At 33.1% G+C, this 71577-nt stretch overlaps 8 protein-coding genes and 1 pseudogene across 11 annotated transcripts; 5 read left to right on the plus strand and 4 right to left on the minus strand.

The window, feature by feature from the left end:
* Positions 1-4875: 4875 nt before the first annotated feature.
* On the minus strand, positions 4876-6813 carry LOC131621804 (uncharacterized; annotated as a pseudogene).
* Positions 6499-10301, minus strand: LOC131621857 (uncharacterized). The gene is made up of 3 exons (XM_058892899.1): positions 9705-10301; positions 8393-8699; positions 6499-7370 (listed from the first exon to the last, which is right to left on the minus strand). The coding sequence occupies exons 2-3, from the start codon at positions 8453-8455 to the stop codon at positions 6924-6926; spliced, it is 510 nt and encodes a 169-aa protein (XP_058748882.1). The 5' UTR covers positions 8456-8699; positions 9705-10301; the 3' UTR covers positions 6499-6923.
* A 14116-nt stretch (positions 10302-24417) lies between these two features.
* Positions 24418-27157, plus strand: LOC131621747 (uncharacterized). 2 transcript variants are annotated; one of them, XM_058892794.1, is made up of 2 exons: positions 24418-24504; positions 24730-27157. In XM_058892794.1, the coding sequence occupies exon 2, from the start codon at positions 25757-25759 to the stop codon at positions 26861-26863; it is 1107 nt and encodes a 368-aa protein (XP_058748777.1). In that variant the 5' UTR covers positions 24418-24504; positions 24730-25756; the 3' UTR covers positions 26864-27157. The 2 variants fall into 2 exon arrangements, with proteins under 2 accessions (XP_058748777.1, XP_058748778.1); XM_058892795.1 differs by having other exon boundaries at positions 24421-24504; positions 25764-27157.
* A 944-nt stretch (positions 27158-28101) lies between these two features.
* Positions 28102-32205, plus strand: LOC131621858 (uncharacterized). Of its 2 annotated transcripts, none has more exons than XM_058892901.1 (8): positions 28102-28267; positions 28976-29145; positions 29249-29296; positions 29927-29993; positions 30374-30474; positions 30715-30759; positions 31181-31651; positions 31767-32205. In XM_058892901.1, exons 2-8 carry the CDS (start codon positions 29008-29010, stop codon positions 31938-31940), a joined length of 1044 nt encoding a protein of 347 aa, XP_058748884.1. In that variant the 5' UTR covers positions 28102-28267; positions 28976-29007; the 3' UTR covers positions 31941-32205. The 2 variants fall into 2 exon arrangements, with proteins under 2 accessions (XP_058748884.1, XP_058748883.1); XM_058892900.1 differs by having other exon boundaries at positions 28103-28267; positions 28963-29145.
* A 4966-nt stretch (positions 32206-37171) lies between these two features.
* On the plus strand, positions 37172-41925 carry LOC131621859 (protein farnesyltransferase/geranylgeranyltransferase type-1 subunit alpha). The gene is made up of 5 exons (XM_058892902.1): positions 37172-37535; positions 37673-37782; positions 40210-40330; positions 40482-40577; positions 41251-41925. The coding sequence occupies exons 1-5, from the start codon at positions 37293-37295 to the stop codon at positions 41686-41688; spliced, it is 1008 nt and encodes a 335-aa protein (XP_058748885.1). The 5' UTR covers positions 37172-37292; the 3' UTR covers positions 41689-41925.
* A 115-nt stretch (positions 41926-42040) lies between these two features.
* On the minus strand, positions 42041-44761 carry LOC131621860 (endonuclease III homolog 2, chloroplastic-like). The gene is made up of 9 exons (XM_058892903.1): positions 44595-44761; positions 44399-44509; positions 44184-44290; positions 43963-44029; positions 43657-43748; positions 43326-43463; positions 43137-43241; positions 42887-42970; positions 42041-42706 (listed from the first exon to the last, which is right to left on the minus strand). Exons 1-9 carry the CDS (start codon positions 44680-44682, stop codon positions 42581-42583), a joined length of 918 nt encoding a protein of 305 aa, XP_058748886.1. The 5' UTR covers positions 44683-44761; the 3' UTR covers positions 42041-42580.
* Positions 44762-48048: 3287 nt separating this feature from the next.
* On the minus strand, positions 48049-48786 carry LOC131621805 (uncharacterized). Its single transcript, XM_058892843.1, has one exon. It carries the CDS (start codon positions 48784-48786, stop codon positions 48049-48051), a length of 738 nt encoding a protein of 245 aa, XP_058748826.1.
* Positions 48787-52081: 3295 nt separating this feature from the next.
* On the plus strand, positions 52082-60457 carry LOC131621861 (uncharacterized). Of its 2 annotated transcripts, XM_058892904.1 has the most exons (16): positions 52082-52168; positions 52312-52465; positions 52538-53057; positions 53382-53532; positions 53866-53976; positions 54429-54789; positions 55026-55313; positions 55625-56150; positions 56462-56612; positions 56692-56802; positions 57175-58366; positions 59017-59253; positions 59425-59494; positions 59610-59785; positions 59968-60034; positions 60193-60457. In XM_058892904.1, the coding sequence occupies exons 2-16, from the start codon at positions 52328-52330 to the stop codon at positions 60339-60341; spliced, it is 4248 nt and encodes a 1415-aa protein (XP_058748887.1). In that variant the 5' UTR covers positions 52082-52168; positions 52312-52327; the 3' UTR covers positions 60342-60457. The 2 variants fall into 2 exon arrangements, with proteins under 2 accessions (XP_058748887.1, XP_058748888.1); XM_058892905.1 differs by lacking the exons at positions 52082-52168; positions 52312-52465 and having other exon boundaries at positions 52859-53057; positions 53435-53532.
* A 2791-nt stretch (positions 60458-63248) lies between these two features.
* Positions 63249-65750, plus strand: LOC131621748 (uncharacterized). Its single transcript, XM_058892796.1, has 2 exons — positions 63249-63551; positions 63641-65750. Exons 1-2 carry the CDS (start codon positions 63537-63539, stop codon positions 63959-63961), a joined length of 336 nt encoding a protein of 111 aa, XP_058748779.1. The 5' UTR covers positions 63249-63536; the 3' UTR covers positions 63962-65750.
* The last annotated feature ends 5827 nt before the right edge of the window (positions 65751-71577 follow it).

The following is a 71577-nucleotide window of genomic DNA, read 5'->3' on the forward strand; positions in this document are numbered from 1 at the left end:
AACGAATTGTCTTAGACATTAACGAAAAAACTCATTCTCCTTTCAGGTTTCACCAAGTATTCTTATAGTTGGAGCCTCACACTTCCCAGAAGGTACGACCTTGCATCTTCGAGGGGGATTATATTTATGTTCCGAACTTTATCGACACAACTAAACTAGAGTTAATGGCGGATACTGCCTATCACATACAATAGGGTGTAACCCTGATGTCAGCAAAAACTGCTCAATTGAACATTATATTTCCACAATTGTAAGATTCAAATAGTAAAACTGTATGCAGAAAATAACCTATTAAGTGTTAACAATTTGTAGAAAATAACGTGTTGATAGAAAAATCAGAACAAAAAAATTTAACAAAATTTCAGAAATGATTCAAGTGAATTAGAGATTTGGAGTGATTCACCCAAAAAAATTAATGAAAAAAACTTGTAAGTGAATTGAATTGGATTGGAATGGTATTGAAATTGGGGATTGAGAATTATAGTAATTAATATTCAATATTTTAAGTGGAGATTAGAATTTCTATTGATAAATTTTTTTTTTATCCGTGGATACAAATTTCTATTGCATCATAAACGAATCTCAAATACCATGAAAACTCCAGAACAAATGGAATAATTACAAGAACCTGTTTTTTCTTAAAATTTCACTAATATACAAAGAGGATAACAAGTGTACAAATAAGATCGCTAATCAGTGTCATGAGTTGAAAGACATTCAATGATGAGACTCAACATCTCATTTCATTTTAGAAGAGTTCTTTAAGGATTAAGTTAGAGTTGCCTAATTATCGATTTCTTTGATTTTGTCGGAAGATTGAGAGTTGGATGATTATTTTGGGTAGATTGCTCAACTCCTGTTTGGTTTAACTTGTACTTGTTTTAGTTTTGTATATTTTTATTTTGTATGTTAGTTCTTTCTGGATTAAGTTTAGCACCAAAATGTATATATATATATATATATATATATATATATATATATATATATATATATATATATATATATATATATTTGTTTAAAAAAATGATTTGTGTTTTTGAGAGAAATGATGCAAACTATATTAAAATTGAAATTGAACCTTGGAATAAGAAAAAAAAATAAGAGACACATATAAAATTTTGGGTCTAACATGTGTATATTGTTTTTTTATAAAACTATGAGTATAAAAAATTGGCATGATATGTGATTATTTTTTTTTAAATAATACCATCTAAGTATTTCGAAAAAGTCAAAATTGCAGGAAATAAGTTTTACTTGTGCGAAAATATTTTGGCTAGGAACAAAAGACCATTTGTTGAAAAAAAAGAAAGAGAGTAGCTAAGTACAAAAGAATTAGATAGAAGTATGCCTCCTAGCAAAGGTATAACTCCTAAATCCTCAACTATCACACAATTAACCCCCTCTTCATGAGATCCCTTGTTTGTCCCTACAATCATAGCAAAAGATTGTATATTTAATTAGTAAAATAATATAATTTAATTTGGACACCAAATATCTTCAAAATAACCACATGAGAGACCAAAAAGAAATTTCCGGCACACTTAATTCTCTTATATTATAAATATAGATTATATTATTTATAAGATTTAATTTTTTTATTTTCAATAAACCACTTTAATAGTCAAGAAAGTTAATTTAGACAAATAACTCAATTTTTATTTATTGAAATTGGTTTTTTAATTATAATCAAATATCTTTTTTTTCTTTTTTAAATACAAATTAAATATTTTTCTTAATAGACAAAATTTAATCTTTTTTTTTTACTTATAGTAGTAGTATTTCATTCTAAAAGAAATAACATAATTAATTTTTATATAAATATAGTCTATATGAATAATAATTATAGGAAAAAAAAAAAAGGGAAAACCAGCTGCTGGTATCCGGCCAGCTCCGGATTTGAAATACTAACATAAATAGTAAGAATTAAATTTACAGACTAGCCGTTGCTTATTCTCAGTATACGCGTAACATTTTCTAGAGGCAATCACTTTTTTAACTTTAAAACATGAGTTTAATGGATATGCACAGAAAGTGTAAAATAGAAAATAAGGAGTATGTCATGTCATTAAAATTTTTTTAAAATAAAAGTGTGGAGAAATTAGATACATGGTTGTGATTGATTGACAATGTAAAATTATTTTACATTGTCAGTGCATGACCCCTTTTCTCTTAAAACATACATTAAAATAAAAATAAAATAAAAAATATATGAGTTAAAAGGTAGTGCACTGACAGTGTAAAATAATTTTACACAGTTATCCAATAGAAAGCTATCAATTAGCCATGTCATTAAATTACTTTTTAAATAAAAGAGTGGTTTAATTGAATACATGGTGGTGATTGGTTGACAGTGTAAAAATATTTTACACTGTCAGTGCATCACCCATTTTCTCAAAATATATTATACAGATTTCATCGGATCATTTTTTGTTTTGCATTTATGGTTTTTTTATTGGAGCAATTCTTGCATGGACACGAACCTAAATCTATATATTTAGGAACAACCAATAAGAAGAGAGAGAATATAATTTTTTTTTAATTTTAATTTCGTTTTTAATTAGGATCATGGGGGTGGTTGAGATAAAAGAGGAGAGAGACAATTTTATTTTTAATTTTTAAGTAATAAAAAAAATGTGATTAGTTGTGTGTAAGTACAGGTGTTATGTTTGTATCCATGTAACTATTTTTCTTTTTATTGTTGCTTAATAAATACGAAACATTTTAACCCTCCAAAATTCATCTCACTTTTTGCGGGAAACCTTCTAGGGTTTATCTTTTTCACTTTTTCGAACTGGCACCTTGTTTTCCATGCAATCACTGAGGTAATCTTTTTTTTTTCTCTGTCCTTTATATTTCTTTTTCTTGTTCATTGTTGATTACTCGCATTCCTTGTTTTCCTTTTCATATTCCTATTGATCACTACAATTTCAATATCCCTAAGGTATGTTGCACTCTGATACTATTCTGATCATTAAGGAGCTTCAGTGTTAAAAAATATATATATGTTTGTTATTTTTTCCAAGTTCTAAATTATAGCTCCAATTGTATATTTTGTTATTTTTAAGGTTTATTTTCCATGATATTAATGATAATATGATTCTTATTTATCATTCATTGTTGATGAAGGCTAGTAATTGTCATGTGTTGAGAGAGATATTTTCATTTATTTTAATGTTTTTTATTCTTTCTTTTCCTTTATTTTAGAAAATTGTCAGTTACATGTTTATCCTTGAACAACTGTTTTCCTTTGTAGTCTGAGAAATCAAGTAGCTGTTATTTGGCGTAAAGTAATATCATCAAAGAAAGATATGGATCTTCATCAATGCTTTGATAGCAGGAGAAAGTGTTTGCCGTTTGTCGAAGAGAATGGTTATCCTGCTTCATTTCATTCTGGTGCTGATAACTGGTTGGCTTTCTGGTTGTATTTAGTGACAAGTTCATACTTTCTGTTGAGGGAAAATGTCGACTTTTTCAGCAGCAGCAGCAGAATAAAATCTCAAGAGAATGTTTCTTTATGTAACAAAAGCACACCAAACGATACAACTGATGTAGATGATGCAGTTAGCTACTTTGGTAGCTTAGGGTCTCCATACAGTACTTGCTCATCCATCTATTTTGATGCTTACTCCGAGATTTCAGATTTTGACAGAACTAGTTACTGGCATTCTTTAGTGAGTCTTGAAGAGGAAGACTCTGAATGGCTCTCAGATTCATTGATATCGGAGAACCCTTCAACTCCATTAAGTTACAATTTTGATTGTTTCACTGAGTTTTCAATTGTAGACAGACCTGGTTACTGGGACTCTTTGCTCAATCTTGAAGGGGAAGACAGTGAATGGAATTTGGACAAAGTAAGTTACTGGCATTCTTTACTAAATCTTGAAGATGAAGATTCTGAATGGCTCTCTGATTCAATGACATCTGAGAACCCTTCTAGTCCTCTAAGCTATAGCGGGGATTCTTTCATTGAGTTTTCAGACGTAGATAGTTACTGGGACTCCTTGCTTAATCTTGACAAAGAAGAAGACAGTGAGTGGATTTCAAATTCTAAACAAGAACTAGAACGTGTTCTAGATGGTTCTCCAATGTCATCTTATAAGATAAATTGGGGTACTGTGGTTCTTCCTCCAATTTCGTTAGAAGATGTTTTTTCAGCAGACATAGAAGAGTTCAATGGTGATGGACCACTTTATTGGCCATTTGAAGGGAAATTTGATTGGGATTATGAGGAAAGTTCATTTTGTAACTCTCCTAGGAAAAGACTTGTTCACTAGTACAAAAAAGTTAATTTACACCCGTTTTATATTAAATTTACACCCATTATTTTTAATAAAAATCGGGTGTATATCCACCGGGTGAGAAATGTCAAACGAATTTACTCCCATTATTTTTAATAAAAATCGGGTGTAATTACGTTTTTAATTACACCCAATTTTAATTAAAATCGGGTGTAATTACGTTCTTAATTACACCCTATTTTAATAAAAATCGGGTGTAATTACGTTCTTAATTACACCTTATTTTAATAAAAATCGGGTGTAATTACGTTCTTAATTACACCCTATTTTAATAAAAATCGAGTGAAAGTACGTCCTTACACCCTATTTTAATTACACCCTTTTTAATAAAAATCGGGTGTAAATACGTTCTTAGTTACATCTTTTTAAATATATTTTACACCCTTTATGAATGAACAAATTATATTATATTTAATTTTATTTACACCCTTTATGAATGAACAAATTATATTATATTTAATTTTATTTACACCCTATTTCATATGCTACATTGCACCCTATTTTAGTTATCTCATTTCTTCATATTTCTTGTACTAAGAATAATATTTCAAATACTAGAAAATCATAGACATAAAAATAATGAAGAATTATGTATTAATCAAGAAAAGAATATCAACATACAATCCAAAAATGTATTCCCTGGTTGACAACTACTAACAAAACTGATTAGATAACTGAATCAAAGAACAACTAACAAAATCATATATTTTACATGAAGTCCAAACAAATTCACAAAAACCATCTAAGTCAAAAGCATGTAGTCAAGAAGAGGCCGAACAAACTTGTTGTGTTCCAATGACAACTCCACCAATTCCACACTGTCTCAGTTTCACTGCTCAAAAAGCAAAAAGAAAATACCTTAGAAGCTTGCTGAAACAGAAAACTTGTTTGTTCCATACCACTAAAATATGCAACGAATATATATTCAGCAATAATGAATAACCAAAATTAATAGTAAACCATTATCTATATTCCCCCCAAGAGAAAAAATCATCTCACCATGTTGATGTCGGTTAATATTATGGTACCTGATTCAAACCTTCCAAAGTCACTTTCAGAAGATGATAGCTTACAACCTGAATCAGGCAAAAAACCATCCATCAATTCGTGCAAAATCTTGCAGGCCAAGCCGTTGAAAGTAGTGCAACAGGACAACTATCTGAACTAGATCCTACATCAAGGATGATGGTTGTAAACTCCTTTCGTCCTTCAAGAAATATTTCTACCAGCACTTTATCATCAATTCCCTATCACATTCAAAATCAATGAAAATACCAAAAGTTAACATATGTAATGATAGAGAAGTATGATTCTAGTCAATATATTTTCCTAGATTTTCTTTATATCTTTCTATTTGATTTTTCTGCATATTCATCAACAGAATTACACAAGTGTCCGCTCCTATTTAAGTGGCAAATTAACTAAAAATACCTCAGACATAATTGAAATCCAACGACGTGCTTGCGTGTGTCCTTGGCGATTCTGTTGTAGTTTCAAAATGAGATGAGTGAAATCCAAAATAAAAATTGACACCCTAAGAAATGAGTGAAGTGTCATCAGAGTTGGATTCTGTGGTAGGATCTGCAGGAAAAGATAGATAGTGATACCTGATAAGCCTTTAAATCAAACTTTCCCAGCTTCTAGCTCCAATAAGGTACCAAGCCACAGTGTGCACTTCCACAAACAGGATCCTGAAAGCAAATATGAGTTATTAACAACACTATCTCAGACTGAGTTATTAACAACTTAAGCCATAATTGAAAATTGTGAAATCAAATTGTGTAATCTAAAGTTAAGACACAATAAATATTTTAATCTAAAGTTAATTCACTGGACGAATCATGCCAAATCCTCAAAATGTTTAGGATGCTAGTATTTAAAATCAGAAGATAAAATGCCGGTATCTTTCACCAATTCCTCTTGTGCTGAATTTGGAATGACCACCAAATTTAAGAACATCTCCTGATTCTAGAACTACATTCTCCGCCTTCTCCACATCCCTTTGATCTCCATAAAGAAATTCTGCCGAATCACCAATAGAGAAGGACACAACTGGCAACCCTTTTCGAAGACTTTCTTTGCTTTCATCACGATCCTGCATTAAGTAGTATTAAAATGGAAACAAAAAATGTAAATTGCTAGCAACAATGTAGTGTAGCTAACCTGATGAAGACCAAGCCTTCCAGTAGTTGAATAAAAATTGAAAATGCATATATCAGGAGTCATTGAAGGTAGTATATCCTCCACATAGCTTATTCCATATTCCCGATTATACAGCTGATGTGCTTCTTGTATAGCTCTTATAACCATCTTACTAAAGTAAGAAGGAATACTCGGCGGCTTGCTACCATCAATTAACTTGAGGATCCCAATCCATACCGAGACACATCATCATCAATCTAAGTTTGGCTCCATCTGCATAGCCTGGTTGATAGAATCCCCCAGGACCGAGACCAAGATCGCGACAATTTTTCACTATTTCTACCTGAAGTTTTTCAAGAAAATGTCGTAAAAAAGAATTAAATCAAGCACATATGAAACAAATAAGTATTCCAAAACATCAGGTATCTGTTCATGATGTGTTAAGTGATGTTTGAGAAGAACCATCCCTGGCCTCAGTATCACTCAATTTGTTCCTTCCTCCTGCATCTCAAATTCAATGCCATTTTCCTCGTTATTTTCGAGCGGTGCAGCTTCTGTCAAAGTATAATTTCTTTTACCCAGAAAGCATATGTCATTGTTAAATTTTCTTTGCATTTTATTATATCGTCTATCGGTTGATGCATTATAATCCTTCTTCCAAAAATGACTTCGATGAGGTGATTCATTATGGTGCCTTGTGAACTTTTTTTTCACTGACAATGTCTTATTATCGTCTAATTCGACGCGATTTCTCCTCTTGAATTTACTTTGTTCATAATCAGTACTAGTTGCTGGAGAAGGTGAATGATTGTAACTAGATATACACTCAAGGAGTGCAAGTGCAGTATTCTTTTTCTTTTTATACAGCGGTACAGAAATAGTGCCCACCATAAAAAATTCCTGTTCGTCATGAGAAATATCTGATATAACCTGAAGTAAAAATATATACACTTATTTTTAGTACCAATGCATAAAAACGTAACAAATATTTCTAAATTGTTTTACCGAAACATATGTTTATATGGGCTTGCATAGTTTTTCTCTCCTCTCTTGTTTTGTTGCATCATAAATGGTGTAACTGCATAATCATTGAACTCGATACATCATTTGACATACACTCATATTCACTTCTTCAATAGGCCAATAGTGTTTCTCTGGTTTGAGAAGTCAAAAGTCCAGAACAATCATTTATCTGTACATAAATCTAAACCTCGTAATTTATTATATTATACTCTTCACTTCTGATACTATTATAGTCCAGCATTTACATGCGGAAACATATTTGTTCGATGTTCTATTGGTAAATAGATATGTTTGTAGTTGAACCAATATGAATATAAACTTAATTATGCTATCAAATGCCCTGTCCTTAATCACTTCTCTTACCAAATGTCTAACATAAAAATATGGATGTATGAATTGTTGTTGTTTTTATTGATATACTATTATTTATTGTAATCAGATTTGATTTGATAGAATCATACTTACGTAGATTATAACTCAAATTAGATTCTAGTACCAAAGACATTTTATATATTTGGTGAGATATATATGTGACGAACTGCACATCAGCAACAACTAGTTTTCTTGTTGAGTAAGAATATAATATTGTTAGTTAGTTAATGATTTTTAATTCTTAATTAAAATAATAACGTTGTCTTTTCTAAGACTATAAACTTAATTTAAAAAGAATTGGTTTTGTTATTTAAAAGATAGTGAAACATTTTGTTGTCCACTTGTTATTTATTTTTGTGAAATTTTTTAATATTATTATTGTTATTTATAGTAAATAGCATATTCTATATTCACACAAGAGTATGCAAGAGATCCACCAAATTTTGTGGCATATATATAATAATACTGTTACAACAACTACACCGCACACACCAGAACCTAAAAGCAACGTCTGTGGTAGGTGGTGATAATTTATTTCCAAGACTCGTAAATCTTACCTTCTCCAATGGATATGCAGTTTTTCCACATGTAGCACACTTCTCTTGTGTCCCAGAAAACATGCCAGCAGCAACATTCTTTGTTAAACAAGAATCAACATTCTTTGCAGATGACTTGATTTAGATCTCAAGAGTTAGATGCCACGAGGAGATAAGAAGCAACATTCTTTGCAGATGACTTGATTTAGATCTCAAGAGTTCATGATAGTGATCCATCATCTCAATTTTGTTAGATGACCCAACAATTGCATAAGTATCTCCAAGTCCAACATGGAGAAACCTGCAACTAAATGACAAGGCTTCCACCCTAAACAAGAAATTGGGTCATCAGAACCTAAACAAACATCATTGAGATAACAACTACTCCTAAGAAGAGAATTACCTCCTAGGCCATATGAAGGAAATATAGGACTAGAATCAGTACCATCATTCAAGAAATAAAGTTGGTATTATTTGTTTTAGATGAATTTGGATAAGAAAGACTACAAAAAATCAAGCTATTCTCAACGGTGCTGATTCACACAACCATTAATTAGATACAAAACTTGCCAATTTCAATGGAGCTGATTCACATGAACAAGAATGAATCCCTTAATTGACTAACTCCTTTAAAATACTCAAGATATTTTCAACAATGAAAACAGGACATACCATACCAAAAAAACTAAGGACAATCTTTTATTTTCTCATTCCTAAAACATCAATAGGGAAAAACTATTGCAAATACACCAGAGAAAAAACTATCATCAATGTCACTTCATAGGCCTATAAATAGTGGGTATCTCTAGCAACACTTAAACTAGTATCCTCCTTAAGATAATATCGGTAACCATTTTAAGGTATGCATTCATTTTTACTCAACACTAAATTTGATTTTAGTGTTTGATGTTGAATATTACAACTGAGTTGAAATCAACAGGGATATAACCACAATAAGCATTCATTTTTTTCAGCTGAGCCCTTAACTAAAAACAAATTTTAATTTCCATTTTACATCAAAATATCACAAATTAGCATATATCTTTGTCCAATTACAATTTTATTTTAATAAATAGAAGTTATGTCAGCACATAAGAACAACAAACTGTAGAAATCAAAGGAATAAGCAAACATGGTAGGCACTCCTTCACGCGTCCAATTGTATTCTAGAAAACAATATTTATTCCATACCCAGATTTCTAAAAACAATATCTATTACATACCCTAATTTCAATTGGATCAAGAATGTACACAGTTATTAAAAGAGTCTAAATAAATTTTTCTAATAGGAAAGTTAATTTGAATCAACGAACATATTTCAACAAGCACTAACCTCATTTACATATTGCAGAAGATGACAAATATTTACTAAACTAATGCGGAAGAGAACTGATGAATAAAGAGATGAGCCATGTGATTTTGAGATAGGTTTTATGAAAGTTGAATCAGAGTCTGGTTTGATGCCTCAACAGTTTGAGAATCATATGATTGGGTGATGTCTCAATAGGGTTTGATAGAATTGGCTAAGGCATGAAAGGAATAATTGAAATCAACATTGATGAGCCGATCAGGTTTTACAAGTATCGCAGTTGAAGAATGGTTTCAGAGGAATCAAAGTCGATGGAGGGTTTTAGATGAATCGAAATTGATGAAGGGTTTGAAAAGAATCGAAGTCGATGAAGGGTTTGAAAGGGGTCGAAATCGAAACTGATGAAGGGTTTAAGAAGAATCAAAGTTGATGATGGGTCTGAGAGGAATCGAAATCAAAACCGACGAAGGATTTGAGATGAATTGGGGGAATTGCGCCGCTGTTGAATCTGCTTGATGGATGGGTTTTGTGTATGGAGTGATCTGAATAGTGACGCAAGTGAAGTTGTATGAACAGGATGATGGGTTTTGTTTAGATGCGTCAATGCGAATGTTTGGATATCGTGGATATATCCATTTGTGGTGTCAAGTTGAGTTATAAAATTAAATAATTTTTTAAACAATTTAAATTTACACATGTTTTAAATTTAATGGGAGTAATTGAGATCTGATTATAATAATATTTTTAATTTACACCCGATTTTTAATAAATAGAGTGTAATTTGTCACATCTTAGTCTTTAAAATGAAACTTTATTTACAAAATTGCCATTACGTTTTTAATTTACACCCGTTTTTAGAATATTGGGTGTAAATTTTTAAATTATATTGTTATTTTTTTACTAGTGGTTTTTGGTTCAAACATGGACATTCCCTTGGAATATTTTGCTTTGGACCAAGAGTTTGCAATAGAGACATTGGTGGGGCTCAAGGAATTCGATGGACATGAGGGACTTGATTATGAATTTATTGGTAATGGTTTTATGCTGGAGGAATTTCTTCAATAGATCATGCATAGGTAACTTACAAAACAAATGTAAAGAAAACATGACTGCAACTTGTGAATGATGTCATAACCTAGAACCTAATTAGGCCTTTAACTCCATTAACATATGACTTTGCATGATCTAACCTCTTTTTTCTGGCTTTAGTATATAGTAAATACATATTTACTGTAGGCTGTAGTTGAAGAACATGTTTCATGCTATTCTTCTTGTCTCTCTAGATTTTATGATTTGTGATTCTAGACTAAAAATTTAGCTTCTGGGGCTTGACTCAAATCACTGTTTCATGACTTGGGTGATAAATTTGCCTTTCACTTAAGCTAGCATGTCCAGCAGAGTTATTGATGATAATCATTGGTCTTGTGTGGGAATTACCTATGCAAATGTCATATCTGCCACCTTGAGCTAGATGTGCAATCAACAACAAAGATGAAAATCCATCAGAAACACACTTCTTCTGCTCAAAGGCCAACTCACCAAAAGCTGAAATGGAGTCAATGTATAATGTTTTATCTTTAAATATACATTTTTTCCAACACACCAAAAGCTGAAATGGAGTCAGATCAAGAAGTTTTATCCCCCTTGCAATTCTATTGAGCACATTCCAAATAAATTTGATGTATAATGTTTTATCTTCAAATCTAAATTTTCGTTTTAGTTTGAACACCAAAAGGTGTACAGCGTATACCAATACCATTTAAAAATGGGAGCTTCTACGACGAAGTTTCAAAAAATAACAGTTTTAAATAAGTTGTTTGGGAACGGATCCAATGTTATTTGAGGGCTGTGTTATTTTCATTCTTTAAATTAATTTAACGGTGAATTTATTTTAATTATAAAAAAATAATTTAATCATCATCTTCAACCTTTAGCCGGGTCACTTCAACCCGATTTTAAACCCTAACTTAGACTTTGTCAAGATAAGTGTGTTCATCATCTTCAATTACATATACTAATTAATTCACAAATTATATACCGTTGAAACCGGAATTTCACCAAGATTTCAAATATGTATTCAAAACAAGCTGTGAATTTGACAAATCGAAGAAAAAAATGGCGTGAAATTTGAATACAAACATGCTCGATTCGACTTGGTTATGAGGTTTTATGAAAAACTAATTAAAGAATCATGTCCATGGTGAAATTATGCTTCTACTGGTGTATTAATTTGCTCGAAACAATTAAGAATCATGATTTTGCCATTTTTGTGTTATTGAGTTCATGAAAGTTCTTGAACATATTTTTTTAAAATATTAATTAAACGTGTTTTCATCCAGGTAATGATTGATCTAGAGATTTATGGATGTACAAGATGAACATGAAAATCTGGATTTAGTTGTAGAAAATGAAGATTAACGATTTTGATCTATAAGATACACGGATGATACACATTACTGGCGTGTACCATATAATACTACGTGGCATTGACTAAGTCAATATTGAAAAATTTTAAGTCAACGTTGCTTTTTGATTGAGCAAATTTATGAATTCATCAAAATAAAATTAAATTGATGACTTCTTCTTAGAATTTTCCTATAAAAATACATCATCTATAAAATATAACAGGAAGAGAGAGAAAAATAATAATAATTAAAAAATTAAAACCGTACCTATAACATATACAATATTACAAAGAGAATTTCTTTACCCACCTCTTAACCTTCTTAGTCACCTCTGGCGAATTTACCAAAATACCCCTTGTTTCGGAAATACATTTCCGAAAACGTATTTTTATTGAAAAAAAAGGTGTTTTCGGAAATGCACTTCCGAAAACACGAAAAAAAGGTGTTTTCGGAGATGCATTTCCGAAAACACCCCCTTTTTTGAGTTTTCGGAGATTCATTTCCGAAAACACCCCTTTTTGGGAGAGGGGGTGTTTTCGGAGATGCATATCCGAAATATTCCAAGACCAAATTGGTCTTGGAATGTTTCGGATATACACTTCCGAAAGAATTCAATAATTATTAAAAAATTAAAATCAAGGTGAATCAATACAATTAATAGGTATAAAATGAAAGTGTATCAATAAAATGAAGGTGAATCAATAAAATCAAGGTGAATCAAAATTTCCTAAACAATTTTAAAGTTAAAAATTATTTTACTAACTTATATAAATCAAAAACATCTTAATTTCTAGGGGTGATCAAAACCAAACCAATAGAAAACCGCAAACCAAACCAAACCAAACCGAAACCGCAAAAAACCGCATTTGGTTCGGATTAGTTTGGGTCATCTTTTAACAAAATCGCACGGTTCGGTTCGGTTGCGGTTTATATTTTGTAAACCGAACCAAACCGAATCAAACCGCATTATGTTACAACCTAACTTTTACTTAACTCACATCCAACCTAAACTCAAACCTATTATACCTTAGCCTTATGATTACGAATAATTTTCTCATCCTTACACATATAATTTCAGACCCAACATTCTCGAATCTCTAATGACATTATCGCACCTTCTTTGTCACATACATCTTCCCTCTTCTTCTATAATCTCTACTCTCATATATTCTTTCCTTTTCACCTTCTCATTTTTATGTAAATATTCCGTATTTCAGTTTCATTTTTATCGCACATCTTCTTGTCTAATCTCTCTTTTTTTTCTTTTTCACCTTCACTAATATCTTATGTCTTCTATTTCTTTTCATTATAATAAATTTTATATTATTTTATGCTATTATTTTATATTTAATATTCCACTTTTGTCTAATTTAATTTTTACATATTAAATGGGAAATTGTTGTCAAAATATGATGAGTTTTGTTGTTATTTGATAGTGTATGAATGTCTAAATACAAAATTATGTTGTCATCTATATGTGTATGTACGACTCAATAAAATATTTGTAAAAAACCGAACCAACCGAACCGAACCAAACTGCATTAGTTTGGTTTGGATTTTTTTTAAAAACCAACCGAACCAAACCAAACCGCACTATTTTTTCTCTTGCGGATCGGATGATTTTTTTCGTCAAAACCGCCCAAACCGCACCGCGAACACCCCTATTAATTTCATAAGTAAATTTTGAATTATATAAAATTAAATATAAAATTTATTCATTAAATAAAATTAAGACAAAATCTTTTTTTAATTTTTTTAAACTAAATAAAAAATTATAACTCATTTTTAATTATGAATCAGAATCGAAATATATAAATATATAATCATAATTATTAATTTTGTAAGTGAAATATATAAATATATAATATATAAATATATAATTATTATTATATAAATATATAAATATATAATAATTATTATAAATTAAAACAGTCATTTTTTAAATTTTTATAACTATTATATAAATATATAAATATATAAAGAGTTTAAAGGTAGTGCACTGTCAGTGTAAAATATTTTACACGGTCAGTGCATCACAACCCTTGAAAACAAATACTTTTTATGTGATTCAAAGAAAAAGTCAAAAATCTATAAAAATTAACGGTTATGATTGTACCGACAGTGTAAAAATGCTTTACACTGTCGATGTATTTCCATTAAATCCATATATAAATATATAATAATTTTTATAAATATATAATAATTATTATAATTATTATATAAATATATAAATTAAAACACTCATTTTTTTTAATTTTTTTATAAATATATAACAATTATTATAAATATATAAATAAAAAATTATAACATCTTAGAACCATTCTAGTCCTCTAAGCTACAGTGGCGATTCTTTCATTGAGTTTTCAGACGTAGATAGTTACTGGGACTCCTTGCTTAATCTTGACAAAGAAGAAGACAGTGAGTGGATTTCAAATTCTAAACAAGAACTAGAACGTGTTCTAGATGGTTCTCCAATGTCATCTTATAAGATAAATTGGGGTACTGTGGTTCTTCCTCCAATTTCGGTAGAAGATGTTTTTTCAGCAGACATAGAAGAGTTCAATGGTGATGGACCACTTTATTGTCCATTTGAAGGGAAATTTGATTGGGATTCTGAGGAAAGTTCATTTTGTAACTCTCCTAGGAAAAGACTTGTTTTTGGTTCAACCATGGAGATTCCCTTGGAATATTTTGCTTTGGACCAAGAGTTTGCAATAGAGACATTGGTGGGGCTCAAGGAGTTTGATGGACATGAGGGACTTGATTATGAATTCATTGGTAATGGTTTTATGCTGGAGGAATTTCTTCAATAGATCACAAGTACATCATAGGTAACTTACAAAACAAATGTAAAGAAACATGACTGCAACTTGTGAATGATGTCATAACCTAGAACCTCATTAGGCCTTTAACTCCATTAACATATGACTTTGCATGATTAACCTCTTTTTTCTGGCTTTAGTATATAGTAAATACATATTTACTGTAGGCTGTAGTTGAAGAACATGTTTCATGCTATTCTTCTTGTCTCTCTAGATTTTATGATTTGTGATTCTAGACTAAAAATTTAGCTTCTGGGGCATGACTCAAATCACTGTTTCATGACTTGGGTGATAAATTTGCCTTTCACGCTTGTTAGACTATTGAGTAGTAATTTTTCTTAACCCTGTCTCAAGGACGCAAATGAAGTTGTTCATCGAACTACTTTCGAAAGCTGGGTGATGTGATGTGAGAATGTCTTTGGTTGTTGTAAGATTAAAAAATGAAGCATTTGAGTTAGCATGTCCAGCAGAGTTATTGATGATAATCATTGGTCTTGTGAGGGAATTACCTATGCAAATGTCATATCTGCCACCTTAAGCTAGATGTGCAATCAACAACAAAGATGAAAATCCATCAGAAACACACTTCTTCTGCTCAAAGGCCAACTCACCAAAAGCTGAAATGGAGTCAATGTATAATGTTTTATCTTCACCTTAAATATATATTTTTGCCATTGCCAACACACCAAAAGCTGAAATGGAGTCAGAGCAAGAAGTGTTATCCGCCTTGCAATCCTATTTAGCACATTCCAAATAAATTTTATGTATAGTGTTTTATCTTCAAATCTAAATTTTCGTTTTAGTTTGAACACCAAAAAGTGTACAGCGTGTACCAATACCATTTAAAAAAAAAATACAGTTTTAAATAAGTTGTTTGGGAACAGATCCATTGTTATTTGAGGGTTGTGTTATTTTCATTCTTTAGACTAATTTAACGGTGATTTTTTTTAATTTTAATTATAAAAATAATAATTTAATTATCATCTTCAACCTTTAGCCGGGTCACTTCAACCCGATTTTAAACCCTAACTTAGACCTTGCCAAGATAAGTGTGTTCATCATCTTCAATTACATCTTATGAAAAAAAATAAAAAATCATCAAATCAACTAATTAATTCACAAATTATATACCGTTGAAACCGGAATTTCACCAAGATTTCAAATATGTATTCAAAACAAGCCGTGAATTTGACAAATCGAAGAAAAAAATGGCGTGAAATTCGAACACAAACACACTCGATTCGACTTGGTTATGAGGTTTTATGAAAAACTAATTAAAGAATCATGTCCATGGTGAAATTATGCTTCTACTGGTGTATTCATTTGCTCGAAACAGTTAAGAATCATGATTTTGCCATTTTTGTGTTATTGAGTTCATGAAAGTTCTTGAACATATTTTTTTAAAATCTTAATTAAACGTGTTTTCATGCATGTAATGATTGATCTAGAGATTTATGGATGTACAAGATAAACATGTAAATCTGAATTTAGTTGTAGAAAATGAAGATTAAGGATTTTGATCTATAAGGTACATGGAGGATACACATTACTGGCGTGCACCATATAATACTACGTGGCATTTTGAATCAAAGAAGAAATATATTAATTCAAAAAACTGTTTAAGTATAAATGGTGATCAAAATGATCCAACCCTCAAATATCCTAAACCATAAGGCTAGCTATGTGAGTTCTAATTTTCTTTGATCTCCAACCTCTATACACTATACAATCAAGAATACTATCATATGTCTTTCTATGAGTATTGTGTTGAAAAACCACATCATTTCTATATGCCCATATACCGTAAATAGCTTCAGTAAACGCCAATTTAAGGATGCTTGCCTTCCAGCCTTTCCTAGAATTGAAGTTAGTAACCCATTGGAGCTCATCGAACCAATTGCAGGGTGTGTGCACAATCTCAAGCCAATCTAAAATCTTCTGCCAAATGCTTAGAGTATGGGGGCATTCAAAAAAGAGATGCCCAAGGGACTCATCTACTACCTTACACAAACTGCATATGTTGTCATGTATCAGATTAAAACGGCATAGCCTGTCTTTCGTGGCCAGCTTCCCATGGCAAGCAAGCCAAGTCACATGAATGGCACGAGGCCTCGCCATATTTCCATGAAAGAGAAATCTCCACGGTACCTGCACAGTATTCATACTGAACTCAACATAAAAACGTTTCATATTGAATCTACCTTTACCAAGCATATCATTCCATAAGTGCTGGACAGTCGGCACTTGGTCCCTAAGCTCCAGAATTGTTTTCATCACCCAAGAGGCACTGCTCACAACAGTGGCTTCCATGACATTGGAATTCTTTAAGTAGCGACCATGAATCCATTTCACCCAAAGAGATTCAGAGTTATTGCATAAACTCCACAAACACTTGAACAGACACACCTTATTCCAAGTAGATAGGCTGCAGATGTTCTGGCCACCATGATTTACAGGGGAGCACATGGTTTTCCAAGCCACAGGACTTTTCCTACTGCTGTCCAGATTACCTGTCCAGATAAAAGTCCTACATAGAGTGTCTATTTTGTGAATAACAGCTTGGGGAAGGGGGAGGCATTGCATCTAGTATTGAGCCATGGGAAAAATCACACTTTTAACCAACTGTATCCTACCAGCGTAGCTGAGTAATCTCGAGGACCAGTGTTTAAGTCTACTAGTGATTTTATCAATAAGTGGCATATAATGGTTGATGTGCATTCTTTTACTAGTAATTGGGATTCCCAAATATCGAAACGGCAGCTGGCCTTCATCATACTTAGTAGCCTCGATCACTTGAGCCTTGGACAAGTTATTCATGCCACCACAAAATACTTTGCACTTCTTTGGATTAATGATTAAACCTGTAGAGGCAGAGAAAGTATTGACCACGGTGAGGAGCCTTGAGACAGAATTTAATTCACCTCTATAAAATAAGAGGACATCGTCAGCAAAGGTGAGGTTGGTGATTCCCAAATTCTCGCACTTTGCATGGTGGTTAAAGTTGTAATTGCTCTGCATATCATCCAATAAACGGTTGAAGTACTCCATCATAATCACAAAAAGCAAGGGGGAGATTGGGTCCCCTTGCCGCAGACCCCTCCTAGCCTGCATAGGCTTAGACATCTGGCTGTTTATATTGAATACATAGCTGACAGTGTTCTGGGCAGTCATCACCCAATGGACAAATTTCTGAGGAATGCCTATCTCATTAAGAACTTGTTTCAATGCAAACCAGTCAACCATGTCGTATGCCTTTTGTAAATCTAGTTGGAGCATACAACGAGGAGTGCCTCCCTTCCTGGTATACCCTCTAAAAAGCTCGAATGCCAGCATAATGTGATTGTGAATGCTCTGGCCAGGTATAAAAGCAGCCTGGTTAACCCCAATAACACTTGGAAGAATCTGACCTAACCTGGCAATCATGACTTTAGAGATAATTTTATAAACAAGAGTGCAGCCAGCAATTGGTCTGTAATCTTTAGCATGCTTGGCCTCATCAGACTTAGGGAAAAGAGTAACAATAGTTTTGTTAAAATCTCTCAGAATCTCACCCTGTTCAAAGAATTCCTACACAGCATTAATAACATCAGACTTTATGATAGGCCAACAGGACTTAAAGAAGAGGGCTCCATATCCATCAACCCCTGGGGACTTTAGATTGCCTATGCCATTTAGAGCTTTTTCAATTTCATCAGTAGTAACCTGTCTAGTTAAGAAATCTCCTTGCTCCAAGCTGACTTGTTTACCCTTCCTCATAGCTGTAATGTTGTTGTGGCTGAGATTGGACGCTTCCTTCCCCATCAAGTTTCTATAGAACTTTAGAATTTCTTCCTCGATAATAGATTGAGTGTACAACAGGGTACCATCATCTTTCTGAATATATTGAATGGTCTTTGCATTCTGCCTGCTCTTTAGATAGGCATCGAAAAAGGCAGAGTTGCTATCTCCCATATTTAACCAATCAATCTTTGATCTCTGAGCCATAGTCTTCTCCTCAATAATGTTCAACTTAATGATATCATCATTCAGGCTTTTAATTTTCTCAATGAGGTGTTTATCCTGCAGATTATATTTCAGATCCTCATATGCAATACTACGTGGCATTGACTAAGTCAATATTGAAAAATTTTAAGTCAATACTGCTTTTTAATTGAGCAAATTTATGAATTCACCAAAATAAAATTAATTTGATGACGTCTTCTTAGAATTTTCCTTTAAAAATACATCATCTATAAAATATAACAGGAAGAGAGAGAAAAATAATAATAATTAAAAAATTAAAACCGTATTTATAACATATACAATATTACAAATATGGTTTTGGATATATAAAGTGGTGTCAACATACATATACAATATTACAAATATGGTTTTGGATATATAAAGTGGTGTCAACATAATATTTCTCTTTTTGTTTTACGCAACAAGCTTCTCTAATAAATTTGAGCATCTAACTAACATATGTTGTAAATATATTTGTTGTAAAAGAACACTATCATGCTTGTACGTGTCCTGATTTCTTCTGGTAAATTTCTTAGTGATTTCTTTAAGTTACCTAAGTAAGTTTTGTTTTCCCAATAAAACATCACAACACATTTGAAATGAAATGTGAGGCTTTGAAAGTTAAAATTAAGTTGATTGGAAGCCATCATCATGAATCATTTGAAGAACCGTCATAATCAATACCTCTTCGACAAGCATTTTCAACACTCTTGACAATCGTCATTAATATACTTGACAGTTGTCATCATCAAAACTGCAGTGTTGACATCTTTATAACCACAATGTTATTTGCACAATACATGCACATATCATTGGACCACACACAAAGCACCCATATTCGAGTTAAACATGTTTACATCGTCCCAGTCTTTCTTTTAGTGGGGCATAGACATTCTTGACTCCTTTCCGTTGGTCTCAGGTCAACTAAAGTTTCATATTATGGCGATCAATTATTTTACAAAATGGATAGAAGCAGAGCCCTTACCAAAAATCACCGCACGCACTTAATATATTGAACTTTTTCGAAAGGAGAATTTTGATGAGGTATGAGATCTTAATCTGTCATTATCATAACGAAACACAATTTACAAATAAGAATTTGAAGAAACTATTTACATATATGAAAGTCAACCATCATTTCACATTGGCAGAATACCCCTAGAAAAATGGGCAGAGAGATGTATGGAACTAGGTTATGTTAAAGGGAATGCAGAGGAGACAAATGAACTCTCACATGTTCTCTAGGCATACATGACCATGCTTAATTAGACAAAGGGTGAAACTTCTTTCCGAATTAATTATGGAACTAAATTCGCCACCCCTGTCGAAGTGGGAGAACTTAGTTGAAGTTCCATACACCCATTGTAAGAAGAATATAACATGCAAGACATTAGGGAAGAGGCAGATCTCCTAGAGGAAAGAATAGCTTATGTCGCACTCAAGAGCTCCTTCGTAAAACAGGCAACCACTGCCAAGTACAACAAGCGGGTCAGACCTTGGAGCTTCTAGTTGTGTGACCTAATATTGAGACGACCTGTCACCGGAGGAAAGAACGAAGAAGACGGGAAACTTGCATCCAACTCGAAAAGAATCATGCATGATCAGGACTAGCACAAGAACAAAGCTTGCTCTATGGAGATCTTCTTTGAAGAATCAATCTTAAGGACATGGAATGCTGCCAAACTCAAGTCGTATTTAACCTAAGTCTATGCTCTTCTCGTTTGTTGCAAGATTAGGATCACTTGAAACATGTCCAAAATCATGAAAAGGATAATCGACGTAAATTGCGTGTTGACAAGGATTATAATCGACAACCATAGAGATTTTCAGGACTTAACGGATTCTCCAGAATCTAAATATCAAACAGAGATGATGTTGATGACACATTGGTTGTTATCGTCAAGAGTTTGTGGGAAAGTTGAAGCAACTATCTCAACATGGGTTGTAAACAAGCGGTAAATCGTAAGTGATACGTGGAGGTGCTAGTGGGAGCCTGAAGGTTGAACATGGGATGAAACACAATAGTACTCCTAATGTTTAGAACCATTATCGAGGTTACATGTAAATAGAATAAATAACAGACTCATACATTGTAACAAAGGTCGCAAATTTCACACATTCTCTCCATACAACCGAAGTACCTGAGTCAAAGGGAGAACAATTTGCGAGAAATATGAATGTGTCTATGTCCAGTCTTTTCATTGCTTTCTTATTTCTTTAAATGAAGCATTTGCTTTTCCTGTCTTAAGTTTCACCCTTATTTAGGTATTGTTTGACCCAACTTTTTATCTACTTTTCTTCTCCTTATAAGGAGATGGAGGGCCAAACACATTTTTTTTTTTATAAAGCTCTTATGAAAAAAAGTAGTTTTTTTTAAGACAAAAAATTGAATAAAAGGAGCTTGTAAAAAAGGCGTTGAAATCAACTTTTTCGGAGCTTAAAACATGTGGTCGCGATTTCAATCCAAATGAAAGCACTTTTCTTTTAAAAAATGGCGTTAGTGCAGTATACGACAGTTTTTCAATTTTTTCTACGATTCATAATATCTAGAATAATGTTTTATTTATTCTTTTTTTCTTCTTCTATTTACATCATCATTTTTATAGATACTAGTATTGTTCAACTTTTTATTCGTTTTTAAAGTTTAAAAAATAATCTTAACCAAATAACTTTAACTTTATTTTAAAAACTCTTATTTTTAACTTTAATTTTAAAGTAACTTTTAAGACTTAAAAAAGTTGGGCCAAACGAATTCTTAATGTCATTTACTGCAATTTATCTCCTTGTCATTTATTAAAATTTGTCTTACTTTAAACTCTTTCTGTGTCGTCTCCGTACAAACGGTTGCATTCAAATCACACGCACACGTTTTCATATAAATTATTTGCACAAATTACTTTAGAGAGTTTTCGGGTTAATCTCACTATCTTTATTAAACTCGTGATTGGTTACCAAAAACATCGATAAACACTTGAGACACGCTAGTGGGAGATTGAAGGTTAGAAGTGGGGTGGAACGAGGCATTTCTTTAATGGACACAACCGTCATCGTCGATTATTTTATTTGTAAATGAAATAAATAGCTGACTCATACATTGTAACAAAGAACGCAAATTTCCATACATTCTCTCCATATAATTAAAATACACGACTCAAAGAGGGAAACAATTTGTGAGATACATGTATGTATTTGCGTCCAATCTTTTCATTGTTTTATTTTACTTAAATGAAACATTTACTTTTTCTCTTTTATTTTCACACTTCTTTAATGTCATTTATTGCATTTTATTTTCTTGTCATAGCTCGTTTTCATTTAAACTTTGTCTCTACGCTCGTCTTCATATAATCCAAAAAAATAAATTAAATTACTGAATTACACGCTTTCTAAATAACTGAACTATCCCTTAACAAATTGACTTTTCTTTAGCATGTTAGTTGAAAGATGAGATATATCAAAAGGAAATTTCTTTCCCTACCTCCCTCTTTTCTAGATCACCTCCGGTGAAAAACCCAAAATACCCTCACTTCGGAAATGCATTTCCGAAATGCTTTTTTTTTTTCAAAATTTGTCTTATTTCGGAAATGCACTTCCGAAAACACGAAAAAAGGTGTTTTCGGAGATGCATTTCCGAAAACACCCCTTTTTTGGGTTTTCGGAGATGCATTTCCGAAAACACCTTTTTTTTTTTGGGAGGGGGTGTCTTCGGAGATGTATATCCGAAATATTCCAAGACCAAATTGGTCTTGGAATGTTTCGGATATACACTTCCGAAAGAATTCAATAATTATTAAAAAATTAAAATCAAGGTGAATCAATACAATTAATAGGTATAAAATCAAGGTGAATCAATAAAATGAAGGTTAATCAATAAAATCAAGGTGAATCAAAATTTCCTAAACAATTTTAAAGTTAAAAATAATTTTTAACTTATATAAATATATAATAATTATTATAAATTAAAACACTCATTTTTTTAATTTTTATAATTATTATATAAATATATAAATATATTTATCATTAATATATAATAATTATTATATAAATATATAAATATATAATAATTTTTATAAATATATAATAATTATTATAATTATTATATAAATATATAAATTAAAACACTCATTTTTTTTATAAATATATAACAATTATTATAAATATATAAATAAAAAATTATAACCTATTTTGTAAGTGAAATTATTTTAATTTTTTTAATTAAAATTATTTTAAATTTTAAAATATGAATCAGGATAGAAATATATAATAGCTATTATTCATAACTCATAAATTATATCAAAATATATAATTATTATTATTCATTACTCATAAATTATATCAAATTTATGATATGTGAATTAATTAATATCCTAAAATTAATTTTTGGAATTTTTTTAGATTTTTTTTTGTTGTTTCGGAGATGCATCTCCGAATTAGTCAAAATCTCAATTTTTGGGATTTTTTCGGAAATGCACTTCCGAAGTCTGGAAAAATTTAGAAAAAAAATATTTCGGAAATGCATTTCCGAAGCAGGGTAAAATGGGGTTTTCGCTGGGGTGACCCCGATAGAGAGGTGGGTAAAGAAAATCTTTTATAAGATTAGAGTTAATTGGAGGTTGATTCAACAAGATACACATAATTTATGTGAATATATATCATGTTTTTTCTCAACATACAATTAGATTTTGTAGGATTAACTAGTTTTTCGCTACAAAATTTAAAATTAAATAAAAATAATAAATAATATATTGATAAATATAAAAGTATTTATGCTATTATATTTTTCATTTTAAATAATATTTATTATGAAAAAATTGTATATATTTTAATTAGTCAAAAAGGAAGTTGTATATTGGGATAATAGTAAAAAAGATGTTTGAAAAATTAATTATTCATAAACTTTAAAAAAAAAATTACTATAAACACTAAAGTTTTATTTAAGGAGGTAAAGAACCTTGTAAGGAATTAGATGAAAGAAGAGGAAAAAGGTAGAAGAAAGCCTCAAATTCTTTAGGCAAGTGCTTTTAAATTTAAATTATAAATAAAATAATTTAAGTGTTATAAAGAGAGAGAAAAAAATCACTTAAAGTGGGACAACTTCACTCTTAACTTTTTACTTTATGTATATTTTATGCGTATAATTTTAACTATTTCATTTGTGTATAGTTAAAATTTCCCTTCCATTTTTCTATAAAATTTCCAAACTAAAAGTTTATGTTTAATTATACACATAAACAATTGGACTAAATTTCAACCCAAGTAAAAATTATTTTGGGCCAAATAATTACTCAAATTTAACCCAAAACTAAATTCGAATTTAAATAAAAAAAATCTAATTGCCGACAAGATAAGACAAAAGGAATGCCACGTCACAAGATTGATATTTCATGTTGCATTGCAATCAAGAGCGCGAAATGGTGTAAGCGCGAATTTACCATTTTTGGAGCTTTTTTTTGGCTTAATATAAACCAAAAATCTTCACCCTCCAAAAACCACTTCATCTCTTTTGCGGCGGCACTATCTTTGTCTTTTCTAGGGTTTATCGTTCTCTCTCTCTCTCGAAATCTCTATCTCACTTTTTCCGTACAATCAATCACTAAGGTAACGTTTTTTATTCATAGTTTACTCTTGTTTTGATTTGCATGTTTATGGTAATTACACACTCTCGTAGTTTTCTCTTTCATCTTCGTATTTATCACAGCGTCTGCAAGATACTGATTGTTATGAAGAGTTTCGATGTAATAAATTTATGATATATTGAAACGCCAAATAGACTGCATTAGATGAAACTATCTGTTATTGACTCAGTAATTTCATCTTATGCAGATCTACTCAGGATCTACTTGAGATCTCAAGAGGCCCTGTACAGATTTTGATTCATTCCGTTTTTCAAGTTGTTGTGATCTCTTAATCCAGATTATTCTATAATTTACCCACTTTTTGTACTTTGTTTTTGTTGTTAGATTTCCAAGATATCATCCTGTTATCACTCATTATTGACATCAATGAAGCACAAATACTCTAAAATCTATGTCACCGATCCGACGATGTGCTCTCAGACGTAGTCACCAATACATATCTACAGAGTATCTAAATTTTTTTATTAATTTTTTTTTTTTGATATGCCGGTGACACGTCTCCGATACGTTAGTGATACGTCTGCGATATGCTGGTTAAACTCGTGACTACTTTTATTTCTAGAACATAATCAATTTTCTTTAAATTTATTTTTTCTTTTCTCAACTTTAATTACCTCGTAACTTTCATTTTTCTGCGACATGAACAAAACTTTTCTTTTAACTACTTTTCACTCAACTTTACCTATCTTTTATTTTTCTCATAATTCCTTTACCAATTACTATCAAATTTTGCAAATTCAATTGAAGTAAAATTTATTTTTAATTTTTTATATTCATTTTTTGAGCGTATCATATTTTAGATTTTTCAATGACTGACGTACCTCCGTATCATATTCGTGCTTCATTGATTGACCTAGTTGATGATGTTTTATTTGTCCTTGAAATAATGATAAATGTCGTCACTTGGTAGTTATAATCTATAACCCTTGTTAAGATTTAGGGTACAATAGTGAATAGTATATTTTGTTATTTTCTGAAGTTAGTGATAATGTTTTTCTTATTTTTCATTGATTATTGATGGTAGCTACTAGCTAGTTGTTGTCCTGTGTTAGAGACAGATTTTCATTTATTTTAATGTTTTGTATTCTTTCTTTTCCTCTTTTCTAGAAAATTGTAAGTTACCCTTATGTTTCTCTGGTTAAAAACCTATATATATGTAACAGTGTGTTACTGTCACTGTTTCTTTGGTTAAACCTATATATATGTAACATTGCATGACAGAAGCAGCTATCATTTGCCCTCAAGTATCATCATCAAAGAAAGACATGGATCTTCATCAATGCTTTGGTCACAGGAGAAAGTCTTTGCCGTTTGTCGAAGAGGATGGCTATTCTGCTTCATTTGATTCTGGTGCCAATAACTGGTTGGCTTTCTGGTTGTATTTAGTGGCAAGTTCATACTTTCTGTTTAAGGGAAATGTCAACTTTTTCGGCGGCAGCAGAATAAAATCTCAAGAGAGTGTTTCATCATGTAACATAAGCACACCAGATGAGGGAAAGAAGAATGATGCAACTGTTGTAGATGATGCAGTTAGCTACTCTGAGGGCTTAGGGTCTCCCAACAGTACTTGTTCATCCACCTATTTTGATGCTTACTCGGAGATTTCAGATTTTGACAGAACAAGTTACTGGCATTCTTTAGTGAATCTTGAAGAGGAAGACTCTGAATGGCTTTCAGATTCAATGATATCTGAGAACCCTTCAAGTCCTCTAAGCAACAGTGGTGATTCTTTCACTGATTTTTCAGATGTAGGCACACCTGGATACTGGGATTCCTTGCTCAAACTTGAAGAGGAAGACCGAGAGTGGAATATGGGCAAAGCAAGTTACTGGCATTCTTTTTCTTTACTAAGTCTTGAAGATGAAGATTCTGAATGGCTCTCAGATGGTGATTCTTTCACCGATATCTCAGATGTAGGCACGCCAAGTTACTGGGACTCCTTACTCAGACTTGACAAAGAAGAAAAACTAGAGTGTGTTCAGGATGATTCTCCGGTCTCACCGTATACGGGTACTATGGTTCATCCGGTTCTTCCTCCAATTTCTACTGTCTCTTCAATAAATGCTGATGAACCACTTTTTTGGCCATTTGATGGAGAATTTGATTGGGATTCTGAGGAAAGTTCATTTTGTAACTCGCCTAGGAAAAGACTTGTGTTTGATTCAAACATGGACAGTCCTTTGGAATATTTTGCTTGGGAGCAAGAATTTGCAATTGAGACATTGGTGGGGCTCAAGGAGTTTGATGGACACGAGGGGCTTGAACTTGATTTCGAATTTATCGGTGACGGTTTTATTATGCTGGAAGAATTTCTTCAATAGATCAGAAGCACATGCATATATAGGTAGGTTCCAAAACAAGTGTAGAGAAAACATGACTCCAACTTGTGAATGATAACTTAGAACCTAACTATTAGGCCTTTAACTCCATTGACATAACTTTACATGATCTAACCTCTTTTACTGTAGGCTGTGATCGAAGAACATGTATATGTTAGGGTATGGTTGTAGATATAGGCCACAACCTTTGTTGCCTTTGTTGTTGTTTATCATGAATAAATCTTTGTTTGAATACATTCAGTTTTATTATCAATGTTATTGGGTAGTGTTGATTCATTGACACTGTTTTTTCAATTTATTTTCTGTATAATCCTTTTAGCTATCATATGACTACAAGCCTTGTTGAGTTTTTTTTTCAATAACTTTGCACTTTTTCAAAGCATTTGGTCAATTAAATCTGTTCAATGTGAATTATTCTATACAGCTATATATGACATTTTGTGATCATATTTTTTGTGTTTTGAATTCTCTTTTGTTTATTTTGTAACAACATTTGAGTAACATACTAGAGAAAAATGCGTTTACTTTTCAATTTTTATTAATTAACTAGATTTGATTCCTGTAAGTAACCTACCTAATACATGTATTTTATAAGAAAAAAATGGTCAATAGATACTGTAATGAAAATTTGATTTTGTAATTATAAAATAGAATAGAAAAGATCTGGTCTTCTGATACATAGGTGGACCAGCTGGTGGTCAGAAATTAAAACGAACCTTCGTTTCACTCCTAAGGTCAACTCATTGTCATGTTTTGAAAAGAAGAAAACAAAATTAGGGTTGAATTCAAACCTTGAATGAATTTATCGGACACGAACAAAAGAAAGAATAAATACATGACAACGAACCAATCACAAATTGACACGTCGACACCAATCACAAGTGTTGAACATTAATGCTGATATATTTTTTCAGAAGTGTTTATGCTACTCTATACATAAGTTTTATAGCATAAAAAATAAATTTGTAAAAAAAATATAAATGACTAGTTTTAAATAATTAAAAAAAATCGTTTATAGTGTGGGTTAGTACACCTAAAAATTCCGTACATAATTTATTGAAAACGGGATTATTCCATATTCCATTGTGAACACCTACATGAAATTCTTTTACAAAAAAGAAAAAGACAAAAAGCATGCGATCTGACGAGACCCCACAACACATTACTCAACTACCAATAAGGGTATTTTGGGAATTCCAACATTCGCTATTGCAGGCTCTGACGTCGAAGCTTCTTCTCTGTTTCTCCTTTTTCTTTCTTTTCTTGCTTACATACATACATTCCATTTTAGTCTTTACACATCTTTGAAAACTTCATCAATCGCATTTCTCATTTCATAACCAAATCGTACTCTCATCTTCTTCTCTCTGATTCTTCATCCTTCAGGTAATTATTATTTTTTATTATTTTTTTTATTTTTTTATGATCATGTCTAATTAGGCTTTCTCTCGATGAATTTCACTTCAAATTTCATATATTACTGTTTTGATTCTCTTGTTTTTATCTGTATCGCTTAATTTTCTTACTAATCGAAATCCGAATAGTGTTCTATTTGTTGTTTCCCCTAAAATTCACTGTAATTGGATGTTTATGTTTCTGATTATTGTTTAATTTTATTTATTTATTTGATTCTGAGTGATGTAATCAATTAACACTGGATGCTAGATTTTTATACTTATACTGTTTAATAATCTTTTGTTAGAATGTAAAATTGCTTATGGATTAGGTTTATCAAGTTTATGAAAATTGATAATACTGCAATAAACTGCTTTTGGCCTGTTTGGTTTAGCGGCATGGAATGGAAAAAAGCTATACCAAACATGCTATTTGTTTTTATAGTAGTATAAATTAATTTTTGCTTATGAAAATATAAGTAAATGTCATTAACACGCGACATACATTCAAATATCTAAATAATCTGAAACTTGGAATACATGATCATGATAGTTATTAGTTATTACATGAGTTAATGGTTTGATTGGTTGATATCACATTCCAATGAAAGTGATTAACTGATGTAATGTAAGTTTAAATAGGCACTGTCAGTATATCATATCCTTAATTCTAATGTACAAGAGTAGGTTATCTTATCAGTTCCGGGAGATTGCTTTGTAGTACCAGTTAGGATGCGTGCACCGGCGATACTTACACAATGCTTGCCTGGCCTAGTGCCTCATGATCGTGGAAGTCTCAGTATAGCATCCTCCATTTTTGAGAAAGATATTCATCTTGCATCACCGGCAGTGGAAATTCTTCCTTCAAAGGTACAACTCCCATTTTTATCTTAAGGCATTTAATTGGTTTTTTTGCCTACTTTTGGGGTTACTGTGGGAGGAAGTTTAACGGATTTAAATATGTGCTCTGCAGGCTTTTCACAGTGACAAGGAAGGTGGGGAAAATATTGACCATTTTAAGGTACGTCTCACAGCAGCATAGTTCATTTCATAGTAAGTGTTTTCTGAGGGTGGCATAATCTGATGGATTGTGTCCTAAATCAAATTATTTATAGGAAATTAGTGCTATTTGTTAACATTTACTTTAGTGGAAAGATTTCAGGTTTGTTTCCATTCTTTCATTTGGTTAGTATGAGTATTGAGTAGGAAGACAACTACCTAAAATTATTAATTAACTGTGTGCCCGGAAGTTCAATCATTCAATGTGTATCTTTTGATTTTTTAATTTGATCATAAGATAAAATAGCTTTCTTGGTTGGGATGTGGTGCAGTTGGCAAACAATTACACACACCCCAAATCCATTTCAATAAAATGTGATGCAAGTTTTATCCTTTGATATTATTTTGCCAAAGGCATGTTTACCAAATGTCCCCAATAAGATCCTTTAGTTTACATTTCTGTTGTATCTTGTGCACTTTTGAATGATGAATTTACAATATTTCCTAAGAACTCTTTCGGCTCCTCATTTTCTTGAAAAGTTTCTCATATAAATATTTTCTTCAACAATCTTGACATAATTTTAGAGCTTATTGTATAGCAGTTAGTTTAATACTTGTAAGGAAACTGATGCTAATCTTAAACCTCCTACAGGGAATAGTAAGTGTTGCTGATATCATAGGGTTCGGTGGTTCAGAGACAATATCCTCAAGACAGGATGGTATGTACATGAAATTTCAGTCTGTAGTCTCTGGACATGTGTTAGTTTTCCTGTGAACCGGTATTTTCTTTCTAGAGCATTACTATGTAAAAAAAACATATTTAACGGATTAATATAGCAGAGAATCTTAGTATGCTTTGATATTCAGAGCAAAACCTTTTTTGGCATGAAAGGAAAAGGAAAATTCCTAAGGTTAATGCTGTATCAGTTAAAATTATTTAACCAACCTACAAAGCAACTTTGTGTCAGAAAAATAACCACATTATTCTTGTTGAGTATAATATCATTTAACAATTACATATTGATATATTATACATGTAATTTGTTTCCAATCAATACGAAGGAAGCGCTATATCTAATTGATCTATCTGATTTTGTAGGCTATCTAAAATCCTGGGCCAGTTCCATTGATCTTGTCAGTGTTCTTAAGAATGAGATTCGCGATGGGCAACTGTCCTTCAGAGGAAAAAGAGTACTTGAGGTAACTTGTCTAAGAGATTATTGCGTGCTATTATATCTTGATTTGCTTGTCTTTAATTCTCCTTGTGCTTCACTCTCTTGCTCTCATTTTTCAATTGCTCTCAACATTAGCTACATCATCATGAGATTGCTTTCTTTTTTTCTCCCTTGATCCATATTTTTCAATCATTTGATGGTATTTAATAATTTACTAAATTACTATTCATAATTTAGTAATATCTTTACTTCACGTTTCTTGCAGCTCAATTGTAGCTATGGACTTCCTGGAATCTTTGCTTGCTTGAAGGTATATAGTTGCACTTGAGGTCTCAGTGCCCACTATTTTTTTTTCTGAGTCATTTGTCACTAGTTTGTTGTGTGTATTTGGTAGCTGGAATTTATCTAGTTTGTGTAGGTCTTGATTTATTGTAGTTTCAATACTTGAACTACAATCTGCATTCTTGCACCTTCTTGTTAAACCTTCCATGTGTTGACGAAAGTTTATCAGAAATAGAACAATGTTCTGGTGCAACCAACCTTAAGATTTAGGATTCTTTTTCGGTAATATTGCAAACTTACAAACAAATTCCAAGGCAAGAAGAGAAAATTTTAGTGTCTTTTGGTTGGGAAAACAACAAATAGTTAAAAAAAATTCCCCAAGTTCAAAGAAACATTTACTCATTGAAATAATATATGCTTATTCATCTAAATGGTTGTTAATTTCACAGGGAGCTTCCATGGTGCATTTTCAAGATCAGAATGCAGAGACTGTAAGATGCACAACTATGCCAAATGTCCTTGGTAATCTGAAGCAGGCTCGTGATAGGCAGAGTCGGCAGCCAGAAACTCCTCTTACTCCTTCGAGACAGACTCTGGCACCATCAGTTAACTTTTATGCTGGGGACTGGGATGAACTACCAGCTGTATTGTCTACTGTGAAAAATGATGGATATGAAGTGACACCTGGAATGAGTTTGAGCTTCTCCGAGGAAGATTTTTTGGATGGATGTAGTAGCCAAGAAGGCAGCATCATTGGACATGAATCTAGTTCAAGAAGGTCTAGGAAACTCTCGGGTAGTCGAGCATGGGAAAGAGCTAATGAGGCAGGGCAAGGGGATGGTGGCTATGATATTATTTTAATGACGGAGATTCCGTACTCCGTTACCTCTTTGAAGAAGCTGTATGCTCTCATTAAGAAGGTTTGTTTCCCCTTTCTGATTTTAATGCTATGCTAATCTTCATATCTGCGACATATAATTCTAGTAACAGTAGAACATCCTAATTCCTCGTTTCTGGTTTCCGTTTTCGTAACAGTGTATAAGGCCACAATACGGAGTCGTATATCTAGCTCCAACAAAGAAACACTATGTTGGCTTTAGTAATGGAGTGAAACAGCTGAGAAATCTGGTAGATGAGGAGGGAATTTTTGGAGTTCATCTAGTTAAGGATTTGGCTGACAGAGATATCTGGAAGTTTTTTCACAAGTGAACAAGAATGCAAAGATCAGATATATTAAACTTCAGTGGAAAAACAAATCTAGATAACATTCATACTTTTATACTCTGAATCACAAACATTCTTTTGTTTTTTTAATTTTTAATTTCTCCATTTTCTTATAGCTTAGTAATAAAGAAGGTTTGAAGTTTTAGAATTAGCATAATCTGTGCAAAACTGTCTCATTAGACTCTTTTGACTCAAGGATTGGAATTGTAGTAAAAACTTTATATTCAATTAAATACGATATTCTTTTTTATTTTACGTTTAGATTATATTACGTGTATTATTTTATTTTATTTGCATCATTTTCGGCAAATACTTTGAGCTTGTTTTTTGTTTTAATAAATTAACATTTAAAAGAAGATGTTATAAATTTTCTGTCAAAAAGAGAACATGTTCTTGCACAATAACATAAAATAAGATGTTACTCGGCGGTGCCTCTAAATGTGGCACATGATGCTTTTACATAAAAAAAATAAAATAAAATAGCACCTAGTACATAAAAATTGGATAGTTTACCTTCAACTAATTATACTGTATCATTTAATTTTAACATATTTAATTATTTTTGTATCATTTTCATAGCTCACCATCCTTCTTTTTTTATCTCCATGGGTACCGACATCAACACACACCCCTCTCCCCCTCCAAATCCTCCTTCCTCCCATGAAACATTACCTCTATTCTCTCTAGTATCCAAGTGACAAGTCAAACTAATGGTACCACACCCTCTCAAAGATGCACCGTTGTTCGTGATGGATACTTTGTCCTAAATGATAACTACACAAATTGGTTTATCCTCGATCAACTGATTATTAATCTTTTCCTCTCCGCCATGACAGAGACCGACAGTCTCTATTTCGCCTCTTATGAAGCTGGTCGATCTCTCTGGGTCGTAGTTGAAGCCCAATATATCAACATGTATCGCTCTCACATCATGACCATCAAGAATGCACCAAGGGAGACAAATCAATAACTAGTTATCTTTTTAGTTGAAGCCCAAACATTTTTCAATTCTCATGGCATTACTCATTATACCAGTCCATCATACAATCCTGAACACATTGGCATTATTGAATGCAAACATCAGCATATATTCAAAACTGCATTCACTCTCTTATCCCACTCATTTGTCCCACAAACATTCCGACACTTTGATTTTTAAATGGTTGTTTACTTAATCAATCAAATGTCATTTGTCTAGTTAAATCACAAATGTCCTCGTGAAATTCTCTTTGATACCAAATCCAATTATATCAGCCTTTGGGTTTCCAGTTGTCTATCTTATTTGTGACTTCTTCCATACTTTCAAAATAAGCTCTCCAATCGTAACATGTCGTGTGTCTTCCTTGGGTATTCATCTCAACACCATGCTTATCAATGATATCATTCACCTACACAAAAATTGTAACTTTCAAAACATGTGGTATTTCATAAGATAATCTTCCCATTTCTACTTAATTTTTATGTGTCTCCTCCCTAACCAAACTCACAACACTCAAATAACTTCTCTGAGTCCCAGAACCTTAACATAGGCCAATCAGGGGTCTTTGATGACATACATCCATCCTTTTTGTGGATAGGCAACATCTCAGAGATTTTATTCTGCATGGTTCCTTCGGAGGATAGGTTTTCCCGGGATGCTCCTCAAGTGATGGCGGCGATATATACATTTACCTTTGCTAGCATCCTTGCTCTCTCGCTAGTGGTTCTAACGTCGCCAATCTTTGAGGAGGATTTACCTTTGTATGACCCTTGATTAACCCTTCAATGGAATCCTTCAGCTGGTTGCAGTCGTCGGTGTTGTGGTCGTGACCTTTATGAAAGTGGCAGTAATTCGACTTGCCAGTTTGAGATGACTCTTTGATAGAGTAAAGGGATCGGACTTCTCATTCCCGAAATTTGGTGTTGGCATAACCTTGGTAGATCTTCTTCTGAGAAGCATTCAGAGGAGTGTAGTTATCGTATTGTCCTTGCATTCCCCGGTCGGACTTATGCTTACACTAGTGAGACTCCATCTCGATCGGGCATCTATAGTTGGTCTTCGTGGAAGCGAAATTTTTGAATCAGTATTCAATTTTTTCTCTAGGATCATGTAAGACTAAGCCATGCTCAACATCTCTTGAGTGGTTCGCATTTTCTTCCTTCCAATCTTCAACTAGAAAGGATGGTTTCGCAGAAGGCCATTTTGGAAGATCCAACCCTTAAGACCTTTTTCGGCTCCCTCGACTTCAGCTGCAACTTGCATAAACCAGTTGATATACGATTGAGCTTTTCCTTTTACCTTGAATAATCTTTCTCAAAGAAGCTACAGTCACCGATTGTCTCTTCCGGGAAATAAAGTACGCAGAGAATCGTTGACAAAAATCAGTCCATGATTCAATGCTCATGACAGACCATTGAACTATAGCTTGGCCGACCCGACTAGGGTTAAGGCTTGGAAGCTCCATCAGTAACGAAGTAGTTCAGTTGATCGTTGATGAGTTACACATGCTCGTTTGGATCTCCCTTTCTATCATACTCGCCAGCTTTTCTAGATCTCTTAATGGATGCTTCTGATGAACCTTCAACAACTGGTTTTCTGCTTGATCCGGGGGAAGGTGTGTCTGCCTCGATCTCTCTCGGGGCTTTCGGGAGGACTTTGATGTTTCTTGCTCTTACGTTGATTTCTTGACTTAGGAGTTTCGTCTTTCTTTTATTATCGAAAATGCAGGAATCAAAAGTGGATTCTCACAAACGCCTCCAATGTTCCATTCTAGAACTAGAAATGGAGTAAGGAACAATGGTAACAATGGATCACAATGCCGAGTGTGGTGGAAAGTGGGCTTACTTGTTAGGTTAACACTCAAACACTCAAGTCAGTATCTGAGGAATTAAAGAGAATAACAAACTTGTTATTTGTCCGACGTAGATCGTGGGGAATCATTGGATGTATCAAAAGTTTGGATCTTTTGTGATCAGTCGTGGGATAGTCCCTATGTGTTGAAAAGATTCTATAAGGATTATAACTCCTTCAGAATGGTCGGTCGGGGATGGTTGACGTAAAATAATTACCATTATTTGAGAGTTTGACAGGTTAAACCACCATTGATTCTTGAAACCTAAATCTTCACTTGAAAGTCGTTGGACTATAGTGTTGACTTAAAATAGGTGTCTACCTTGATTTGAGAGGATATCTTGATAAACCATCTTGGGCATCTTTGACAGCTTGAGCAATCTTCAGCAGTTACTTGACTTCAAGTGTTGTCATCATCAAAACTAAACAACTACTAGTTAACTTGCATCTTTGTTATCCATAAGTTTCACCATCTTGGATCACTTATTGACTATACGTGCACGCACATAGATCCACATTCTCCCGAATTTTTATGATGACAACGCATCTCTCAAGGAGATGGTAAAACAGAAAACATATGTATAAATTTTGGAATGGGTAAACTCCCTCTCACATGAGTAAAGAGTAAATTGTACTCCCCTTGAGAGAATACTTTTTCCCCATTGTCATAATAAAAAAGGTGGGTAAAGATGCTAGAAGGCAATTTTAAATATGCATGCACATAGTTCACATAGATCAAACACATTTTACTAAATATGGAAAAACATTGCTTTATTAACTCAAATACCGACAAGAGAAAAGGCTAGGAATTTGAAAACTCTAGAAAGTAGAAAAATTCGAAAATTTAAACAAACTTAAATATTATGGCTAAAACACATAAATGAGACTACTCGTTGTCATTAATATCATAATCTCTTGAGGTGTTTCTCTTGATGATATCCATATTCTTTGCTAAGTTCCGAATGGTCGGAGCATTTGTTGAGAGATTTTCAAAAGAGTATTGAAAGTTGTATAATTTGTTGATAGAGACTACCTCTTCTTCTTCACTCATTATTTCGTTCCTTGGTTCTTCTCGAAAGATGTAAACTTGCATGCTATTGAAAGAGAAACAATTGATCTTGAAGTGATTTGGATCCACTGTTTTTCCCATAGTGTCGACTTTAACAACAACTGATATCTTGGTGATCAAGACTCTGTATGATAGGCCTCCTTATCAATTCTACTTGCAATAAATCATACAGAAGCATCCAATCTGCATAATTTGTTTGAAATTATTGAATTAATAGTCATAAAGAGACCATATTCTCTCTAGTGACCACTTTAAAATCATCTTGCGGAAAGTTATGGTAATTCACACAATATACAATTATTATTTATTTTAGTTATTTTTATAAAAATGTTGTCTCAATTTCTTATCAAATATTTAGACGAATTTAAATTCTTTATAGTAATCATTAAAAATTATTATTATTATTTTGTAATTCCCATTACAAAACCGTGTGAAATATTGAGAAACTGGTTGTAAGTCACCCTTAGATTTTTACTCCAAAATCCATTATCATCATCCAAATCTCTTTGGAGCAAAATATCAAACATCTTGAAGGCACATTGAAGATAGGCTAAATTAAAGCATAACACACACATAGATCCCAAAAGACAACAACACATACAAAAACCACAAAACATAAATTAGATAAATGGAAAAGAGAAAGAAATCGTAAACAGTAGGTAAACCATGGTGGCTTTGGTGGTGGCTCCGGTGGCGGCCGCTTCAGAAGGAAGATGGGTTTGACAGTGATTCGGAGTAGTGATAGGGGAAAGTCGATGAAAAGGGTTAGCCGATGAGAGGGAGTGATACTCTCCATAGGGGAGAGGAGGGGACAACCATGAAGATGGAGGTGGGGAGCAGCCGCCAAACCCTAGAGGGTTGGGGAACCAGAGCGCTGGAAAAAGAAACAACGGATGTTAATACTAATACTTTTAAATTTTGATGTATCACTTGTGTAAACTTAATGCATTATATTTTTCAACTGACAATTGTAGGAGAATATGAATTTTACTTTTAAAAAAGAACAATAGGGTGGCCGCGACCTTCCTTTGCCATCCCCTAGCTCCGCCAGTAATCCTGCCTACAAGAGGAGTATCCTTATGATCAAGCAGTGGACCACACAAATTCATGCAACAAAATTTCCAATATATTCGATATAAACCATAACAGATTTTAAATTTTCACTAATAATATGGTGCAATACCCAACCTTTGTTTCTATTGATTTTTTACTAACTACTGATATTCTTTTATTGATTTTTTAGTTTTACTAACTACTGATATTCTTTTATTGATTTTTTAGGAATAAAATTTAAAAATAATAATAATAAAAATTGGAGATGTAAATGATGAATGGGGTGTTTCCCATATAAGAAAGAATTAATCCAACCCAAAAGAACACAAGACCTATTTCTGATTCTAGGACTGAGAGTGAACAGAACTGAAGAAGATTCCAGAACATGGCCGGGAATATCGAAGTTGAAGAAGACGATCGCGTGCCGCTAAGATTGCGACCGGAGTGGTCGGACGTTACTCCAATCCCCCAAGACGATGGCCCTAGCCCCGTCGTGCCGATCAACTACTCCGAAGAGTTTTCTGAAGTTATGGATTACTTTCGTGCTGTTTACTTCGCCAAAGAGCTTTCCTCTCGCGCTCTTTCTCTCACCGCCGAAGCTATCGGTTTAAACGCCGGAAACTACACCGTACTTCCCAACCCTAACCCTAACCGTTAATCTCAATTTCAGATTCACTCGTAATTTAAATGAATAGCTTGTTGCTAACCCAAACCCTAACCCTAACCCTGATGATTTAATTGAATTTGTTGTTATTGTTGTTGTAGGTGTGGCATTTTCGGAGGTTATTACTTGAGTCACTGAAAGTTGACCTACATGTTGAAAGGGAATTCGTGGAGCGTGTTGCCAGTGGCAATTCGAAAAATTATCAGATTTGGTGAGATTTCTTTCTTTGATTCTTTGGTTCCAACTCCAATTGTCATTTGTAGTGATTCATTTTCTAGGTAACTGTTTAGGGTAAAGAAACCAAATGTAGAACTCTTGCACTGGAAGTTCTGTTTCAAATGTATTGTATTTTACTTGCAACTAGTTATTGTATTTGTGCATATCTTTTTTTTTTTTTACCTTGCTGAAAGTTATAGATTTATGTTCAAGGATCACTTGAGTTTTTCATAAAGCACCCGGCTATGTTGTGTTTGGGACCTCAATTTGTTATTAATAGTGGAATGCAGCAAATTTTATTATTAATTATATTTATATGACACAGCTATTAAGTGGCATTTGTGTCTATGTTGCTATACAAACAATCTAGTAACAAAATGCTTCTAGTAGTATTCAATGCTATGTTGTTAATCGCGGCGCGAAGCGGAAAAAACGAGACGGCCGCTTCCGGTCTTACCGGTTCAGCGCGTTAGGGTGAAGCGGTCCAAAGCGATCGCAGGTTGCGGACCGGATTGGATGCGGCCAAAAGCACCTCTTTTGCTGTAGTCTCAATTCAGGTTGGGTCGGGTCCATAAAAACCATTATTTTCAAAAGCTAGAAGATGGTTAGAAGATGGAGGAGAGATGAAGTCGCGAGACGAAGATGGATGAGAGACGAAGTCGTGGAGAAGAAGATGAGGTAGTGGAGAAAGATGAAGTGGGGGTGATTCACAGAAAGAATAAGAGATGAAGTAGTGGAGAAAGATGAAGCGGGTATCAGTAACTATTTAATCAATAAAATAATGTAGAAAGTGGGTTGAAAAGTCAGGAAAAGAAGAAACTATTTCCAATGTAACAACTGTATACACCTATGATTATAAAAATATAGTAATATGGTTTTTTGAAAAAAACAATAGTAATAAATAATTATACTTAATTCTCTTAAAAATAAATAAACAATATATAAATGCTATTAAAATATTTATTTTTTAGTGACCGCATCACTAAAATAGCGCCTGCGTCGCTCCCGATTTCTGCACCACTCCCATTGAGGTTCACCGCGCCGCAATTGGAGATTAACAACATAGATTCAATGATGTTTTCATGTTGGGTCAACACTGTTATGGACTTATTTTTGAAGTGTTTTCATGTTGTATCTTTATAGCATTAGGCTTCCTTTCTTAAACTAGTTATTGTGCCAGTTTTTTTTCCTTGCTCAAAGATGTAGATCTGAATCCCAAGAGCACTTGTGCACTCAACATCACTTCCATTGTGTTTGGGTACTTGTTTATCATTAACAGTTGAGATGGAAGAAAGGTAATAATGGATAAAGCATACTAGTTTACATACAGATAGATGGATTTTCAAACACGATTTTTCTTTCCTCCATAGTGGAAAGAGTTTATATAGAGTGACACCTCTCACCTTACAAGCTGGTCTTTAAGTCGGTTATGTAAGGATGAGTTAGGCTAAACTCTAATACTCCAATGTCAATCTGATAGTGGGTGTCACAGACTCTAGTCTTTGTTTAATGGGCTAAGCATAACATATGTTTATTCACCTGCAGATGTTGCTGCTCTGGGACTAAAAAATTGTTCTTATTTCTCGTATTATTTTCTTCATGGACATTTTGAGGATATAGTTTATATTTGGTATTAGTTTCATATATAAACCATACATAGTCATGATGTCCTGCTCTAGGTTGTTAATCTCAGATAGCGGCGCGTAGCGCGAGACCTCCCAAATGCTATAGCGGGATGACCGCTTTTTGTGAGCTTTTAAAATTCAAGGTAAATACTTAATATAAAAACATAAATACTAAAATAGGTTTCAAACAACATACATAAATACTAAAAATAGGTTCCAAGTTCCAACAACATTCATAATGACTTAAAAACAAAAGCTACAACATGCATAAACCAAAAGTTGCAACATAGATAAACCAAACATAATGACTCAAATTAGGAATGTATTTAAAATGACTAAATCAAATTCTAAATGTAAACAAAATGACTAAATCACATCAATCTCAGAGAACGACTGCTAATTTAAGTGAAGAGAGAGAATGTAAATGACCTAATGTCTCACTTTTAGCTTTTATATTAGTGAAATAAAAGGGAAAAATACAAATTTTCCCTTAAAAAAAATTCAAAATTATAGTATTGACCTCATCTTCACAATAGCGGTTTGTAAAGCGCTACAGAACCGCTATTGCGCCGCTATTTCACCGCTACGCCTCCACTGGAGGCTCCACAAATTGCGGCCGCTATTTCCGCTATTTCGTATAGCGGTTAGCAGCCAAAAAGCGTCACGGCGAGGTCCTCTACCGCTGCGCTACACCGCTATAGTGCGCTATTGACAGCCTAGGTCCTGCTTTAAACTACTTCATTTAACTTTTTTCGCATACACTTCATTGTATTGATCTTGATGCCAGATGTTTATAGGCATCATAGACGATGGGTTGCTGAAAAATTAGGACCTGAAGCTAGAAGCAGTGAACTTGAGTTCACCAAAAAGATTCTGTCCGCAGACGCAAAACATTATCATGCATGGTCTCATAGGCAGGTTTGTTTCTCCCAGTCTCCACAAATCTTAGTTTCTCACGGTTTTTCCTGTACATATTTTATTATCTTGTTGGCAATTGGGCATTGTAATTTAGTTGTATTAACTTACTACTGCGACTCTATAAATTTTGCTTCTTTTCTTCTATATACAGTGGGTTCTTCAAAATCTAGGAGGATGGGAAGATGAACTCAAATACTGTAGTGAACTGCTTGCAGAAGACATATTTAACAATTCTGCTTGGAATCAGGTATCCAATTGTTGTTCATGTTATATTTAGTTTGGGTACAACATGACATACATAAGTATTCAACATGGCTTAAAGATATTTAACATGGATTTGTATGATTGTTGCCTAACTAATCAATAGATCAAATGAATGCTGTATTATGTATATTTATGTCACCGTCCAAAATGTTACATTTCTCAGCATTTACAATTGAGAAACAACTATCACGCAGTGCTATGTCAAAGTTTCATTTATTCTAATCTTTAATATTAGCTAATTTTCTACCCTGAGTCAGATTTTTCTTTTTGGTCCTTTATTTCAAACAAAGAGCTCTTATAATTTAAACAATATGTTGTTAAATCAATCTCTTGAATATAATTTAATGAGTTAAATTATGCCGCAAGGACCGCCAACATATTCCCTTCCACTTGTACCTCTATGACCTAATTGACAATGAGGTAAAAACCTATGAGAACATGTAATATTCCTAAGATCCAATCATACTAGGCCCAGCACAAAGCTAAGATGTTGCTATTTAATAACCGAATAGCCAATTATGAAAAAAAGACCAAAGGGGGAGAACTTAGAAATGCTTTTGATTCCTATTTGCTTATTAAGTATGCTGTGTTTTCCACGTATGTGGAATAACTTGACAGTCTATAATGATATTCTTATCCTATTTGCTTTTATGCAGAGATATTTCGTCATAACAAGGTCTCCCTTCTTGGGAGGGCTAAAAGCTATGAGAGAGTCTGAAGTGCTTTACACCGTTGAAGCCATTATTCCCTACCCCGAAAATGAAAGCTCATGGAGATATCTTCGAGGACTTTTTAAAGATGAATCCACGTTATATGTAAATGATGCCCAAGTATCTTCAGTATGTTTAAAGGTTTTGAAAACTAAGAGCAACTATTTGTTTGCTCTCAGTACTCTGCTGGATCTTATATGCCTCGGTTATCAACCAAATGAAGATTTCAGAGATGCCATTGAGGCTTTAAGGACTTCAGATTTTGATAAACAAGATTCAGATATAGCAAGAACTATTTGTTCTATTTTAGAACAAATTGATCCAATTAGAGTCAACTATTGGGTCTGGCGCAAGAGTAAACTTCCTCAGGCAGCTCAACATTAAAGGATGAATTTATGTCATCTTTGTAATTTTTACTGTCTGTTTGAATTGGACATCATGAAACCCCTATCCTTCCTCAACAGTAGATTGTTGAGTGATAAAAGGGTGGTTGTTTTTGTTACAATATGTTTTCTGGCTGTATTTCTATATTTAACACTAACAGCATAATTGATTTAGCTTTGCTATCATGTTGACAAACCAATGTACTCCAAAAAACTAATGTTTTTTTTTTAATCTTAATTTGTCTGTGTTCATCGCACTTTTGTTTTGTTAATTTAACGAGCTTCTCAAGCATATTTCCACATTGAACCAATATCATATCTTGTATTAATGATGTATTGCCAACATATCTGGAGTCTAAGGGGATGCTGCCCCTAAATTTGAATACATACACTAAAGATGATAATACTTCACCATCAAGTATGTGGCATAACCCTCTTGTGATTTTGTGGTAAACATCTTGTTCAAAATTCTTAGAATTGAACTTAATCTTTAAAAGAACATTCAAAATTCTTAGAATGGAACTTCATCTTTAAAAGAACATTACACAGCTGGTAAGTGCAGTATACAAAGCCACAAAATTTGAGAGAAATAATTAGCTTCAGCTTTCAATTTCACTAAAATGCTGTAAGAGACTTGTAGTACTATTATTGAACCTGATATATCCTTAAGTATTGGCATGACAGTAAAATAGAATTAGTTGAAGATATGTATTCTTCAATACATACACTCATAATTTAGTTGAAGTACAAGTCTTTTTTCAAAATATTTACAACACTCATAAATGGGTATGAGCGATACATTTCTCTATAATCTAATCACGTCCAAATTCTCAGCTATGTATGTATATAAAACCTGAAATTAAATAAACAGCCTGATTCGAGCTTTTGTTCGATCAAGACTTATTGGATCTAGAAGATGAACTTGAAGCCTCCTTGAACGCTGATGGGCAGAACTTACTTACACCACATTCTCCACAGCGAGGCCGTAAAGCAGTACAAATTGTCCTTCCAAATCCTACCTGTTCAAATTCATATTCAAGCCAGAGGATGCTTTACATATATACAAAGAATGTTGTAAAACAGATGGTATCATAAGAGACCAAAAAATGTTTTTCACAATGCAGCAATAACCACATCCAAAATATAACCACTTATGTGCATTTGTTGGTATATCGTCAAAGGGGGTGAGTTATGCATACCAAGAGAGGATTTATTGCAACCCATTCTTCCCTTGGAAGCCACTGTTGCAGCGCTTTTCTCGTTTCTTCTGGTATTGAAGTTCTCTGGCATTATGACGCGGGGTAGAAAATTTAATAACTTCCATCCAATTTAAGACATTCAATAAGCCTTAATATAGTAATTTGTATATTTTTTTCCTCTAGCCAGCAAACATAATGAAGCTTATCGCAACTATAATGTGACACTGATATTACCAAATATAAAACAAACCTGTTTTGTGCCTGATCTCGAAACCCATCCAAGACGATTGCAGATGCGGTGGACATGAGTGTCTACACATATTCCTTGGACATTGTTCCATGCAATAATCATAACCTACAAATGCTAATACCATTAACAAAATGAATCTTAAAACTAATGAAACATACTGTTTGAATTATGAAAAAAATGCGCACATACCAAATGAGCAATCTTAGGACCTACGCCTGGAAGCGAGAGTAGCTCCTCAATTGTGTTAGGTATGTCCCCGTCATATTTTGTTAAACAAATATGAGCCATTTTCTTCAAGTTACTGGCTTTTCTTATATAAAACCCAACCTGTGAAAATAATACCCAAAAGTATAAGCATAGATATTCAAGTAATAGAACACAAAAACGACATAAATAAAAGAAATCAACATCTTATAGAAATACTGGAAGCATCAAAAGTGGCATCCTTAATGTGCCACCAAATCCAAATTATTTGAATCATACAAGAAACACGGTTTTCAAAAGCAAACGACGAACATACAGGGTAAATCAACTTTTTGATAGTTTCTTCATCAGCATTGTTGAGTGCATCAGCAGTAAGCAGACCATTTTGACGAAGACGTTGAGTTGCTCCTATTCTTGAAAAAACAAACTCTTAAAGATGACTACACTTATATGAGCAACTACATGGACCAAACTACTTTATACAGTCATGTCGCGAAACATAAATATGATTGAAAAATAACATTGCAGTCTTAGAGTGAAACTTCACAAACTACAAACAGAAGGAAACACATCTCATGACAGGTATTTCGTGACCATAAACTCGAGAAGGTAATGTACTTACCACGAGTAATACGCTCTTTAGTTTGGCTTGATAAAAGCGTAGATGCCAGAACAACAAATCTTCTTTCCTAATTACGCGGATAAAAATTTAGTTTATGCTGACAGTAAAGTTATCCACATCAAGGTACATTTTATAATAATCACATTAACGGCATAAACCGAAAGATTAGTCTTTAATTTATGTCACACACAAAATCAACATAAGTAGGACATAGATTAGACCTTAGGAGGATGAATATCATCATCTTCCCGATCTCCAGAAGTGTCTATCGAGTGACTCATTTTACGAATCCCTTCAAGCACATATTCCCAATTGGCAGGACACTCATCTACATGAATAAACAAACATACTTTAACCTCCCTAAACTAAAAACACTTTCATAGAACAGAATCAATCCAAAACTGCACATTGAATGCACTAAACAGTAAACACTTACTAAATTGACCTAATTCATTTGTTTCTGTGTATGCAGATCCTTCAGGCTGGACAAACTTCTGTGTAGTGTTTTTGGGTGTCTTGTTCATAGCATGGACGCGAATTTGGAACACTGAAGGGTTTGAAATATGAAAAACATAATGGAAAATGAAGCAAAAAAGAGAATTGAAAATAAGAAAGGAGTGTGAAGTTAATACCTCGGTGTGAATTGGATTTGGAGGAGAAAGAGAGTGTTCTTGTTATGGAGGAGACATGGATTCGCACCAAACATACAAGCACCGACATTTTAGGACATTGGCGGGAGGGACCAAGGATTAACCGATATATCACCCAAGTTGTTAGTTACTTTGCTTTTCTTCCTTCAATTTTAATGTTTAAATAAATCTTGCTTGTACACAACACTTATCAATAGAGTTCATTAATTGTAATGTTTAAATAAATCTTGCTTGTACACAACACTTATCAATATCTTTAAAAGAAAAAATTAAATTAGTCACAAATGATTTTGGACTAGGTTAACAAATGAAGCGGAAAGCAGTGGAGCAGAAGTGATCGAACAGGGAGGGAAATGGAATAAAAATGTCATTTTATTATTTGAATATTTTACTACGGAATACAACAATTTTATCATTCCGTCCAAATTAAAGGTACAAAGTATGTCATTCAATTTCATCTAGTTCCATTTCATCAAGTAAATTACACTCTCCCTCACATATTCCACTACTCTTCTCTTTTATATTAAAATATGCACTTCTCTCTCATCTTATGCAAAATATATTACATTACACTCTCTCTCTCTCTTGAGAGAGATACTAATATTACACTATCATGTATTAAAATATACACTCATCTCTCCTCTTATGCAAAATATATTACACTTCCTCTTAGAGATGCTCATGTTATATCTTCATCTCTTTATGTTTTTTTTTTTTGGTCTAGTAGCCTTAGAGATGTCAAAATGGGCTACCCAACCCTAAATGGGCCGGCCCATGCGGGCCTCGGACTTTTCAGGACCGGGCCCAAAAAATCCATATTTAAATGGACTCTATTTTTACTACCCAAGTCCAACACTGTCTGGGTTGCGGGCTATCCGACCCTAAACGAGTCTATTTCTAAAAAAAATAAAATGTTCTCCTTATTTTTCTAAGTATCCATGAAATTGCATGCAATATATATATATATATATATATATATATATATATATATATATATATATATATATATATATATATATATATATATATATATATATATATATATATATATATAAAAAAAATTAGGATTTCTAAATGGTGAATTCTTATCTACCCAACTCGAAAAGTTGGGTAAAGTTACCTCCTTTGTAAAATGCTTTGAAAACAACAAATATTTATAGTATTTTAATAAATAATTAAATGTGTTATATTAAATGGAATCATTTGATTGGTTGGAGGTACACTACCCAACTTTTTGTAATGGGTAGAGAAGTTGTCCCCTTTCTAAATAACCCATATAAGTTGCAATTAAAATGTAAAACATCACATTATAACTATTTAATTTTGCGTGCTACATTAGATAATTTATGATGTATTTTAAATAGTTATAATGTACCAATCGTTAGTTGGTTCAGTGGTGATTGGCGCTGGACTTGGTAGGGAGAACCACGGTTCGATCCCCCGCAACTGCGATCGGGAGGGGGGATGGAACCACTTGATGCCAGAACTCGCCCCCGAACCGGACTATACCATGTGAGAATGAATCTGAACCATTGGATTTTAAAATAAATGGTGGAAATTATGGGTGAATCTTATTTTTCTCTCTCCTACATCATTTAAATATCATATAAATATCTCATTCTCATATGATATGCCATATATATATATATATATATATATATATATATATATATATATATATATATATATATATATATATATATATATATATATATATATATATATATATATATATATATATATATATATACTAACTATATCCTCCTATAAAAATTACATCAAAATTTTTAAAATCTCATTTCAACCTTATTTTTAATTAGAATATATAATGGTGTTTTTTCTATACTATCGATATAATTATATTAAGATGAAACCTTTTAAATTGAAATAAAATCAAACCATCAACTTTTGTTTGATATTTATACCTTTATAATACCAAAAAAAAAATTAGAATACATAATACGCAAATTATTTATAGCATACCTTTATGAATTAGGAAAGGATAATTTCTAATTAAATTAAAATTTTTTAATTTTTTCGGGCAGACGGACTACCCATGGCCCATACGGGGCGACCCATATTTTCTAGGGCTTTTTCGGGCCGGGCTTAAAAAGGCCCGGATGTAAATGGGCTCGAAAAATAAGGCATATGCCCTAACTTTTTTCAGACCTGATGGGCCGGCCCATGGTCTTCGGCCCATTTTGATAACTTTAAGTAGCCTAGTGAACTTAATTTCATTCCTCTGAGAGGCTATCACTTGGGCTATGTTCAACAGATAATTTTTCAGGAAGTATTTTTCTAAGGATGTGCGCGGGAAGAAAGAAATTGAATTCCTAGAGCTGAAGCAAGGAAATTTGACTTTGACGGAGTATGCTTCGAGGTTTATGGAATGAATTCCTAGAGTTGAAGCAAGAAAAATTGACTTTGACGGAGTATGCTTCGAGGTTTATGGAAGTGACAAAGTATTATCCGCATTACAGTGAGGGACAGTTGGATTCTTGAAGTGTATTAAGTTTGAGAATGACTTGCGTCTGGAGATCAAACGGGCAATTGGTTATCAGCAAATTCGTAGGTTTGCAGAGTTGGTGAACAATTGTAGAATTTATGAAGATAGCAAAGCTCATTAGGATCATTACAATAGTTTGAATGAGAAGACGGGAAACTAACATCGAGACTGTAAGAAGCCTTACGATGCTCCAACTGATAAAGGAAAACAATTTTTTTTTTATGGGAAGAAGACAAGTGAGGAAGGAGCTCCCGCTCGTGTCAAGTGCTATAGGTGCGGTGAACAAATGTGGTAAGACAAGTCATCATGCTCCTAAGTGCAAGGACGATTGTCTGACTTATTTCAATTATGGAGAACATGGTCATATCAGTACCGGGTGTTAGAAGTCAAAGAAGGATGCTATTGCCGCCAAGAATAACGGTCGAGCGTTTGCTTTAAGCGAAACAAAGAATTCCAAGAAGGACAACTTGATTCGAGGTACTTGTTTTACTAACAATGTCGAATTGGTTGCTATTATTGATACTGGTGCTACTCTGATACCGCTTGGTGTGTCGAATGCCCCATGTGTTTTCATGGAGTATATAAATCGAACTTTCCATTTGTTCTAGATAAATTTGTTGTGGTTTTCATTGATGATATTCTGATTTATTCTAAGTCAGAAGAAGAGCATGCTGAGCATTTGAGAATTGTGTTGCAAGTGTTGAAAGAGAGGAAGTTGTATGCAACGCTGTCAAAGTGTGAGTTTTTGTTGAACGAAGTGAGTTTTAGTGGCCATGTGATTTCTAGTGGTGGAATTGTTGTGGATCCTTCTAAAGTCGACGTTGTGTTGCAGTGGGAGACTACAAAGTCCACGACTGAGATTCGAAGCTTTATTGGTTTAGCAGGTTATTACCGAAGGTCATTGAAGGATTTTCTAAGTTAGCATTACCATTAACTCAGTTGACTCGAAAGTGTTAGGCTTACATGTGAGATGTTCAAGAGACATTTAAGCATAGTCACCTGATTCCAGATTGTGAGATTTATGATATTGAGACCTCCACTACATCTGGGCTTGCAAACTGTTTGCCAAGAAATGGGGCTTTTTCTGCTCTTGTCTTGTTTACCTGTCCACACAAATATTCTACAAATATAATCAATTTTATTCAGCATAAATTTGGGTAGGGGGAAGCATTGGAGCCAGTACTGAGGTATGGCAAAAGCAAAACTCTGAATGAGTTGAGCTCTGCCTGCATAACTGAGAAGCCTTGGTGTCCAGTGCCTAATCCTCCCAACTATCTTCTCAATGAGAGGGAGATAGTGGCTAATCGTCAGCCTTTTACTTGTCAGAGGAACACCAAGGTATTTGATTGGCAGCTGCCCCTCATCAAAACTAGTTAGCTTCTTGATGGCTGCTTTGGTAATGTCATTCACAGCACCATAAAAAAGCTTACACTTCTGTGGATTCACAATAAGACCTATAGACATGGAAAAGAATTTAACAATGGTGATCATCATGTTAACTGAGGTAGTATCTCCCATGCAGAATAAGATGATATCACACTTTGCATGAAATTTGAATTTAGGATCCCTTTGCATTTTAACAAGCAACCTATTTAAGTACTCCATCATCAGCACAAAAAGCAAGGGGGATATGGGATCCCCTTGCGTAATACCTCTACAAGCTTTCATTGACTAAGTCAGCTCACCATTCACATTGAACATAGGAAACCGTTGTGACAATAGACATAATCCAATCAATAAATCTACTAGGTAATCGTATCTCCATCATGATATATTGAAGAGCCTTTCAATCCACCATATCATATGATTTTTGGAGGTCAAATTACATCATGCAGGGTCCCATGTTTCCTACCATAACCCTTGATGGGCTCATAAGCTAGCATAAGATGGTTGTGAATATGTTGGCCAGAGACAAAAGTTGTCTGATAGAGGCTAATGGTACCCTGCATAACCTTTCCCAGCCTAGCTGTAAGGATTCTAGCAATAATTTTGTAAAAGGTTGTGCATCTTGCAATAGGTCTATAATCCCTAATACAATTGACATTGGAGCTCTTTGGTATCAAGGTAACCACAGTATTGTTAAATTTCCTATGCATCTCACCATGATTAAAGAAATCTTGGATGGCAGCAACAACATCATATTTGATGATATGCCAACTAGATTTAAAAAATTTGGCTCCATACCCATCTATACCAGGACTCTTCAAATCACATATCCCCTTAAGGGAATTATCAATTTCCTGCATAGTGACATTGCTTTGGAGAAAAGCCCTCTGATCCCAACTAATTTGTTTCCCTTTTCTCATGGCTTCAATATCTATTTGGCCTAAGTTAGGACTCCCAGTTTCCATTAGACTACCATAAAACTCAAGAATTTCCTGCTCAATCTCAGGCTGCTTTGTGATAGAAATGCCATCAGACTTCCTCATCATAGTAATATTCTTGCTTTTTTGTTTGGTTTTGAGGTATGCATAAAAGAAAGCATTTTTCCCATCCCCCATCTTCAACCAATCAACTTTTTTTCTCTGCTGGAAGACTTTTTCCTCTATAAGATTCCACTTTATGACCTCATCAGTGAGCTTTTTTACCCTCTCAATTTGTTGCCTATCCATTCTGTTTTGCAGAAGAGTGGCTTGGGAAGCAAGAAGATCACTCCTACTCTTAGCAAGGTTCCTCCTAATATCATTGTCAGGTTTGTGCAGGGATCTCAAGACAAGTTTGAGCCTCTATAACTTGTGTCATAAGATATTCATAGGTCTGCCTCTAGCAGGTTTACTCCAGCGATGTCTAACAACATCTTCATACCCCTCAATGTCAGGTAGGTGGTTACTAAATCTGAACAGTTTGTGCTAAGGTCTAGTCTTTGGGACAAAAAGATGAAGTACAGCATGATCTGAAATGTTAGGGGGGGAGGATGTGCAGGGTGGCTCACTGTTATTTTGGAACCAATCAACATTAGCCATGAGTCTATCAATTCTAGAATAGATAAGGTTTCTACTTTGTTTATTAAACCAGGTAAAGAAATTCCCAGAGCAGAGCTATCCATCTCACTAAGCCTAGTGGTACTCATCATATTGTGGCGGTCTTCATATTCAGCCTCAGTGACCATGTTTCCACCAATACGATCCTGCACATTGAGTACATTGTTATAGTCACCTATAACACACCAGGGTCCCTGTTAGAGCTATTCAAGTTCTCTATGGTTTTCCACAAACTCCTTCTAAGATCCACCTGATTGTGGGCATAAACTGCAGTTAGCCAAAACTTAAAAATACCATTAGTATCATATATACCACAATGTATGTGTTGACCACTACTGCTCTCAACTCTAAGATTAGTATTGTCATCATTCCAAACAATCCAAAGCCTACCATTGTTGTGATTAGGGTAATTGTCTACATACTTTCCAGGCAGGTTGAGTTTATTCCTAACATTATCAATTTTATTGCACTTGACACGAGTTTCAATTAGAATGCAAATATCATGCCTAAGCTCGAGGAGACAGGAGCTAATCTCCCTTAGCTTGCCAAGCTTATTGAGCCCCCTTATATTCCAGGATACTATCATGATGTACTACCTATGGCTACTAAGGATCATTCAAAATCTCTAGCACACCAAATCCATTAACACACTTCACAATAGTAGATGGTTTAGTATAAGTAATTTTCTTCTTACCTCTATCCCCAGTTGCCTTATTGACCGTTGTCCATTCCTGTTCCTCATCTTCCACATGAACTCTATCGTCCTTTGTGTAATTGCTACATGCTCAGGTATTGGTCCAGACATTGAGGCTTTGGCTTCCAGACTTTTCTCTGGGGCTCCATCCCACATTGATGTCACACCTTTTGACATTTCTCACAGAAATTGGGCCGTCATTCATACTCAATGGGTTGCTTCAGTTTCCTTCCTTCCAGATCCTTGATAGTGATTTCATCAATTAGCTTTCGTGTAATGTCAACTTCCACCAAAATCCTAGCATAGGATACACGCAACTCATGTGTCGTGCATTCCTCTGTCACCAATGGAACGCCAATCGTGCTCCCAATCTTATTCAAGCTTCGAGCCCCCCAGAGATGAAGAGGGAGCTTATGTAGTTTCACCCAAATAGGGAAGGCCTTGAGTAAATCTTCCTTTACGTTATAGTCAGGCCTCCATTCCTTAAGAATGATAGGTATGTTGCGTAACGTATACAGTCCTTTTATCATTACCGCGTCCATGTCATCGTTCGTGATAGTACATGTCAGGGAGCGTCACAAAATTCCAAGTCTTTGCCATAAAATTCTTCACCGCGTTCATAATGAGATCTTCCCCATGTCCATATAGAATTAGGGTATTCTCCCAGAATCGTAGTTCAGATGTTACATCTTCCTCTTCAATTTCAATGCCAAATTCACCCTCGATTTTTGCAGGTGCCACATACGCCATCGCCATCCCCTTGGTAGGGTTGCGATTCTCATTGAGCACATCCACCCACAACTTTCGTAGATCTTTCGTGTCATCTAGGTTTTCCTTTTCCGCCTAAAAAACAACCGTCTCAGGTTCAGTTGTTATAACTTAATCTTCGCAAGTTGTAGGAGTTTTCACCGGTTAAACGCCATCGAATTAGGGTTCGAAGGTGACGGAGGCACCGCAACTTTCAGACGCCCTCGTATTACTATTAGAATATTTTCTATATATACTTTTTAGATACCATATATTTGTTTCAACTTTCAACCAATGCTAAATGCATAGTATTTTTGTTTAAAAAATGTATAACACTAACAAATTTTAAAATTAATCGTTTTAATATTTAATCGTGTGTAATGTGTGTTGCAATTATAATATTTAAAAGATTATATCCAACAATGATATAAAATTACATATGCATTCAATCAAATCATGTTAAATAAATATTTCTTAAAATATTTTCAAAATTTATCTTCAAAATAAATGTACATTAAAAGAATTTATCTATAAAAGACAAGAAATATATCGAAGACAAAACATCACAATTTCATTCCGTTCCAAGAATTTGAGTTCATCAGTCATCACCAACAAGTACAAAAGAAGCGTAAGCGCGTGACCTCACCCTCTCTCTCTCTCTCTCTCTCTCTCTCTCTCTCTCTCTCTCCGCTTTTCTTAGAACATGAATGTACTATGCAACTTTCTTCAAATTGAAATTTCTTTTCAATCTTTTTCTTCTTCTTTTTGCAGGTGAAACTTTCCAAATATGGTTGTATCAGAACTGTGTTCTTCTCTGGATGCAATTAGGGCATTTCTTGAACACCTCGTTGATCCAATGCTGCCACAAGAACCTTCTATTCAAGATGATCCTCCACTATCGCAACAACAGAAAATCGCAAAACAGGTTTCATTTTGTAAATTTTGAAACTGATGAAATTGAAGTTCCTGTTTGATTGATTACATGATTATTATATAGGTTCATTCTGTCGTGTTACTGTACAACTATTACCATAGGAAACAGAATCAGGAGCTAGAATTTGTGGCATTTAGGGAATTTTGTAAGTTGATTGTTGATATGAGACCAGCATTGTTGCCCTATATGAAATTCACGGTAAAGCGGAATGAAACTGACCTCGTTGATGTGGAGGAGGAACTGTCGTTAACTGAAAAAGCGATCACGAGTTCTTACGATATAAGTATGATTTTAGACCCGTCGAGAAGTGTTCCTAATATAGAAGGATGGCCTATTTCAAAAGTTGCTGTACTTTTGGTTGATAGTAAGAAGGAGAATTGTTTCTTGCGGTTTTGTTCTGCTACTGGTGGAGTATGGTCCTTGATTGAAAAAGATGTGGATACGTCAGGTCAAGTTTCTGAGGTTACAAGAGATGTCAAATGTACAAACCAAAAGAGAAGAGTCATTAAGAAGTCCTCAAAAGATGGATTAAATGAAGGTAGGATTTTGGAAGTTGGATATTCGGCTGTTAAGGAAGCTGCGGGTAATTCTCATTCTTCTACAGAAAGATTGCGATAGCTATTGCTTTGTTAGGAACTATAGTATTTGAGTTTTAATTTATTTGTAATTAGAATCATGTCGCGGAACATTCTTCCCTGTAAGTTTTTATTTCATTTGTCCAATTTATTTAACCCAGTGAAGATGACTAAATGAAATATCATGATGTATACTTTTCTTATGTTTTCTGTATATTGAGGTTAATATCAAAACATACTTTGTTCTTCCATATTTTCTGTACGGTTAATTGTTTTTTGATTCATAAAAGTGTGATTCTTGTATCAATATTTCTTATTTCCCTTACAAACAGGTGTCAATAGTATTGATATAACGCTTTTGAAAAGTTACACTGTGTATTCCCAGAGCAAAGAGAAGACAGCTTCGCGCTTTTATATAATGAAGTGCTCAAAGTTGATCAGTGAGGGGTTTATTCAAGTTCCTATCAAAGATTTAGTTAAAAGGTTCGTTATAATTAGTATGGTTTTGCTATGGGCTGATGGCTCGGGTCTCAAGGGTGAATTGCATAGCTGTGACTAGTTTTTACATTGATAGGGAAATAGTTTCCTTTTTGTTTCATCTATTCAGTTGGATTAATTTCCGTTGTCAGCCGAAAAGTCAAATATACTTTGTTTGCATACCAAGAATTGTCTTCACTTCTAAATCTAGTTATAAACTTTTTTATGAATCTGTACATGTTGATTTGTAACTTCCATTTTGATCGTTGTTTTATATCTAATTGTAAACAACATTTGTGTGTGATTCTCTATAACATTTTATATCTCATCTTTGGATAGCTTCCGGGGTCCTTTGGTCAAAAGAAGTTCTAGCAGTTGGAAGGTCACCTCAGTCGTCGAGCACTTCCACATGCTCCCTTATTCTGAAATAATCTCAGAATGGATTTCTAGGTCCGTATAACTCGCCTTTCCCTTTTTCTGTTACCCAATTTAGATTGCTTTACAAAAATGAATTCTGACCTCATAACCAGAAGTCTCAGAAACATTACATAGATTTCCTCAAATTATTTCGGATAGAACCCGAAAAATCAAAGTAATGAAATTGTATATTATTGAATGGAAAGAAGGAGCTCAAGAGCTCTAAAATCCTAACAAGAGATAGCTCTCCTAACCAACTCTAACAATATTTCTGAATGCCTCCCGTTATCCCCTTCCCTACCTCTGATAACAGAAATTCCCTAAAATCTGGGAGTATCCTAACTAACTCTTATTTCACTTCTCCTACACCCTTCTAGAATATGCCTAGGTGTTCTATCAATTTCCCATTTCTATTATATGTTTTCTTTTGCACCTCTTTCCATAAGTAATGATGGCTTTTGTGTAATATGTTCTTTTCTATGTAGAGAAGCTTTCTCAGATAGTTTGCAAGATTCAAAGCCAGCAGAGAAGCAACTCCTAACGTGTGAAGTGACAGAGTCACGTGTAAGTAGTGAGGGCATGTCTTTTAGTCTTGATAACAAGCCATGCAGTGATACTATTGAAGCTCTTAATCAGAAAGAGACCAATGGTGTCTGCTCAGATACACGGTGTGCTACTGTCAAGAAAGGCCAGGATATGGACATGAGCAATTCTTTAGTTTTTCGATCCAAAATTAAAGAAGAATGCCAGCCGCATATTGCAAATACTTTACAAGTTAGTGAAGATCAAAAAATAGATAATCCATCTACACAACATCATTCAAATGAATGTAATGACCCTAGAGAGGTTTGAAGTTTATCTTTTCTCAAGCTACTATGGTAGATATGTTTTAAACAAAAAAATTTGTATTCAGTAAACTCTTACTAGTTGAGTCTATTGAGATTTCACGAGTTTGCATAGACTCTAGAATTTTGACTATTTTTTTGTTGTTGGCTTGAGATGGCTTTTTCTTAAAATATCAGTGTTAAGGTTTTCCCAATATATATTATGTCTCATCCAGCTACATGACATTGGATTGGCAGGTTGAGAAGGTTGTTTCAACAAGGATGCACATTACTTCGAGTAGAACCAAAGATAATATTTCTGAGTCCATAGAAAAATGTACCTTGATTGCAGATAATTCCAACACTGATCTTGAGAAGGTCCAAATTTCCATAGATTCGAAGGGGAAGATGGATGTAACAGATGTGTGTCCTACAGTGGATGCAGTTAGGGCATTCCTTGAACAATTGGTTGATCCGATGCTGCTGGCAAAACCTTCTACTCGTGATGATCCTCCGCTATCTCAACAGCAGAGAGTTGCAAAACAGGTTTCTTCATTCACCTTCTCACTTTTGTTATTGTAATCCCAATATTAACACCTAGGTCATTATTCGGAGCTGGTTTGAGTTAGGCCTTTTTTTGTTCAATACTGTTTTTATTCTTTCTTTGGAGTGTAGTGGATTAAAAACAATACTCTTAACCAATGAGAACAACCAAAACCGTAGAGGCAATTTAAATGAAAGGTGTTTCGATATTGATAATATCTCTTTAGCCAAGACTTGTTTTGCGCTTTCAATAGACATTTACATGATATGATATCTCACTCTTAATTACTTGATCATGGTTTCCTTCATACCAGGTGCATTCAGTTGTGTTATTGTACAACTATTACCACAGAAAACAGCATCCAGAGCAAGCATTTGTGGCATTTAAGGAATTTTGCAAGTTGGCTGTGGACCTGAGCCCAGCTTTGTTAACATATATGAAATTCACTCAGAAGCCAGATGAAACGGACCTTGTTGACGTGGAACAGCAGCTGTCATTAACCGAAAAAGTGATCATGAGTTCGTGTGATATATGCACATGTCTAGACGCGTCAAAAAATATTCCAAATATAGAGGGGTGGCCCATTTCAAAAGTTTCCGTCCTTTTAGTTGACAGTAAGAAGGAGATCTGCTTCTTACTTTTTAGTTCCATCACTGATGGGGTATGGTCAGTGATTGAAAAAGACGTGGATTCTTCCGGTCAAAATTCTGCAGTTACAGATGGAGTCAAACATGCATACAAAAAGAGAAGAGTCATTAAGAAGCCTACAAAACATGCGTTAAATGTTAATGAAGATGGGTTTTTGCAAATTGGATATTCTTCTGTAAAGGAAATCACAGGTAATTATTCTTCTTCTAGAGCAAGATTGATATAGCTATAATGTTAGTAAGTATAGTACTATAGTTTTAATTTTTTTTGTAATTAGAATCACATATCAGGGGATATTCTTCTGCGCTTTTCTATATTTTGAGGTTATTATCGGGACATACTTTATTTCTTTTATTTTATGCATAATTAATAGTTTTAACCCATTAAAATGTTATCGTAGCATATTGCATTTTTAGTTATTGTATCATTATCTCTTAACTTATGTTTCAGTAGGTGTTTTATGATTCATAAAAGTCAAATATGATTCTTGTATGCGATACAGGTGTCAATAGTATTGATGTTATGCTTTTGGGAAGTTACACTGTGTATTCCCAGAGCAAAGAGAAGACAGCTTCACGCTTTTATATAATGAAGTGCTTGCAGTCGACTGATGTGGGGTTTATTCAAGTTCCTATGAAAGATTTAATTCAGAGGTTCGTTATAATCTGTATGCTTGTGCTATTGGCTGATAACTCAAGTCCCCGTAACATTTTATATCTCCTCTTTGTATAGCTTCCGAGGTCCTTTAGTCAAAAGAAGTTCTAGCAGTTGGACGGTCTCCCCAGTTGTCGAGTATTTCCACGTGCTTCCTTATTCTGAAATAATCTCAGAATGGTTTTCAAGGTTGGTTTGATTCTCCTTTCTCTTTTTCCGATGCTTGATTTAGATTGATAGGGCTGTATTTTAGCATTTTTTTAATTCCCAAATTTCACTAATGTTGCTATTTTAAATCGCTTTTTCACTTAAGCTCATAAGTATAAGAACCTAGGAATTAAAAAAATTATGTAACTAGATCACAGTTATGAGTCAAATCCCTAATACACGAGAAAATGCTTGATGTGTGAATTTACAGTAATGAATTCTGACCTCTGAATTGAAGTCCCAGAAACATAACATAGATTTCTTCAAATTATTTCTCATTTCCATTTTTTGTTTTCTTTGGCACCTCTTTCTATAAGATAAGGATGACTATTTTGCGTAATATGTTCTTTATAGAGAAGCATTCTCGAATAGTTTGCAAGATTCAAAGCTGGTAGACAAACAACTTCCGAAGCTTGTAGTGACTGAATTGTACACAAGTAGTGAGAGCGTATCTATTGGTCTTGATAACAAGCCATGCAATGATACTACTGAAGCTATTAATCAGAAAGAGAACAATGGTTGTGGTACAATTAAACGACACGGTTCTGTCAAGGAAGCCAAGGATATGGATGTGGACAGCTCTATAGTTTTTCCATCTAAAAATAAAGAAAGCAATCATATTGTCAAAACTTTACATGCTAGTGAAGATCAAAAGGTTTTAAATCCATGTGAGCAACACCACTCAAATGATACTGTTGGAGCTCTTAATCAGAAAAAGAACAATGGTTACGATACAATAAAGCGGCATGGTTCTGTCAAGGAAGCCAAGGATATGGATGTGGGCAACTCTATAGTTTTTCCATCTAAAAATAAAGAAGAAAGCAAATATATTGTGAAAACTTTACATGCTAGTGAAGATCAAAAGGTTTTAAATCCATCTGTGCAACATCACTCAACTGATACTATTGAAGTTCTTAATCAGAAAGAGAAGAATGGTTGCGGTACAATAAAACGGCGTGGTTATGTCAAGGAAACCAAGGATATGGATGTGGACAACTCTATAGTTTTTCCTTCTAAAAATAAAGAAAGCAAGCATATTGTCAAAAATTTACGTGCTAGTGAAGATCAAAAGATTTTAAATACATATGTGCAACATCACTCAAATGTTACTATTGAAGCTCTGAATCAGAAAGAGAACAATGGCTGCAGTACAATTAAACGGTGTGGTTCTGTCAAGGAAGCCAAGGATATAGATGTAGACAACTCGGTAGTTTTTCTATCTAAAAATAAAGACAAAAGCAAGCATATTGTCAAAACTTTACGTGCTAGTGAAGGTCAAAAGATTTTAAATCCATCTGTGCAACATCACTCAAATGATACTATTGAAGCTCTTGATCAGAAAGAGAAGAATGGTTGTGGTACAATAAAACGGCGTGGTCCTGTCAAGGAAGCCATGGTTATGGATGTGGACAACTCTATAGTTTTTCCATCTAAAAATAAAGAAGAAAGCAAGCATATTGTTAAAATTTTACATGCTAGTGAAGATCAAAAGGTTTTAAAACCACCTCTGCAACATCACTCAAATGAACATACAAGCCCTCACGAGGTTTGAAGCTTATCTTTTCTCATACGATTTAGATTATTACTTCATGTGTCTCATTTATAAATGTCATGTTTGGAATATTTGTGTCTCAAATTCTCTCCCTTTAGAATATTTTGACAACGTTTAATAACTTTTTCCGATAGTATTAAATTATGTTTAGATACTGCGGTAGATGTTTTAAACTATTTTTTTGTGTTAAGTAAACTCTTAATGGTTGAATCTATTGAGACTCCAAGGGTTTACTTAGACTATAGAGTTGACTATTTATTTTGATGTTGAGATAGTAGCTCTTATTTAGAGGCTATAGTTTTTCCCCCCTATCTCTCTTAACAAAGTTTCTCCTACCTGTACTTTTTCTGTTTTAAGTAATCAATATTTTTCTTAAAAAATAAAGCAGTTTCAAAGCTTCTCCAAATTGTTGGAAACAAAAAACTCATTAATGTTTCACTTTCCACATTCCAATTAGCTGAAATTCATTGTATAGAATGTAGAAGTTCAATGTATCTTAGGAAGTAGTGCTAGTTTAAATGCTCCATTGTAAATTGCATCTTTCATTGGTTATTATGTATATAAATTATGCAAGGTGCTTAGTAATTCAAGCATATTCAGAAAAATTGTCTCTCTATTTTTCACACATGGCAATGGATTGGCAGGCTAAGAAGGTTGCTTCAACCAGGACACACGTCACTGAGGGTGGAATCAAAGATGCATCTTCTTTTGATAAGATTTGTGCTAACACCACTTCTGAAAATGAATCCGTAGAAAAATGTACCCTGATTGAAAATAACTCCACCACAGATCTTGAGAAGTTCCGAATTTTCATAGCTTCAAAGGGGAAGATATTGTCAGAAACTGCCATCAAAGTTCTTATTCGAAAGAGGAATGCTCTGGTAAAAACCTCTTATTCTTATTATTAAACAATAATGTTGGATTGCAGTTCAAATTACTATGCTTCTCTGTGTTGTATTTTTGTACTACTGTTGTCATCATTTTAGAATCGAATTCAGCGAATTTCTGTTACGGACTCTTACATTTATCTAAGATTAAGTTTATTTGAGCAGACTCTTCAGCAGCGAAAGATAGAGGATGCGATTGCTGTGTGTAATATGAAAATTCAAAAATGGTTAATTGGTATGTTTTCCTTAATCGTCGTTTATCCTTGCTTCTCTCCTACTTTCCTCTATCAGTAAGGTTTTTCCTGTCTCATTGTCACTCTAAATTGCGTGTGTTTTCTTGACAAATGCAGGCGAGGAAGATGACATGGAATTAAAGATAGAATCCATTATAGATGGCTGTAATGATACATGTTTAAGAAATCAAGGAAAGACATGTCAATCTCTTGAGGGTCATCAATGCGTACTTCCATCTGTTAAGAGAAAAAGATTGTCAGAGGCTGTGCTCAGTTTGCAAACTCCTTGCCAGGCAAGACATGTTCTGATCAATACTTGTTATAATTTTCAATATCCGTCCATGCATAGTTTGGAAATTAATCGTGATTGATACATTAATATGATTACATACTTATTTCATGAACTTGAGAGTATTACAACATTAGAAAATGACTAACTAGTTTCACACATTACGAATTTCCTTTGATCATGCAGGAACTAGATGATATATGTCATGTAAACAATTGGATCCTACCGACTTATAAATTATCTCAATCAGATGGTAAGACTTTGTTTTTTTTTTTTTTTTGTCATTTTGATTTATTACGCGAATATTGAATTACTGTGGATTGTGTATATGTTATATAACGATGGTTTAGATATGTATGTTGACGAATTATTATTCAAGTATATTTGATTTGCATGATTATATTTTTGAAGGCAAATTTCAATCTAATGTAAGAGTTAAAGGATTGGACTTTGAGAATTCATGTGAGGGTAATCCATGTTCTTCACCTCATGAAGCAAGAGATTCAGCTGCTGCTCAAATGTTGACCAACTTAAGAAGAATGGCTAAATCAGACATATGATTGATTTCATTTAATTGTAAAATTGAAACTGGAGTATTCATATGATTGATTTGTGAATAAACCTACATATATTAATGTAGTGGATCTGATTTTTTAATTGCAATTAGTCTTTCATATGGTGGGTCACATATAGTCTATAGAGCACATTGCTAGATATTTAAAAGAGTTATGAACATTTTCTCTAATGAATATACGACAATTATGATATTTATCTAAAGCCAGAGTTATTCACTATGATATTTGTAGAACTAAAAACAGAGGGATTAAGATCGTAAATTATATAAAATTATGATATTTGTAGAACTATTGTATAAACGTGCGGTTCTCGTATAACATATTATTTTCATTCTATATAATATTTTGAACTTCAAAATATTGTTATTATATTTATTATTATGATTATAAAATTCAAAAAATATATATGAATACAATAATAAAAATAAATAAATAATTAATTGAAATTTATATCAAGACAATAAGTGAGTGAATAAATAAATTGTAGGAGTTATAGAATAGAAAAAAAGAAGTTAAAAAATTTATTTGTTATATTTATATATTTATATACTTATTCAATCAATGACATTTTTAAATTATTAACTTTTGATATAGTATTTACTTTAGATTTGTAACCTTTTACTGTCCTCTTAACTATTAACTTTTTTTTTTATATATATTTTTCATAGATTTAAAATTATTCATTTATTAGTTTTGAAGTAACGATGATTCAATTCACAATTTTATAATGATGTAATGATCGGTTGTTATTCGTAGAAGCCGATAAATCTTCAAATTGAAAGACAGATAAATTTGTGTGCATCTTTATTACAACGACAATAAACAACGTGTATTAAAATAAATATGAGTATAAAATATTATTAAAATAATAATTAGAATTTATACTATAGAAAAAAAATTAGAATTTATATCCAAAAGAAAGCATTAGTATCATTCTAGAATTGTGAAGAAGGAAATTAAACCAAAATAATAATAAAAAATCAATACAAAAAATAAAAATATCTAAACAAAAACATATGTATTATAGTTTCTAAAGTTTAGATTCTTTGTATGATTGCAAGAGACGTATATTTTAATATTCATTCTAAGATTGTTATTTGTAGGAGCTTGTGCCGATTAGACCCTCTTTCAAATTGTAAAACCTGCAAAATAATAATTAAAAATTATATTACACAATATGAATGTGAGTATGAAATGAATTTGAATATGATCAAAATAGTATTTATGAAATAAATTTAAATATGATCAAAATAACAAAATAAAGTTTATTTGAAAAAATATGGACATGAAATAGATTTGAATAGATGTAAAAAAAAATGGAACTTTCCAAAAGCTTTTGGATTAGATAAAGATAAAAAAAATAATTCTCTTTATGAATCGGTGTAGAATAGTTCACTCATTCATTCCATGCTTTGTTAGCTTATTCATAAAATTCTAAAATACATGTATGAGAAACAAAGTGCGAGGAGTTTATCTATTTAAGGAAGAAAATGAACCAAATTTATTCAGTTTTAGAATAATAAAATGATATTATGATGAGACGTTTTATAAACTCTTCATTTTCTAAACATTAATTTTTTCAATAATTATAAAAATAATATAATTAAAAAATTTATAACTGATTTTTGTTCCAAAAGTAAATTGTAATTAAAATACAATATAATAATGATAACATTAAAAATTAATAATAAAAATTTATATAAATTAGTAATTATTATTGAAATACATTTTTCAAAAAAATAAATCAAGTAAGAAGAAAATTATTTGTTACTTTATATAAATTTTAAATTACTTTATTTTTCAAAAACATTTTTAAAATTGTTATTAAAAACTTTATTGATAGTAACCAAAAAGAAATATTATTTGTAGATTTTAAGAATAAAATAATTTAATAACAATGTAAATAAAATTAAAATTTATAATAAGAAATTAATTAATTATTAGATCAAAAACTACCTTTTTAAACTTTTTTATTTTATTTTATCACTTCAAAATTTGAATTCTCTAATTTGTTTACTAATAATACCTATATTTAAATATAATAATATTCATCGATTAGATTCTCTCCTATCTAGACAATTTTTTAATTTTCATTTTAGATAATTTTTTTTAAATTTACGAACTCATAAAGATACTTTATTTTTTACAAATTAATAAAATAGAAACTCATAAAGAAAACTCATCATTGTAGTATATTAGTTAATAGAAAATCATTAATAAAAACTCATCATTGTAGTATATCAGTTAATAACATGATTTTTATTTTATTTTTATATATTATCATCATTGTAGTGTATTAATTATAAGGTTAGTAATTTTTAAAAAGATATTTTTTTTTTTAAATTTTTTGAATTAAAATAAAAAGAATGGAGATTTTTTTGTTTTATTTTTTTTTAATTTATAATTGAAATTGGAATAAGAATATGAAGAATATTATTATTATTAAGGTATTATAATCATATCAATTTTATTAATATTTTTAATTTGAAATTTTTGTAAGATTGACACATATGCTTTTAGCTAGGGTTTTGTTAATCATGACAATCTTAAGTTTATATTAAGTAGATAATGAATTTAGACATGTTTTGAAAATAGTGAAGGGTTGTGAGAAAAATTTTCAGAGTATATACTTGAAAAATATGTGGTGTTAAACACACGAAACCTGTAAACATTGCAAAATGGTGTGCTTGTGATTGTGTTAATTGGTTTTAAACAAGGGGACTATTAGAAGGATAATTAGCCAGAGGCCCGTCTCCTCTGTTTAAGGGGAATATGTCTCCTACAAGAGAGACTTTTTTTAAAATGAACAAGAACCATTGGATTTGAGATGCACCAGTATTATTAAATAGCTTTCCACACACAATTCACTACTCATGAAGAAGAGACCAATTTTCTCCTCAAGTCTTCATTTATTAGATTTTCTATCTCATCTTTCCCAAGTCCTCATTTCAAGATTTCGTTTCCCTAATTCCTCATTCCTTCCCGTTTCTTCCCTAATTCCTCATTCCTTCTTGTTTCTTCCCCAATTCCTCATTTTCCATTTTTTATTTTTTAGCTTCTTATATGTTGATTTCCACTCTTCTTGGTTAGGGTTTTTTATCTTTAAATCTTCCTCTTTTAGTTGGATCAGAATTTGAAGCTCGACTCGAAGATGGTAGTGATGTTGATGGGCATGAAGTAATGCGAGTTTATCATGTAAGTGAAATTTTCGAGCATTCTTATTTTGTGGTTGTAACCCATTTGGTTGTTGCTTTGTTGATTTAGTAATTTATATCTTTTGGCAGGAAGTTCTTGATGAGATTATACATGAGAATGGTCATGTTAACATTGAGGGTGAATTGGATATTGTTGAACTTGTTATTAATGATGATTTTGAGTTTGAGGGAGGTGAATACGATGATGAAGATGCAGATGATGAATTTAATGGAGGTGAATATGATGATGAGACCGGTTCTAATGGGGAAGGTTTAATGGAGGTGAATATGAAAGATCATATTCTTGTTGTTGACGATATTTTCAAGATGAACATGTTTAACTTGCAAAATGAAGATGTTTCGAAGCTACAATTTGGAAGTCTAGAAATTGCTTATACATTTTATTGTTGATTTACAAAGATGAATGTTTTTGAAGTCCTTACAGGTTAAGTTATTAAGAATAAGAATGAAGATGTTATTCAACCAGACATGTATTTGTAACCTTGAAGGATTTAGGCAACACAGAGTAGATCACGTGCAACGCAAGCAATGTCCGAAGCATGAAACCTAGTGTGGATGTGGAGCAAAATTTCGGGTACATATTGATATAATTTCACATAGTTGGTATATCACGGTTTTTATCTTTGAGCTTAATCATGAAATGTTAAAGGAGAAGCATTGCATGCTGTTTGCAGCCAATAGGAAGCATTACAAAGCTATATTACATGATATTGTTCATAAATTGATTGAAGGAAATGTCTCTTATGAAGTGCAAATTTCATTTTTTTTAATCTTCTCTATTGATTGTTGTTTTACCAATTGGTATTAAAGGGATATTAACTCTGGTGCAAAGTTCAAGGTGACAATATTCAACAGGATGGATAATTTTGGATTATGCCAACAAAGAGTTAAAGATTTGTTGGCTCAGCAAAGTTTAAAAAAAGTGTTGCGTGAGATAAAATCGTTGAATGGAGGATACTAATTAGGCTTAGATGGCGGAGAAGACCATAGGATTGATTTTCCTATGTCTTTTAAACAAGGTGATGTATCATATCTTGGACTTGACGATTCCGAAGGAGGTTTTCCATAAATTGGAGAGTAGGTAAATGTCAAAGAAGTTCATGAACAAATTGTGCGCGAAACAACAATTATACAGTCTGAAGATGAAGCAAGGATCCAATTTCAATAACATGTCAATGTTTTTAACAACATAATCATCGATCTGGTGAGATTTGGGTGAAAATTGATAACGAAGATAAGGCAATTATCTTTTTGAGCTTGTTACCATGTTCTTATGACCACTTTGTAACTACCCTTACCTACGAAAAACACACTAGCAATCTTGATGTGATTACTGCTACATTTTTGTCTCATTCTTAAAGGAGACAATGTGTAGAGGAAAAAACTCAAGGAGGCGGTATGTATGTGACATGGATTCAATATCGTGAGTAGAATAATGATAAATTAGATTTTGGAAAGAAGGGACCTAAATCCAAGAATTGGAAACAACTGAGTGTTACACTTGCAAACAAATTGGGCGGGATTAACTAAATAGAATACATGGTTCATCCAGTTCTACAAATGTGGTTCAATTTAATGATTCTAGAAGTGAAGCAGATATACTATGTTTCATCCACAAAGTGCACAAGTGTGTGGATTCTTGACTCTTATTGTTCTTACCACATGATGTCACACTAGGAATGGTTCACTAAAATCAGTTCAAGTAATTTTTTATTTGTTTATTTGGGTGATGGTAAAGTGTGTACTATCATTGGGATGAGATAAATTAAAAGTTCCATGAACAATGATGGCGTGCGAACATTGATTGGTGTCAGATATATTCCAAAATTGTGGAAGAGCTTGATTTCTCTAGGTACTCTACAAGAAAGTAGTTTCTTATATGAGTCTAATGGAGATAGGTGCATTATGAAGATTAGCAAGAGTGTCTTAAGTGTGATGAGAGTAGGGAGGACTATGGGTAACATCTGCAAATCATTAGGTAACACTATTGTTAGTGATGTTGTATCACTTGAGTCTGATAATTATGCAACCAAACTCTATAATATACGTCTAGGTCATCTCAGTGAGTGTAGAATGATGGAACATCATAAGAGAAATCTACTTAAGGGTGATCGTAGTTGCAAAATAGATTTGTGATAATATTGTGTACTTGGGAAAAAATATTGTATTCAGTTCAAGAATGGAAAACATAAAACAAAAGGAATTTTAGAATATGTGTATTGTGATGTATGGGGGCTTACCAAAAAGGTTCTCATGGGTAGTTATAAGATTTTGTGACTTTCGCAAATTATTTTTATCACAAGGTTTGGATGTATTTCTTGAAGTATAAATCTAAAGTATTTTCAATTGTGAAAGGTAAGTGTATAGAATCAAACAAAAACAAAAATCAAGTATTTGCAGTCAGATAATAGGTCATAGTACATTGATTCGAATTTCAAGAGATTTTATGAAGAACATTGTATTGAAAGACATTCTTGAGTGTGTAAGACACCAGCACAAAATGGTGTGGCAGAGAGAATGAATAGGTCTCTTATTAAAAGTACTAGATGTATATTTTTAAACGTTGGACTAGAAAAAGGTTTCTGGGCAAAGGCAGTTAACCTCATGTTTTATCTTTTCAATAGGTCACCACAAACTTCATTGGAGGGGAAGATTGGAGATGAGGTAAGGACAAGTAATCCTATTGATATTTTCAATTTAAATATTGTTGGATATATATTCAGTAAAGTTCGATCCAAACTTGATCCAATGTCAAATAAGTGTGTCTTTGTCGAAGATGTATCTGCGAATTTACCCTAGGGTGAATTCGGAGATGCATTTCCAAACTAAATTTAGGCAAAAAATGATATTTGACGTGTTCGAAGATGTATCTCCGAATTCACCTAAGGGAATTTTGTGATTTCAGAGGTGCTCCACATTGTAGAAGTGTGCAATGATAAATTGCCAAAAACAAATGAATATTGGGTCAAACACTCCTAGCCCAGCGCCCAGATTTCTGTTCACACTCATTTCTACATTTTTCCATCCTCTGGCAGATCATTCATTATTTAACTCTTTTAATTTCTTTTTGTAAAAATTTGTTAATTAATTTCTTGTTAGATTTTAGGAAATAATACCCTTAGTTTTTCTAATTAAGATGTTAATTTTGGGATTGATTCATAGTTAGGATAAGGTTAGGAATTCAATTAAGATTAGGGCCTTTTTACTTTCAAATTTCAATCTTGATTACTTTCCTCTCTTTAATTCATCTTGAGTATTTCATAACTTGTGCTCGTGGATAAGTTTTGTGTTTGAACCATAGTCTTGCATGATGTAATTTATCCTCCCATCTTTGTTTGATTAGTTGATTATTGCTTTAGTAATAAACTAATTAGATTATGTACACATTATGATCCCCTTTTGTGTTACATGCAAAATATATATGTGGTTATCATATTAATTCACTTGTATGTATCTTTTCTTGTCATGATTAAAACAAAAAATATATTTTACAATAAACTTCTAAAACATTTAATTATGAGGAAAATGAACGTCACGAGCCCTAAGTAGTGGAGAAGGAATAATTGGGTGTATGCCTCTTTATTCTGAGTATTTTGAACACGAGACGTATGACCTGAGAGTTCATACTACTCATCTTCACTCATAGACTTTAGTTCAAATTTATCAAAATCTCTTTCATAATTAAAGGATGAAAAGGTCTTGTAGGGTGTATACCTCTCATTTCCCTGTATATTCTAATACTCGCTGTATAGGGGGCATCGGATATGCATCTCCTAATAATTAATCACAACCAATCAAATCCTCTTTTTACGTCTTAGGGAAATCAAAAACTTTTCATAAAAGAACATGTTATATATGTTCTATCGCAAAACAAACAAACGCTTAAGCCTACATACGCAAGCATACCGGCTATGTTTAATTGCTAGAATGTGATCTAAACGCATCAGTTTTATCGCAATACAAATCGACGCTAAAAGTATCTCGTAATCGGGCAAACAAGAAAGTTTAACTGCTAGAACACGGCCTTAACATCTTTCAATAAAATCAACCAACAATTACTTATTTTTTACCCACGAACTACGAGGTTCTGATTTTCGCATTGCACCATGAGGATACGTAGGCACATGATATTGAAATTTTGGCGAGCACATTAATTAAAAACTTATTTTTGCCCTTAATTAAATCCTTCACAAATCAAATAATAAATTAAAGCAATAGTCGCAAGTAACTATTAGATGACACCCATATATGCAAAATGATCAAAACGGTTCCCTTGAGTACAATAGATGTGAGGGGTGCTTAATACCCTCCCCTAGCATAATCGACTCCTGAACCTGAATTTCGTTGTGACGGTCATCTTCTTTTTTACTTTTGGGTTTTTATCTCTATTTTCCATTTCACTTATAAATAAATTTTGGTGGCGACTCTGTCTTTATTTTGAGTGTTCCTTACGCTCGGGTATTGTTTGCAGCGCGACAGATGGATTTGGAGACAATGTTCCTTCACAATAATTTAGATAAGAATATTTACATGGAGCACTCATAGGAGTTTAGTGAAACTAAAAAATGCAGACTAGTTTATAAGTCGAAGAGGTCTTTGCATAGTTCAAAGTAGTCTCCATGGAAATAGTACTGAAATTCTGGTATGACAGACTCAGGATGTCATTCACGATGTCAAGACATATGATCTGTTATTAATGTAGCAGAGGAAGAACAGAAAGATCCCCCAACTTTTAATTACCCCTAAGAAGGAGTCAATGAGAACTGGGATCATATATGTTCAGTTAACATAACCAGATTATAAATTTTAATGGTTCCGTAACAACTAACAATTCTAAACCTGATGTTATACACGATGTCATAACATCCACGACTAAACAAACAACACAATGCAGAAGATAAATAACATAGTTAATTGTTAACCCAGTTCAGTTTAAACTACCTACTCTGGGGGCTACCAAGCCAGGAAGAAGATTTCACTATCAGTTGTACTATTTTATGTAAACAACCTCGGGTTTACAGATAAACAATCTCTGGTTTACCTAGTCACTACCCAATGCAACCTTTATCTCAGATATCCATCCAAGACAATAGAACCTCTGCTCGCTCCCTAGTGATACCTAACTGTTACAACCCTGCAACAACTATTTACACAATTAACAATGAACAATAACTTGATCTTGCTTCACAGCTTCAATCAAGAACACAATACTCAACTCTTACCTACAGGTTTCGAGTGAGAACAATCACTTCTCTTACCTACAGGTTTCGAGAAGGACATGGCAGTCATCCCACAACCTGGGTGGTCTACCTATAGAAACCCTAATGACTACATCTTTTCTAAACAAGGTTTTCTATATGAAACTAGGTTACAAAGGTTTCTATTTATAACCTATTCCTAATTAGACTTGGGCTTACAAATCGCAGCACTCCTTGCTGTTACAAATCTGCAGAAATCTTCTGCTACAATTAAGGTCTTTTAATCATGAGTTTCCTAATTTATCTCCTAAATTAGAAACTGCTGAATCTTCAATCTTCTGATCTGATTCTTCCTGAATCTTCAATCTTATGATCTGATTCTTCCTGAATCTTTTGACCTTTAAATTTGCGCCACATGGGATTACATAATATTCACTGAATATTCTGTATCTGTTGAGTATCAAAATGAATCTTAATTTCAGTTCTGCAGGTGCGATGTCATGAGTTGATGTCATGACATTCCATATAACATCTTGCTTGTACCTGTTTTGTTCTTTTATATTTTTTCAAGATTACACATTAAATTATGTTTTGCTGCTATTATGTTTAGCCAAACATAGATGCCAATCAGCCAATTAAAGCACCAACAAGTACAAACGTTTTGATTCATACATGCTTCAAATTGGCTATAGAGGGTGTGACTATAATTAATGTGTTTGTGTTAAGAGCCTTGATGATGGCTCTTTTATTTTCTCGTTGTTGTATATTTATGATATATTGATTTCTTCTAATAATTTACAAAACTTAAATGAAGTGGATATCATGTTGAGAAAGGATTTTGACATGAAAGACTTAGGTTCTGCTAAGAAAAATTTTCGTATGGAAGTTTATAGAGATAAAAGTGCTAGAAAATTATGGCTCTCTCAGAAAAGCTACTTTGAAAAGGTGCAAGAAAAGTTTGACATAAGTAATTAAAAGGTGTTGAGTACTCTATTAGTGAATCACTTTAAGCTCTCAATGGATCAATGTTCAAAGATAGATATAGAAGCTGAGTATATGTCAGAGGTTCCTTACGCAAGTATTATTGGTTGATAAATATATGGTATGGTCTGCACTAGACCAAATTTTATATAAGTTGTACGTCAAGTTTCTAAGTTTATGTCTAACCCGAGAAAGCAACATTGAGAAATAGTTAAGAGGATTTTCTGTATAACGGGTCATGGTATCATAATTAGAAATGATTAGGGTGATCCTTCGGTGGAATGATAATTTGATTCAGACTATGTTGGCTATATGGATGATAAAAGGTTAGCATCAGGGTATGTTTTTACTTTAATAGAATGACCTATTTATTGGAAATCATTTATTCAGTTCATAGTTCCCATGTTGATAATTGAAGCATAGTACATGGCGGTAGCTGGAGCTTTCAAAGATGCCTTATGGATTATATAATTGGTGAGATAATTGTGTGTTGAGAAAGGTGGAGTTTGATTACATTGTGATAGTTAGAGTTTCATTTTTTTTGACAAACAATCAAGTGTATCATTCTAGAACCAAGTATATTGATGTGAGGTTTTACAAGATCACATACGTACTTGCATATGGACAAAAATTACTTTAAAAGGTCCATATTTTAGAGAGACATTCTTGCATCTGGACAAATATTGCTTTAAAAGATCCATATTGACCAAGTCAGTTATCAGTTACAAGTTCAGGCATTTCTTAGACTTCTTACATGTTTCTTAGTGTTAAGTATGAGGTGTACCATGATGTGATCACCATTCACGAAGTCTTCATAGGGGTATGATATTCGTCAAGATGAAGATTATTGAGAATTACTCATATAAATATAAAGAAGAACGCAATAAGCATATAATAATTTAACGTGGAAACTTCAAACATGTCTTAGGGATAATTGTTTGTTATGGGGAAGGGACTAGGGGATGCGGGGGACGATAGTTTCGCGGTACAATCAAGGGTATTATTGTAGATTGATATATATATATATATATATATATATATATATAGAGAGAGAGAGAGAGAGAGAGAGAGAGAGAGATTTATTGTAACATTGTAACCCTAATTCATCACAAAACTATAATAGAACTATAGTGGCTATATAGTCGCAAAGATAGACACCATTGGTTGAATTGTGTTAGCAAAGATTGATCATGCTCATTGTCTTTTACTTTTCTTCGTGTAATCTTCTATACTGGTTGTTTTTCTAACAACTAAAATGTTGGATATATATGAGAGGTGACTCATACTCTCACTGCCTTAAAGTTTTGGATAGATGTGTGGTGTCAAGGTCTCTTAGTTTCTGGATGTTTAGCCCATTACCCCTCTCGACGCTTCTCTGACGCTCCAACAAGTGACATCAAAGTCCAAGCTCATCTTGGTGGGGATTAGGAGTAGACTCCTATTGTGGATCAAGGCTAATGATGTAGGTGACTCACACTTGTGAGGGAGATTGTTGGATTCAAATGTGAGTGGTTAAGTCTCACATCGACTAGAAATGGAATAAATATTGGATATATAAGATTGATGACTCATACTTCCATTTCCTTAAGGTTTTTGGCAGATATGTAGTGTCAATGTCTATTGAATCTTGGATGTTTAGCTCATTAACACTCTTGGTGCTCCCCGGATTCCCCAACAAAAAACATTTAATATTATATTAAATAATGGTTAATCGCAACGAAGGTTTGATTAATTTAGATAAAATATATGATACCTTAAAAAGTCATTCACTGTCAATGTTTTTTATATGTAAACAAAGTGGTAACAATCACTAAAAACTCACACACG

The sequence above is a fragment of the Vicia villosa genome, unplaced genomic scaffold, assembly GCF_029867415.1.
Source record: "Vicia villosa cultivar HV-30 ecotype Madison, WI unplaced genomic scaffold, Vvil1.0 ctg.000011F_1_1, whole genome shotgun sequence".
NCBI lineage: Eukaryota > Viridiplantae > Streptophyta > Magnoliopsida > Fabales > Fabaceae > Vicia > Vicia villosa.

What these genes read in the sequence shown, in the direction of transcription:
- LOC131621859 (XM_058892902.1), top strand. Translation starts at nt 37,293, where the DNA reads ATGGCCGGGAATATCGAAGTTGAAGAAGACGATCGCGTGCCGCTAAGA. An exon ending in TAAACGCCGGAAACTACACC is followed by an intron (nt 37,536 to 37,672) that starts GTACTTCCCAAC and finishes TTGTTGTTGTAG; the next exon opens with GTGTGGCATTTTCGGAGGTT. An exon ending in TCGAAAAATTATCAGATTTG is followed by an intron (nt 37,783 to 40,209) that starts GTGAGATTTCTT and finishes AGATGTTTATAG; the next exon opens with GCATCATAGACGATGGGTTG.
- LOC131621747 (XM_058892794.1), top strand. Translation starts at nt 25,757, where the DNA reads ATGACAGAAGCAGCTATCATTTGCCCTCAAGTATCATCATCAAAGAAA.
- LOC131621860 (XM_058892903.1), bottom strand. Translation starts at nt 44,682, where the DNA reads ATGTCGGTGCTTGTATGTTTGGTGCGAATCCATGTCTCCTCCATAACA. An exon ending in TAAAGAGCGTATTACTCGTG is followed by an intron (nt 43,749 to 43,962) that starts GTAAGTACATTA and finishes TTTCAAGAATAG; the next exon opens with GAGCAACTCAACGTCTTCGT. An exon ending in TCAAAAAGTTGATTTACCCT is followed by an intron (nt 43,464 to 43,656) that starts GTATGTTCGTCG and finishes TTATTTTCACAG; the next exon opens with GTTGGGTTTTATATAAGAAA.
- LOC131621857 (XM_058892899.1), bottom strand. Translation starts at nt 8,455, where the DNA reads ATGTTTTCTGGGACACAAGAGAAGTGTGCTACATGTGGAAAAACTGCA. An exon ending in CTGCATATCCATTGGAGAAG is followed by an intron (nt 7,371 to 8,392) that starts GTAAGATTTACG and finishes TTTTTACTTCAG; the next exon opens with GTTATATCAGATATTTCTCA.
- LOC131621805 (XM_058892843.1), bottom strand. Translation starts at nt 48,786, where the DNA reads ATGAAAGCTTGTAGAGGTATTACGCAAGGGGATCCCATATCCCCCTTG.
- LOC131621858 (XM_058892901.1), top strand. Translation starts at nt 29,008, where the DNA reads ATGCGTGCACCGGCGATACTTACACAATGCTTGCCTGGCCTAGTGCCT. An exon ending in TGGAAATTCTTCCTTCAAAG is followed by an intron (nt 29,146 to 29,248) that starts GTACAACTCCCA and finishes TGTGCTCTGCAG; the next exon opens with GCTTTTCACAGTGACAAGGA. An exon ending in GAGGAAAAAGAGTACTTGAG is followed by an intron (nt 30,475 to 30,714) that starts GTAACTTGTCTA and finishes CGTTTCTTGCAG; the next exon opens with CTCAATTGTAGCTATGGACT.
- LOC131621861 (XM_058892904.1), top strand. Translation starts at nt 52,328, where the DNA reads ATGGTTGTATCAGAACTGTGTTCTTCTCTGGATGCAATTAGGGCATTT. An exon ending in TTCTGTAAAGGAAATCACAG is followed by an intron (nt 56,151 to 56,461) that starts GTAATTATTCTT and finishes TATGCGATACAG; the next exon opens with GTGTCAATAGTATTGATGTT. An exon ending in GTTTGCAAACTCCTTGCCAG is followed by an intron (nt 59,786 to 59,967) that starts GCAAGACATGTT and finishes TTGATCATGCAG; the next exon opens with GAACTAGATGATATATGTCA.